Raw genomic sequence first — 72,089 nt, 5'->3', positions numbered from 1 at the left:
ATATTGTGTCACAGGTCTTCTGTTCATGTGCAGACATATTTATATTTATTTATTATACAACTCTACTGGTCTGGTTCATCTAAATATTATGAATCCCCTTTTTTCGGTTTACATGTTAATAACGCACAGGAACATCTTACTGTGTATACTATTCATTTTTGTGCATATGCTTGGACCTCTTTGTACCTCAAGATAGTATTTATGTCAATAAGTAATACCACATGTAGAATGTGTTTTTCAAATTAATCTAGAAATAGCTAACACTTCATTACATTGCTAAACAGGTTAGTGAAATGCAGTGGTCCACTTAGCTCTGTCCCAAAGCAACCAAAAACCTGTGCATTTCCTATACATTACAAACCTACCCAACTAGGTTCAAAGTCAACTTAAGTTCTGGGGACCTGGGCAGTTTGTATGACACTGGGACAAATACCATAATCTTTTTTTCTTTTTACTACAGACACACACTGACCTAAATATATTCCCTGAAGGTCATCTCCATGCAGTTATTGTGTCTGTTTAACCATATACATAATCCTCCACCAGTATAATACTCACAGGTGCTGTCACCACACATGTATAAACTCCCTATCGTCTGATGTCTGTCTATTCTCTCTGTGCAAGTAACGACAACAGCACCCCTTATAAGTATAAAATAAACACACTTAGACCTATTGGAGGGGAAAAGAATCAGCTTTATTTAATAATAACATAAGAGGAGGAGGTAAAGTAAATGGTGGCACAGAAAAAGCAGCCTCACACTGCAGTGTTGCTATCTGCTCACCACCCCAATCAGGCCTAGAGGAGGGAACCTGCCAGTCCATCACACACACTTAAGGTATCTAAGCTCCCCTCCCAGTGACAAAGACCCACCAGGGCCGATGGATCCGCTGATCTCAGTAGGGTAGAATCAGCCTAATCTGTGTATTGGCGAGGAGAGCACCTTAAGACCTAATAGCTAGACAGCCACTGCTACCGTTCTTCCCTGCTATCAAGCCGACATAAAAACAAGAAACAGGGAAAGTGGGTGGGAATGTCCACAAACAAAACACTCCCTTAAACATTTGATAGGCTTAACAACAACTGGCCATATAACAGAAACCTTTCAACAATAATTTAATCCCTACCAGACTGAATATAGCCAAACTCAGACTAGGTTATAAATCCACAACACACATATAAAGTGCATTCTGTTCTTATCAGCTAATCAATGAGTCCAGCACAATTAGAGAGTAGGTTTCTCCTTAATTGCAGCCTTTGTGAAGGGAGCTGGAGGGCGGGGATTGAGCTCTGAGATTAGAACTGTCCCAAAGAGGAACATGGTGCTGAAAGAAGATTTCCACTCAAAGTAAAATTTCCTGCATTAGGAAGTTAGGAGCTGGCTGGACCCCCACTCTCCTCCCCTGTCTTTACACTCACTGCAAACTGCAATTCTCTCAGCCATGCAGAAGTGCGCTGTCTTGTAAGATTCAAAAGCTGCCAATATGAATGGAGCACTTGAAGTGTCTCCATCGCAAATAAGGTGAAAAATTAAAGGCAAGAAATTAACTAGGGCACTACTATGGGGTGTAACAATAACTATGGCACTACTATGGGGTATAACATTAACTAGGGCACTACTATGGGGTGTAACAATAACTATGCACTACTATGGGGCATAACATTAACTAGGGCACTACTATGGGGTGTAACAATAACTATGCACTACTATGGGGTATAACATTAACTAGGGCACTACTATGGGGTGTAACAATAACTATGCACTACTATGGGGTATAACATTAACTAGGGCACTACTTTGGGGTGTAACAATAACTATGCACTACTATGGGGTATAATATTAACTAGGGCACTACTATGGGGTATTACATTAACCACTTGCCTGGCATGGACATAATTTTCTATCCACACGAGGCAGTTCTTTATCTGTACTGGATGTAAAATTTCGTCCAGTCAGATAAACATGAGAGCGGCTGCAGGAAGAAAATCTTACCACAGCTGCTGTTCTCAGAGGGACCTTCCAGTCCCTCTGCTTGCCAGCACCCTCTCCCCATCTGTCTGCTGTGCTGCTGATCACTGCTGATCGGTCAACAAATCAGGACCCTCTACCCAGCACCTGCAAAACTGAGCAGCCCCTGGGGAAAAGTAAGTTTAACCTCCCCCCTAATGCCCCTGACATACCTGGTTCCTGTATCCGGTCTCTAATTGAATGTCGCAATGTTTCCAATGTTTCTGATGTTCCCATGGTGTTTCCAATGTTCAGTTATTTTAAAAAACTATTTTTTTTATAAATCTTAAAAAAAAAATAAGTTAAAATGGATGTTCCTCACCTAATTCACTCATAAAAAAGTCTGTTAATTGGTTAACTAGGGCACTACTATGGGGCATAACATTACCTAGTGCACTACTATTGGGCAAAACATTAACTAGAGCACTACTATGGGGTATAACATTACCTAATGCACTACTATGTGGCAAAACATTAACTAGGGCACTACTATGGGGCATAACATTACCTAGTGCACTACTATGGGGTATAACATTACCTAGTGCACTACTATGGGGTATAACATTACCTAGTGCACTACTATGGGGTATAACATTACCTAGTGCACTACTATTTTGCATAACATTAACTAGGACTTTACTAAGGTGTATACCACTAACTTGGGCAATATTGTAAGGCATAACATTAACTAGGGCACTACTATGGAGTGTAACATTACCTAGTGCACTACTATGGGGCAAAACATTAACTAGGGCACTACTATGGGGCAAAACATTAACTAGGGCACTACTATGGGGTGTAACATTACCTAGTGCACTACAATGGTGCATAACATTAACTAGGACTTTACTAAGGAGTATACCACTAACTAGGGCAATATTATAGGGCATAACATTAACTAGGGCACTACTATGGGGCATAAAATAAGCAACCGCTGTGGAGAGGGGTGTCACCTAGAAATATTGCGGCTGGGGCCCATTCATAATGTGGCTATGGAGCCCATGATGTTATGCCCCCTTCTGACATTATGATGAATTGTGTATGGTAAGCTAGCAGCAACACTTTGGAATGTATATGGTATAGAACTTACAAAGTATGGAATGTTCTATGTAAAATATGTTTTGCAACTGGATGCGACAATGATCAGGACCATTAGGATAGCAATAGGGGTAACTGTGGCAACAAATGAACCAGGGCCCATGAGCCCTTGGGACAAATGTGATGAATCTAATATGCCAAGTCAGCTGAAGGCTTATAGTTTTTTACTCCTCTTGATGTGACCATGGAAGTACCAGTAGGACCTGTGTGGTAGATAAATTTATGATGACTTAATTGGGAGCCATGTGTGATAAATTTCACTGCACAGCATATCCCCCACAAGAACTAATAAGTACAAGGAATATCTACTACACAGGCTGCACATAGTGCTTCCACATGCCTTAAGTCATACTAAGATCCAGGTGCTACATCCCTGTTTATGATGCTGAATTAGGGGTAACTAAAAGCCCCAGTGAGTTAAATCTGCCCCTATCCTTGATTTAAAAGTACTTGATATGATAAACCCATAATTTAAGATTTTCTAAGTAATGTCATTGATAAATAAAAATTATAGGAAAGAGAGAATTTGTACTGACTGTTATATAATTTACATCTCATCACAGTTTACAGTTAGGTTTAAGAACGTGTACTCCACCTTGCAGTAAGTAGTTGCTGTATGCAAATCTCACATTGTAATGACTATAAGTAAATTCAACAGACCTAGAAAGACTGCCACATCTAATTAATACTATACTGATAACAATTAGATTGCAAGCGCTCTGAGTTAGGAAGTGCTTTTCCTTTTATTGTTGTTCTTTTATACTACAGAGTTCACCTTTAAGTTAATAAAAGCTTAAATATGTCAATTTCCTCTACCCATCAAAGAATAACTGGCATTTGCACCATTTCTGAAGAATTTAAATACTGTAACTGATAAAATCTGTTGAGTTTTGTAAAAACTTGCACAAATCCCAGGGATGAAAACAAACCACTTTCCATACAGATGGTCCTAGCAAAATTAAGCTATATAGCTTTAATGTACTGACTTAATGCCTTAAGAATATAACTCCCTCCCTGATATGCTTTAAATTTAAAAGGCTTTTACTTTGTGAGTTTTCTCTTCAGAATTTGATGCATTTTTTAACAATGAAAGAGAGAAAAATAGCTCCTTCCATTTAATGTTGCTCAGCACAGTGGAATTAAAACATTAGATTTATGGAATATGTTTCTCTGATTCATCAACAGCAAAAAAAAGTAAATATAAGACTGGTGCTGGAATTTCAACAATATCATCTAATACTATATTTTAATGCATTTTTATGAACAGCGGAAAGTCCTACAGTGGTCTTTTTTTAGCCATTAGTATGTGTGTCACTATAAATACATAGAACCATGATCAGGTACACCTACAGTAATTATAAATAATAACATTTTTGGGATTGTTTGCTAAATGGCAAAACTGGCAATAAATTATATGGGTTCCTTTATTTATAGCATGCTATGTAATAATGTGCTATATGTAATTTCCGTTTTGTCATGAAATATATGAAAAGACAAGACATTACATAGAGGTTCTCTAAATACACTTTGACAATGTTGATTGCCGTACAACCAACAGTACCATTTTTTACTATACAGTCAGGGTCCAAAAGCAAAAGGATTTGGGGGTCTATTACTAAGCCGTTTTATGAGACAGAGTGAAAAGTGATAAGAAAGTGATAAGATGCCAGCCAATGAGCTCCCAACTGTCATTTATCAAACACAGCCTGTGAGATGACAGTTGGGAGCTCATTGGCTGGCACCTTATCACTTTCTTATAATTTTTCACTCTGTCTCCTAACACTGCTTAGTAAATAGATCCCTTAGACATTTGGGTGCTGTAGGTCTGGGGTGATATTCCTACCTCTCCCTCCACCTTGTGCAATGTGAGTTAGAAGAAAGTGCTTGCTAATACTAACCCCAGAGGATGCACCTTCCTGAGTCATCACAATTCCTCATACTGCTGCAATACTGTCTACCTGCATCATTGCTATGAGGCTTAGAGACTCGCAATCAACCAGTAGGATGAGTTAAGAGTTTTGCATTTTCAACAAATCAGCCAAATGACTCTAAGTGGTATATTTACTAAAGTGCAGGTTTTTAGAAGTAGAGATGTTGCCTATAACAATAGCAACCAATCAGATTCTACTTAACATTTATCTAGCATCTTTTAGAAGATAATAACTAGAATCTGGTTGGTTGCTGTGGGCAACATCACCACTTCTAAAAATGTGCACTTTAGTAAATATACCCCTTAGTTTCTGTCTTTTCATTTTCTATTCAAAGAAGCATTTTTGTTTACAGCACTTTTTTTGTCAACTTGTAAAATAAAGATTTGAGAAACAAGATTTTCCCTCAAGCCTGGATTAGTAATGATGAAGATTATTCTGAGGGCATCAACTGACTATTCATAAAGAATGGTGGGTGAGTACTAAGGAGCTTACCTTAATCAAATATATCATCAGGAGCTAACCCAGTACTGGTTACAGACATCTGTGTTAGATGCTGCTTACCTGCAGTGTGTTATCTTTCCTCTTATAGTGGCTTAGATACTTCGAAACATCAGCCTGCTAGGACTCGCTGCAACCTCTATGGTGGCTAAGTATTGGTGTGTTTGTAGTCAGGGACCTCTTACTTCCTATGGAACTTTAACCACCTAATAGTGGTATTCATTATCCTTATTATCCATAACTAAAACCTATTGCAAAAAAATTAATTGGAGCCCAAAACATTTCAAGAGACACCTCTAACCCTTCCTCGGGTACCTTGCCTGATGGACCAGCCATATGCGGCCATACTACACATGCTCAGAGCAAAATGAAACATCAAAGTGCACCTGACCTCTGTTCTTAATTAATTTTGGAGCATCACAATGATGGCTCGTACGTATGGCATTCTGGAGTATAACGTCTCCTGGGATGTCAGATGTTAAGAAAAAAGGAAAAATGTTCCCCCCAGCATACTGCAAGAGACCAGAAATAGGATTTGAATCCTACATGATAAAATAAATCCAGAGATCTTTGTTGCATATATATGCAAAGATATGTTTAAGCGCCAGGACGCATCAAGGCGTCTCTGTACCGATGTCCCTAACGCTACATGATAATAGCACCCACTTTGGTTCATATAATTGCATACTGTTATGCCACATGATGATAGCACATACATTAATATATTTACATTGAGAGCCAACTCACCTGGAGGTACCCCACGATCCTCCACATGGCACTACAATAACCAGCGCACTCTCCAAATGCTAGTCCCATCCATGCCTCTCAGAACAGTAATATAAAATAGTGGCTTCTCAGATCAACCTAATGGTCTTTCACAGGAGCGTAAAAGGGAAGGGCTTACTCTGGACAAAAAAAAGATTTTTTTTTGCCCCAGCACACTGCAAAAGAGCAACAAACAAATAAGGTATGAATACTACATCATAATAGAAATCCAGAAATCTTTGTTGCATATATTTGCAAAGATATATTAAAGTGCCGGGCCGCACCAAGGTGACTCTGTACCGGTGTCCCTAACGCTATATATTGTCATGTGTTAGGGACAATCCTAAAACTCACACTGAATCCTGACATACACTAAGGTTACATTTTTGTCAGAATCCAAGTAACTTTCCAGAATGTTTTTGGATTGTGGGAGGAAATCGGAATACCCAGAGGAAACTCACACAGACACGGAGAGAACACATACAGCCTTGGTGAGAATCCAACCCCAAAATCTCAGTGCAGTGAGACAATAATGCTAATCACACCGCTAACTGTGCTGTCTTGACAGCTGAAGTTCTTTGACAGGTCTCCTCTACTGCCCAAGCACCATGCAGCTGCTATCCCAGTTATTATGCCTCTGAATATATAATATATATTTTTTTATATTTACTGATTTGGGAGGAAATTCTTGCTGTGAATAAATCCCTTCATAATCTCCATGTTAGCTACAATCTGATTATCAATACATCTTTTTCTAATACAAGATGAAGGACACTATTATAATGCTTAAAAACTAGACCTTAATAATATACACAGGTTTCCAGAATATGAACACTCTACATAATATTTAGACCTGCTACGTATATTTCTGTGTATTCTAATGAAACAAATCTATGCTCCTCTATAAAAATGTAAATTCTCTGGACATGTCAAAGATTCTGAAAATATTCACATTTAAAGAAAAAAAATAATAACAATAATTGGTGAATATAAAGAAAGGTTCTGTCAGAAATGTATTGCAGTCAGCGAATAATATGGTTTGCTCCTGCTTTATATCTTGCACATGGGTGGGAAGAGAAAGCCCCTTTTTTTCTCAGCAGCATTGCACCATCTACCATTATATCTGGATGCAAAAAGAGCTTTAAAATGGGCAATTATGAGAGAAATAAATACTATCACCCCATGCACTCAACAATAATAATTAAAAGAGCACACTGTAAAAGAAATCTATACCATAGAAACTGAAGTAGCAAAAGTAAGGCTCCAAGATGGGAAAATAATTGAGGATCGTAGGGAAGAGTGTGTAAGCTGCTATTATGTAGCATTGTGAAACCAGCTCCTTAAATAAAAGAATAACACCATACAGTTTTCTTACTGTTAGCACAGCACATGATCGGAGTTTAATACAAGAGTGGTGTGAGTCACACGTTCGTATCTTCCCATCAGGTATGGTGAAATGGTGGGAATGTCTTCTCCGCCCACTCTATTAAACAGTGTGAGTTTTTGTTTTGCCCTATTTAAGAACCAGACTATTGCACCATGTCACCTATGAGAAGAGAAAATAATATACAATGTGAACCCACGCTGCCACTGCTAGCAGTCTTACTTTGTTGATTTCTTTCTTACAGAAGATACAATGGCTCCTGGAACAGTTCCAGTGGAGGGAAGAAATGGGTTTGGGAGTAACTGAAATGACATCTAAGACAGAGGTAAAGTGAGATGATGCCTATCTTGACTCTATAATACAGTTAGGAGGAAGTGGTTCTTGATCTTTCCTTATTTTATTTTTAACAGAGAAAGTTTGGTCCTCCATTTATGTTATGTTGATATATACATGCGGCTAAGGCGCACACAAACACAGAAAATAATTTTTTATTTTTGTTGGAGACTAGTGCACTTTGTGGGTTACACCACCCTTTAAGAAATGAGCCAGCCAGCTCTTTACTTATGGGACACAGGCGTACGCTTGGTGCTGCTCCTTTGTTGATGCACATGCAGCTACAGTGCACACAATTCACAAAGACAGAAAAAAAAAGAAGAAATTTTAATTTTTTGTGGAGCGCACTTTGAGGGTTACACCACCCTTTAACAGACAGATGCACGCTTGGCGCTGCTGCTTTGAGGATGCACGTACAGTGCACACAATTCAAAAACACAGAAGAAAATGATTTTTTTTGTTGGAGTGCACATTGGGGGTTACACCACCCTTTAACTGACAGACGCATGCTTGGCGTTGCTGCTTTGAGGATGCACGTACAGTGCAGACAATTCACAAACACAGAAGAAAATGTTTTTTTTTTTTTGTTGGAGTGCACTTTGGGGGTTACAGCACCCATTAACGGTCAAGCCAGCCGGCCCTTTACTTATGACACAGGCGCACGCTTGGCGCTACTTTGTTGATGCACGGGCGGCAACAGTGCACACAATTAACAAACACAGAAAATATATTATTTTTTTAGCACTTGGGGGGAGCACCCCTGATGGACAGAGCACCCCCTGGACAACACTACAGCACCCCTTTAGGACTGGGACACTGCACAGGACTTTGGAGTGGACACAGCCCCCAGAAAATATTTTTTTATTTTGTTTTGAGTGCACTTTGTGGGTTACAGCACCCTTTAACGTACAAGCCAGCCGGCCCTTTACTTATGGGACACAGGCGCACGCTTGGCGCTGCTCCTTTGTTGATGCACGTGCAGCCACAGTGCACACAATTCACAAACACAGAAAATAATTTGTTATTTTGTTTGGAGTGCACTGGGGGTTATAGCACCCTTTAACGGTCAAGCCAGCCGGCCCTTGATTTATGACACAGGCACATGCTTGGCGCTACTTTGTTGATGCACGTGCGGCTACTGTGCACACAATTCACAAACACAGAAAAAAAAATATTTATTTTTCTTGGATTGCACTTTGCGGGAGCACTCCTGATGCACAGATCTTCCCCTGGACAACACTGCAGCACCCCTCTAGGACTACAGCCTTTATGGGACACTGCACAACACAGTCCAGCCAGCCCCTATAGACTTTGGAGTGGACACAGCCCCTATGGACAAATGACTGCACAACACAGCCCAGCCAGCCCCTATGACAGCAGCACAACACAGCTCAGCCAGCCCCTATGGACAACAGCAGCACAACACAGCCCAGTCAGCCCCTATGGACTGAGTGGACACAGCCCCTATGGACAACAGCAGCACAACACAGCCCAGCCAGCCCTAGCTCACACCCTCCCTCTTCACTGTAGACAGCTGGAGTGAGAAATGGCGCCGATCTTTTATAGAATCCAAAACCCGCGAGATCCGGAAAGCGGGATGATGACATTTTGCCTCGATTTCAGATCCGAGTCAGGCGGGAAAAGTTGAGCCTGACTCGGATATGACTCGGATTGGGGGGGCTCGGGGGCATTCGGATTTCAGAAATCCGAACCCGCTCATCCCTAACCCTAACCCTCCCTTAGGGGTGCCTAACCCTATCTTACCCCCGTTAGTGCCTAAACCTAACCCCCCCTCCCCGCACCCTAAACCTAACCCTCCCAGGGGGGTGCCTAACCTTAACCTCCCTCCCAATGCCTAAACCTAACCCCTCCATCCCCTAGTCTAACCCTAACCTTCCCCCGGGGGGGTGCCTAACCCTAAGTCCTCCCGGGGGTCCCTAAACCTAACCCCCCCACCCCCGGCTAAATGTATACTCACGGCAGGACAATCGGTCCAGCGTCCTCTCAGTGTTCCAGCATCGGGATAATCCCTTGATGGGATTACAGTGTCGGGATTGAGACCGGCGACCGCGTGTCTAGTTACGGCTCTGATGATGGGATGCAGTTTTCATACCTACAGCCGGCATCCCGGCTGACAAAATACCGCTGCGGGAATGCCACTACCCGGCCAGATGACCGGCGCCGGAATACCGACAGTAGTGGGTATGCCGACGCCAGAATCCCGGGATGCCGATTGTAAGTATAGCAGGGTTGGTTAGGATGGGGGGGGGTTAGGTTTAGGCATCATGGGGGGGTTACCTAAGGGGGCGTGAATACGCTTCCTGTGATTAAGCCAAGCCTCCTTCAGCCGGGCCCGGCCTTCTCTACATGGCCCAGCACCTACATGTTGCTTGCAGCGTGCAGTCAGTCGCGCCACTGCAGAGACGCAGTACTCTACTTCCCAGAGCCAGTGACCCGTCCTCTATGTGTGATGTGATGACATCACGTGTTTAGGGGGTGGGGCTGGCACAGGGCGCACTGATGCCCTGTAACTATGCAAGTGTGCCCACTATTATGGGGAGCTTGTTACCTCCAATTGTCTTCCTTATATTGCACATTGATAGACCAATTATCAGTCATGTATTGTGATCAAATATCCCGATTGTCAAACTTAAATTGCACACAGGTATACTCCATTTGCCAGACCAATATTGTTGACCGATATACTCCCTTTGCTAGTCACGCACAATACCTCTGTTGCCCCTCCTGTATTGTTCATAGCATAAATTAATAACTATACCTTATAAAGCTGACTCATATTGAAGGCATAGAGGCAAATGTAATAGGCCCTGGGTTGAGGAAAGTGGCAATGTTTCGGGAATTTTTTTAAATACAAAATGACTTTGATTTACCATTTAAAAAAATGCCACTTTAAATCTCTGCTTAATTGCTGAAGTGTCAAGAGTTTGGAAATCCGGAGGCTAGTACATTTGGCCCTACCATATGCCTTTAGTATAAGTAATTATAATGTCCAATAGACCAAAACACAGTAAAATAGCAAGAGATTTCACCTGAGTTTACAATAAAGAAAAGGACGCAGTGTCCACATTTACGTATGCTGTGGTTCAGTGCAAATTTTGCACATGCAATATTAGTAAATAAGTGCTAATGTTACTTTTAGTTTTTGGCTATATCACATTCTCTTCTGATTACATTACATACTATTTCTATATTCTGTATACTACCTCATCATACCAAATATACAATACAGTCTCTATGCTAGCATAAAATGTATCAACCATTAGCCACTATACAATGTAGCCTAGTTGTTAACAGGGGGCGTGGCCTAATCGCGGGAGGCATGGCCACACGCCCTTCCCAGGATAAAAACAGTTTTGCAGCGCCACGCTGGGGAGGGGGCGGGGGGGGGGCGCTCTGAGCCCCCTCAGCCCGGCTCAAAGCCAGGGGGGACGCGATCAGTGTGATCACTCCCCCCCATAGGCATAAGAGACTGCTGTGGCTGCTCTCAGCCACGAGCAGTCTCCCTCTGCAGCTCAGCAGGGGGGGAGGGGCGGCGCCGGACCCCACAGGAAGCCCGTGCCCGAGTAATCTGTACCTGCTCCCCCCCTCTCGCTGACCTCATCTGCTCCTCATCCAATATAAATTATGCTCCATTGTTAAGCAGCTGAAGCATACATGCCTACCCTCCCGGTTTTCGCAGGAGGCTCCCGATTTTTCGGGTAACCCCCCGCACCCCCGAAAGGGTAGGCATTTCTCCCGCATTCTGCCCACTTCCTAGTGAAGTGGGCAGAATTAGGAGAATACCCGCGGCAATCGCGGGTCTCCGTGAAGGGGGCGGGGCTTAAGCTGTGATTCTGCATGAATCACAGCATTTGGCCCCGCCTCCTATGTAAATTGTGCCCAATCGCGGCAATTTTACCGTGAGGGGGCGGGGCTTAATGATGTGAATCGTCAAGCCCCGCCCCCGTCGGCCCCCTGCTGCATCTCTTACCCGGGCTTCTCCCGGGTAGAGAATGTTAAAGGTAGGCAACCCTGAGCTGAAGCTGTTGCTATGGGCAACTTATCCACCTGTCCTCTTTAGAAGAATTGATAAACCTTCCACCATATAAACAACCAGTGCTGTCATTGGACACACTACAATTCCCATCCCTCTAGTGAACTCCATCAAACAACTACATTAGATACTGTATTTCTAATTACATGTACACAAAGAAAGGTGCTGACAGTAATTGATTTAGAGGCCTATTCTTCAACACTAAAATAAAGTTTTTAAGGAGATTTTCCTTAATTAACGTTATTTTAGTATTCATGTAGAGACTTAACACAGGAGATATCACTGATATCTCCTTGCTAAGTCCCCCTGCGTTAATTTCCATTTCCATTCCATTTCCATATGGAAATTATGGTATTCATCAAATTCGAAAAATTATGTATTTTCGGAATTTGATGGTGTTACCATACGCCACTGTGAGGTGGCGTATAGTAGTAGGTAACACTTACCTGCTTTCAGCTGGGCATGTCCCCCGGCGTCTTCCTCCGTCGCTCTGGACTCCTCTGGCTCCGTCTGCTATGCTGTCATGTGTTCTCCCCAGCAGAGCACAATAAAGTTTAGAAAAAAAAGAAAATTTTTTTGCTTTTCTAAACAGTACTGTGTTTTGCTGGGAGACCACATGACAGCATAGCAGACGGAGCCGGAGGCTGCTGCACGGGCAGGTAAGTCGGGGACGTGGGGGAGGTGAGCGTAGGGGGGAGGGGGGGCAGGTGAGCGGAGTGGCAGGGGGGGACACACAAAATTTCTGCCGCTGTAGGCAGTGCTGTGCATGCGCTGGCTTTATGAATGTAACAGCGCATGCGAAGCACCGATTCCAGCTGCGGTAAGTTAGTGTAGAGAGGGAAAAGTATCTATTTCATGAAAAGCTGTCATCGCAAAAATGACAGCTTTTCGGAATAGATAGTTATGAGGAGGAGGAATGATAAATTCCTCCGGTAATTAGGTAGAACTCCATTATCCACAGCCAATACGATATGTCTGTGAACGATGTCGTCAGGGCCGGATTAAAGGGGGGGTGACAGGGGCGATCGTGCTGGGCCCCCACACCTGAAGGGCCCCCACACCCAGCCATCGGGGTTAAAGTGAACCGGAGGAGATGGAACCAGTTCCGCCTCCTCCGGACACCTAACCCCGGTGCCTCACGGAGACACCAGGCGCTCGCTGAGATTGTAACCAGCGGGCGCCCGGCTCCCTCCCCGCAGCGGCAGCCAGAGCCGGAGACTAGAGCTCACCAGTGAGCTCTGGTTTCCGGCTCAGGCGGTGAACTATGGGAGAGACATCATGCGTCTCTCCCATAGTGCAGAGGAAAAGCGCCAGCCGAGCGGATCAGAAGGCAGTGGGAGCGGGGCTTAAGGTAAGTATGATTTTTTTTTTCTCTTTAGCGCAAGCGGCTTTTCCACTGCTGGGGGGGACATTACTACTGGGGGCATTACTAAAGGGGGCATTACTTGGGGGGGTCATTACTACTGGGGGCATTACTAAAGGGGGCATTACTTGGGGGGGTCATTACTACTGGGGGCATTACTACTGGGGACATGACTTGGGGGGGCATTACTCGAGGGGGACATTACTACAGGTGCCACTACCACTGGTGCACAACTACAGGGGTATGACTACTGAGGGCATTACTATTGGGCACAGACAGGGGGCATGACTACTGGGGGCACAACTACAGGGGTATTACTACTGGGAGTATTTATACAGGGGGCATTACTATTGGGAACACTACTACTGGGGGTATAACTACAGGGGGCATTGCATAGGGGGCACTGCATAAGGGGCAACACTCCTGGGGGCACTACTACTGGGTGCACTGCATAAAGGGCACGTAATAGGGGCCCCCACATGTTTGTTGCCCAGGGGCCCCCACAGACCTTAATCCGGCCCGGGACGTCGTCACAAGATATATTGGCCGATCAATTGATCGGCCTAATATATATAACAGCGTGTACCCAGCATAAGATAGAGCAAGTAACTATGCATATTGGTAAACCCATGCTTCACTGCAGGTGGGGCAGATCTAAAAAGTGCAGGGAGATTTAGATTTGGGAGGGATGTGTCCAAACCAATATCTAAATTGCAGTGTAAATATAAAGCTGTTCAGCATATGTGGGCTACAGGCAGGGGCGTTTCTACACAGGAGGGGGCCCAAGTGCAGTCTCTGTCTGCGCCCCCTCCTCTCTCTGCGGCAGCGGACACGCTTACCACCGCAACACTTGTAAACTGCCATTTTTCAGGTGTTTTCTCTGGGGACACAGCCCAGCACGGGATTTCGGAGGGGTGAGTAATTAAAACATATGGGTGCAGTGTGGGCCCCCCCCCCCGGATCCAGGGGCCCATGTGCACTGCACACCCTGCACCCATTATAAATACGCCCGTGGCTACAGGCAAAAGCAGCCAGTATTTAGCCCACATACAAAAACAATGTATATTTGCACCACTTGCATTGCAGCATGATTTGTCCAGGTTCACAGTTATTTGCTCTGTCTTAAGCGGCCTATACACGGTGCGATTTTTTGCACGATATGGCCAATTTAGATCAATCGTATCGACCAATCATGTACATCGTGTGTGGTATTTGTACGATTTCGATGAAGATGCGTGTCCCCACCGTCGTAATTCTGCATTGTAGGTCTTATGGAAAAGCGGTACGATTTCGACCTATCGTGTACAATGTGATACACATTGTATACTGGTTTGCTGGCGTGAGATCCGATGTGCAATGTACGAGGTCTTGCAAAATCCCTGGCCACTCCCCTCCTCCATTTTGGGATTGATGACGCAATGGAGAAGAGCCAGCATCGCGTGGAACGTGTGTGGTGAGCAGATCTATCTATTGAGTATATTATACATTACCTGTACTATACTATATAACCTCATTATACACCCTGGCCCTGCAATGTTTATACCACTGTGCCGCCAATGCTTATCCCTCTGGCCCTGCAATGTTTATACCACTGTGCCACCAATGTTTATCCCCCCTGGCCCTGCAATGTTTATACCACTGTGCCACCAATGCTTATCCCCCTGGCCCTGCAATGTTTATACCACTGTGCCACCAATGTTTATCCCGCTGGCACTGCAATGTTTATACCACTGTGCCACCAATGCTTATCCCCTTGGCCCTGCAATGTTTATACCACTGTGCCACCAATGCTTATCCCTCTGGCCCCGCAATAATTATACCACTGTACCACCAATGTTTATCCCCCCTGGCACTGCAATGTTTATACCACTGTGCCACCAATGCTTATCCCCCTGGCCCTGCAATGTTTATACCACTGTGCCACCAATGCTTATCCCTCTGGCCCTGCAATGTTTATACCACTGTGCCACCAATGTTTATCCCCCCTGGCCCTGCAATGTTTATACCACTGTGCTACCAATGCCTATCCCCCTGGCCCCGCAATGTTTATACCACTGTGCCACCAATACTTATCCCCCTGGCACCGCAATGTTTATACCACTGTGCCACCAATGCTTATCCCCTTGGCCCTGCAATGTTTATACCACTGTGCCACCAATGCTTATCCCTCTGGCCCCGCAATAATTATACCACTGTGCCACCAATGTTTATCCCCCCTGGCCCTGCAATGTTTATACCACTGTGCCACCAATGCCTATCCCCCTGGCCACGCAATGTTTATACCACTGTGCCACCAATACTTATCCCCCTGGCACCGCAATGTCTATACCACTGTGCTACCAATACTTATCCCCCTGGCACCGCAATGTTTATACCACTGTGCCACCAATGTTTATCCCCCCTGGCACTGCAATGTTTATACCACTGTGCCACCAATGTTTATCCCCCCTGGCCCCGCAATGTTTATACCACTGTGCCACCAATACTTATCCCCCTGGCACCGCAATGTTTATACCACTGTGCCACCAATGGTTATCCCCCCTGGCACTGCAATGTTTATACCACTGTGCCACCAATGTTTATCCCCCCTGGCCCCACAATGTTTATACCACTGTGCCACCAATACTTATCCCCCTGGCACCACAATGTTTATACCACTGTGCCACCAATGTTTATCCCCCTGGCACCGCAATGTTTAGATATAACGGCCTCTCATTGGTGCAGATTAATGTACTCTGATACATTTTTTAAACAAAAACATCTGAAATGTAATAAAAAAACTCAACTGTTTGAACATTAAAAAATTAACTGTGATAAACTTGCAAACATTCCAACATCAAACATATATATTAAAGCAGTTTATGTTTTTTATTTCAACAGATATGACAAGCGCAAGGGAGCGACAGTTTATAACTGGATTCCTGCAGTTGTATCGCTCCCATGATTGTCTTTGAAGAGTTAAAAGCAAGGGATATAGCAATAAGCAGAAAAAGGAAGCAGCCATTGATGACATGGTAAATTTCAGCTTCAAATATAATGATGAGGCATGCCCCAAGTGGGTCAAAAATCGCATTCAAAATTTCCTGACTGTGTATGTAAAGGAGCGTAGGAAGGAAAGTGAGTCACGGGCAAGTGGAGCGGGGGCAGATGACCTTTACAAAAGTACCCTCTGGTATTATGAGCTGCTGCAGTTCCTACATGAGGTAGAGCCCCAGCGTACATCAAGTACCCTCTTGGTGGTGTTGAAGTTGAATAATTGCATGCGACCGCAATTCAACTGTTATCGGACGATTTGGTCGTCCGCTGTCCGAATTATGTTGGTACAATCCATGACGCACCATTGCGTGCGCACGCACCCAGTGTATGCACGTATCCACACATTCGCACAACACTAAATAGCAAATAATATACAACACTCTCACACTGACAAACACAATATTCATGCAGGGTTTAGTTAGTAATGAGAAACAGCTTCTGTATACATGCCTGAGAAAAGTCATTAAAAAATATATACACCAGGATACTGTGAGTGTTTTACATATAAATTGAGAAGCCCTGCATACAGACAAGTATGGCTGTGGCAATTGAAATATAACCCAGACACTGATATGCACAATTTAATTTGTCTGAATGAGAAGTTAGAAAACAATGGTTGGAGGTTTGCTCAAGAAGTACTGACAAGTGTATTCTAAATAGGCAGAGGAAAACCTTTGAATTAGCTATCAGACGAAGTGGCAACGGCAGTCAGCTGGAGGTCTCCACCCTGCTTGAAAGTGAACCTAGCTGCTTGTAATACCTTGCACTGTAGTTTTAAAATATGTTAGGAAGGGATAATATATATACTAAATCCATCATAAATACACTGAATTGCATAACACACACACATAGACTTACTTACATGCATACACACATTAAATAAAACATATAAATATTATCAAAGCACAAAACACATAAACGCCCCACACATATTAGCGAAACTACGCAATATTCTTACACTTACACATTGCACACTTACATAAAAAGGTTACCTAGCATTAAGGTTAATACTCAAGGTTTTATTCATTATTAAGTATGTAATAAAGCGACTGTATTTTAAGATCTCAGGTTTAGTATATGATAAGCAGACCGTGTTTGGTGCTATTCTAAACTACTGTTTATTTGCAGACTTCCGGTTCCATCAGTGGGGAAATCGCAACATGCGTCTGCAAATTATGGATCATAGAGAGATAGGCATTAAAATGTACTCTGTAATGCAGCCAGTTTAGACTTGTTATTCAGCGAGAAAATGGACAAAAAGAGCTGTTGGAGGCTGGACTGTGATCTTACAAACTGACCTATGAACTGTATTGTAACAGAAGAAGGAGGAAGAAGAACCAATGGGATTATGCCAACTTGTTCTATTGTATTGCCTATCTCTGCAAGGGTTTATATGCAAGCTCCCTGAACCTGCTAGTCAGTCATCACATTCTTTCTGTTGACGGAGGCTTCACCTTTGATGCCTGAAACTGGATCCAGAGTGCCTGCGTAATGTATTGACTGTACCTTGTGATTGTATAATTTGTTTGCGCTAATTGTAATTAGATCACAGCGTGTAACTATCTGCTTTTTGGTGAATAATATCTTTTTGTGCTTTGGAAACACAATCAAAGTCTGAAGAGAAATTATTTCTTGTGCGACTTACAACGCTAAATAGCGACATTTTAGAGTGTATAGATAGGTGGATACTGTCCCTGAGGAGCAGTGTTTGGAGTACCCCGGGAGTGAGCCACCGTCATCTATGGATGTTGTAAGTACATATAGTTTTTTTAAGGTCATTAGTGGATATGGTCCTCCTGCCATGGTACTGACCTCACTCCATTAAAGTAGTCCAGGTATTGCTCCCTGCCCAGTTTAGACCGTGCACTCGCTGTTGTCTCCCTTACTGTGGGTGTGGGGACAGAAGGCATTTCTACACCCTTGTGTGGTTGCTTCTGCTCATCGATGGCCATCCCTATTGTCCACTGTTGACTTGAACTTTTCTTCCTTAAGAAATTGTGAAGAACACAACAGGCCATGATGACAGAATCTATTTTGTCCACACGAAGGTTTATAGCCGTATGGAATATCCGGACCGGCTACTCATAATCCCAAACGCATTTTCAACTATTCGCCTGACCCTGGATAGGCGATAATTGAAAATGTGTTTCTCTTTTGTCAGTCCCCATTGTCCATACGTCTTCAATAAATGCTTATGTAGAGCAAATGCCTTGTCTGCCACAAAGACATAGTTCAGGCCATGCTTCGTAACCACTGTTGTTGGCAAATTCAAACGGTTGTTGGAGAGTCTTTCATAAAATTCTGTTTGCTTAAAGGATCCACCATCAGAAGCACAGCCATTTTTTCCCACATCAACAAAAAAAAATTCATAGTTGGCATTTACCACCGCCATCAGCACGATACTGTGAAAGCCCTTATAATTAAAATAAAAGGAGCCACTGTGGACAGACGGGGTAATGCGAATGTGTTTGCCATCAATGGCTCCTCCACAATTTGAGAAATTCCACCGGCAATCAAATTCATCACCAATGGTCTGTCAGTCCTCCTCCATTGTTGGAAACTAGAATAAAGCAAAAAAAATTATTATACTTTACAGTATATATTAACGTTAATCTTCTCTGTCTCTCCTCCTACAGTCTCTTATGCCTGACTTGGATCAGAGTATTAGCCTGCAATTATCCCAGCCTTTTGAAAGTGGAGCTGAAGTTTCTGAGCCTCCGAGATGAGCTAGAAGACCACCACACAGAAGAGAGTCAACCCCTGATCCACTGTTACTGCAAGTGAAAGAAGCCCTTGCTAAACCACCTGACCAGTTTGACAACCTTAGAACCCATGTTGCGAGCTGTACAAGGGTTATGGAAGAAGAACAGCAATTCCATGCTGAACAGATCATTTATGATGTCATTGTGCGTGGTAAATTAAAACAGCTGGCCAGCACAACGAGGTTGACTAGTGAGCCTCTAATCCCGTCCACGGCCCATACATCCCATGGGTATACCGCATCCCATTCCTACCCACCACCAAGCTACCAAGCCACAGGAGGAATGGGGTCAACCCCATCCAACCCCACACCCCATCCCACTTACATTACTTCTGAAACCACCAAACCCTCCATATCCTCCTCTTCTGAGGTTCTGTACAGAGCCATGTTGCCAGAGGTTGATGAAACTCCACCATTTATACATTTTTTTACTTATATTTATATTACAGTATCAGACAGTTTTTCCTCTCCCAATTCCTGCTACATGGTATGTGGTGTGGAGGATGCGGATTGGACATGGTCACTAAACGCATGGCGCAAGGACAGATTGTCGTTTGCCGGGGCCTGAATCTGCACTTGAGCCATGTGCCACTTGGCCTGTTCAGTCCGTCATCTGATAGACCATATACCCTGCAGCTGGCTATCTATTGGTTGACAAAAAACTGGTTGATATACCGGTTATTTTAATATACAAACCATGTTGGTTTTGGTAAACCTTAAAAAACCGCCATGTTGGTTTTGCTTATAATTTAAAATATTTTCCACATTATTTACAGCCATGTTGGTTGTTGCATTTAACAAATCTAGTGTTTTTACTCACCTTGAAATAGTCATACATCAGGACATTCACTATGGCTTTGCAGGTGTCCGGGATGATGCGCCCCAACGCCTGGGCGGAAATGAGGGTCCCAAACTTCAGGTCTTGAAAAGACCTTCTTATAGCCAGGTACCTCAGTGTTGCCATGAGCCTCTCCTCAGCCGGATTTGCCCTCCTCATATTGGTGTCCTGCTCTGGATATAGGGGGTCACCAGACGCAACAACTCCTGGAAGGTGGCGTTATAAATACGCAGGTAGTTGCGATAATCATCCAGGTTGTTCTCCCTAATCTCCATCAGCAGGGGCATATGGGAGCGGCTCTCCCTCCTCGCCAGCCACTCCTTGGTCCAGCAGGACTTCATCCTCCTCCTCTCCTCGGCTCCTTCACCTTTCAGCTTCAAATAGCCATAGGCTACTAGAATCTAGCAATAGGAATCCATCAGCAGACAATAGAAAGCACTTTGTAAAGGCAAGCCTTAATACAAAGCCGAACACATTAGCAAAGTACAACGTTCAGCAGGGTATAAAACCAAGCGTCACTAGTCACTGAGCAGAGTGTGCACAGATTTAAAATGGATGCTGCCTCTTATACCCCCTAGATGAGCCCTCCCCTATTCAGATTCCAGCAGATTCATCAAGAGGTTTTTAGCTGTAAACGCTCCACCCTTAATGATTAGCAATCGTATACGACGCATCGGTATCGGTATGCAGTCGGGATGCCGACAGTCTAAATCCCGACCATCGGCATCCCATCTAATCCCAGTAAGGGTCTAATAACAGGCGTCGAAATCCCAACGCCTGTCATATTACCTACACCGGGAGCCCGACGCCCGGCATACTGATCGAATGTAAGCCGGGCGCCGGCCGCGAACAGCCACGTTAGGTTAGGGGCTCCCGGGGGGGGACTTAGGGTTAGGCAGCCCTCCGAGAGGGTTAGGCTAGGGGAAGGGGGGGGTTAGGGTTAGGCACCCCCGGAGGAGGTTAGGGTTAGGCACCCCCCCCGGGGGAGATTTAGGATTAGGCAGCGGGGAAGGGGGGTTAGGTTTAGGCACTTAGAGGGGGGTTAGGTTTAGACACTTAGGGGGAAGGTTAGGGTAGGGTTAGGGGGGCTAGGTTAGTTTGTACTTACCTTAGCTGCTGTCGGGATCTTCACTTCTGCCGGGCTTCCGCTCTTGGCGGTAAATCATACCAATTCCTCGGTATCATATGCTCATATGTACAATCGTGTACACCATTTGACAAATCATATAGAGAAATTCAAGGGGAGAATCTCAAGGGAAATCGTACAAGACATCTGAACGTTAGGAAATCGCACCGTGTATGGCCGGCATTATTCTTTTTCCAAAGCTGAATCAGGGCCTGTATCCCACTTAACTTACTAAAGATTATCACAGGTAATAAAGGTACACTAAGGGGTATATTTACTATTAAAAATAAAAAAAACTTCCAATTTTCTGCGACTGTGGCCTTGCTATTTAAAAGGACAATCATTTTAAATGCAAAACACTACCGTGATAATTATTATGCAGTAATATAGTAATATGGAATGTTAATTTCAACTCGTAAGGATCATTTTTATGTAAGGCAGATTACTGTATGTATGTTTTCTGGTCTTTAAATACTTGAGTCACTAGATTGGGACAGGACAACTGTCCAATTAAAATAAATAACGAGCAATATAAAAATATCAAATATTCATCTTGTGATTGTAAAAGGCCAGTGTATTTAATGTCTATGTCTATGTTAATGTATTTGTTATAAATTAAAAAAGAAAGTTGCAAGTACCAAATATTCACTAAATATGTGCAATGACAGTTTACACAATGCAAATTTCAGTATATTTATTTTGTCCATATCTCAGGTGACCTCAAGTCGCGAAACTGCGTCACTGGAGCACAGTAAGTATTTTGAGGTCAATAGAATGGTTTTCATCAGTAAATAAACAGGAGTACTATGGTACAAAGGATATAAGTATAGCTTTCTGAAAGAATAGTTTTCACTAGGACCATATTTTCTGAAATCATATATTGCAGCTTAGAGTACAGCGCTGCTCAATGTAATTGCACATTCTCAGTCACCTAAAAACAGGTTTCTACTGGCAGAGGGTCTGTAATTAAAGTGTACCACTGTCAACATGACCGCAACAAACTTCCCATTGTTGTGAACTTGGGTTATTGAGCAGCATGACCAACACTGGCACAGTTGAATTTTTATGATTTGCTTCTGACACTTACAGGCTATTCAAGCTTTCAGGGATATAAAATACATGGTACTTTAAGAGGGTTAAAAATACATATTTTATCACAGAATATTTTATATATTTGAACAGCCAAATGCTGCTTACAGGGAAAGCGCTTTTCTTAAAAGGTCTTTAGTTAAGCTCTACGGTATTCTCACCTCTGAGAGTGCAACTGTCGTGGAAATATCCACCCAGTTCAAGGACATGTTGAAAACTAAAGCTGGGTACACACTGACAGATACATTGGCCGATCAATTGATCGGCCAATGTATCTGCTGCACATCGGTCAGTGTGTACCCGCGATATGTTAGTGAACATCAGCGTTCACCGACATATCGCATTGCTGCACAGCCGATGGACAGATATGTCTGCAGACATGTCTGTCCATCGGCAGGTGTGTGCAGGTGGTCTGCAGACCGCCCATACACACACAGCGGCAGCCGCGAGGAGGGGGGCAGGATACACTCCCGACCCGCCCACCGCCCACCGGGTCCCTCCCCCGGGCACTGGGACCCGAGGGCACAAGCAGATGATGGCCGTTCAGTGTGTATGAAGATATATCTGTCAGGTGTGTACCCACCTTAACCAAAAAGTGGTCAGAATCATATCCTTAACCCTAGTTTCTTAGATTACAAGATAATCATTATTGATGACCACCATCATTCAGCTGCCTGTAAACTAATATGCAAGGTAATATTTTAGACCTAAGTAAACTATAGGATATGCCTCTTACAGGGTCATAACTAGAATTTGTTGGCCCCATATAAGCCTCTGTGAACAGTAACTGCCCTAAACCTACCCCTCTCCTCCCCCCACGGTTAAGAGGATGCACGGCCCGTACTTACATAGTTCGGGCACACGTCATCCTGGATTCCGGCATCGGGAATATGATAGGCGTCGGTCGCATAACTACATCCTGCTCTGATTTACCAAAACACACCCTACTGCTTAATTTGTGTCCATTGTTAAGGTAACAAGAAGCAGCATACAGATCTGCCCAGCTATTTTGTTGCTCATGGCGTGGCGTGAGTCGCGCCATGGACTTGTGGCGTGGCGTTCAGGCCTCTGAGTCGCGCCATGGACTTGTGGAATACCGTGGCTACGGCATGTAATACAGTGCTTAACCGCTGGGTGGCGAGTGCTCCACTTTTGTAATTGCATGTAATATAGTGCTTAACCGCTGGGTGGCGAGTGCTCCACTGTACTGAATGCCTTGTATAGAATGCCATAATGTTAAACTTACAGTAAATTGGGTGGATATCACATTCACAGCATTTTCATGTACACACAACCCATACTGTATTTTTAATGTCGCATAATATACATATACAGTATACACTGTAGTACTGTACCGTACGTAACATCTTATAACAGGATGCAAATCACTGCACATACTGTATTATACATACGGTACGGTGCAGTAACTGAATAGTAGAGAAGTTGCCTGAGTTGTTGTCACGGTATAACCGATACTGTAGATTAATGAGATGCACGCACAGCTTTCACTGATATGGGATGCATTACAGTATGACAATTTTTTTTTTATTTTTATTAAAAAACAGCAGCGGGAGGAGTGCACAAGGATGAGGCCACTCTCTGTGGTTCACTGTAGCTGTCGTGTGGGCTAGTGGTTAGGTGATCACTTTGGTAGAATTATGGTCCCGGGTTCGATCCCTGGAAAAGAATATCCCGTACCGTATATTTTTTTTTTGTCACTGACACTATAGTGAAACTACTGTATGGAGTACAGTATGTACAGCCGTACAATTTAGCACCACAGAATAGTGATTTCATAACTGCAGAAACTGCTAGTGAATCTACTGTCTAGAATGTGAGACAGGGCTCTGCATCACAAACTGCGCGGCCTGTTTTCTTCTTGGAAGGTTTGCTTGTAGACCGTTATGGGACTAGTGCACTCAGCCTTTTGGTCAGTGGAAGTGGGCAAGATTCGTTTCCGTGGTAAAAACCTTTGCTCTTCACCATTTTGACAGTTCGGTGCACTCTGAAATACACAAGTATAAAGACACTAAATACAATGTTAAGTAAAATAGTGGAAATACTGTACATGTACTGTATACAGTAAATGTTTCACATTACAACACTGTAAACAATTACAGTACTCTTTCTGTCTCCTAAGACTGTGCGTGTGTTATACAGTATATACAGGTAAATATAGGAGATTACACAGCGCTAAAACTGTTAAAGCACTAACCACTATTGTGAGATTGTATAGAGGCACAAGATAATAAATATGATAAATACAGGTGTATAAAAAACACTCCCTAATTATATACTGTACGGTAAGGTACAGTAGGTGTCAGCTCAACAGTAATAAAATGTGTGAATATCTCAACTGATATACAGTACAGTACTGTAAAGTACAGCGCCAAATTTGCTATTTTTATAACATAAATCAAAACTTAGTGTGTACATGACCATTAAAACCATTAGTCTCAAAGTTAAATGTGCAAACTGGTGCAATAATGCAAACACACGTTAAACACAGCAATATTGTATTCACAAGTAAGCCTCTATGGGGATGGGTGAAGGATGGGGCATACCAAGGCAGCGGGACGATAAACACAGCAATATTGCGACTGAAACTAAAATGGCCCCCGAGCAAAACAAGATGGCGGTGGTCAGTCACGGGAAACTATGAGGGGCAACGGGAGGCTAGGAACGATCGGTATGTGTGTGTGATAGTTACTGGATTCACAAGTAAGCCTCTACGGGGATGGGTGAAGGACGGGGCATACCGAGGCAGCGGGACGATAAACACAGCAATATTGCGACTGAAACTAAAATGGCGCTGAGCAAAACAAGATGGCGGCGGTCAGTCACGGGAAACTATGAGGGGCAATGGGAGGCTAGGAACGATCGGTATGTGTGTGTGATAGTTACTGGATTCACAAGTAAGCCTCTACGGGGATGGGTGAAGGACGGGGCATACTGAGGCAGCGGGACAATAAACACAACACCTCGCTACGCAAATCAGCGTCTAACACAGCAAACTGCAAAAACATAGCAAGCTACCGTACTTACAGTACCAGCGAGTTGATACTGTAGGAAACAGCTGTAGAAGCTCACGGTACAGCAACAAAGGTGACTCGGAAGTCAGGCAGAGTTGCAGAGGTAGATCACGGTAATGAGCAGCAACAACAGCGACTTAGAAGTCAGGCAGCGTTGCAGGTAGTAGTACAGTATCTCAAGGGTTCGTACTGTTGATACGTGCCGATGAGACAATCCGAGCAGCAAGTCCGTACAGTTAAGTAGCAGATTCACAGTGTGGATAGCTAGTGTGGTCTGAGACGCTCTTTTATGCTACCAGAGACAAAGAAAACCTTGCCGCCGAAACTCTGCCATGCCATTGGACCACAAGGAAGTGCATTTTTCAAATACACCAATCAGCAGCCAGATTTTCAGCGGGAAGGAATTCTTTTGTCTCTGGTAGCATAAAAGAGCGTCTCAGATCGCGCTAGCTATCCACACTGTGAATCTGCTACTTAACTGTACAGACTTGCTGCTCGGATTGTCTCATCGGCACGTATCAACAGTATGAACCCTTGAGATACTACTAATACTACTACTACTACTACCTGCAACGCTGCCTGACTTCTACTGTAAGTCGCTGTTGTTGCTGCTCATTGCTGTACCCTGAGCTTCTACAGGTGTTTCCTACAGTATCAACCCGCTGGTACTGTAAGTATGGGAGCTTGCTAGGTTCACGGTCATTTTGCAGTTTGCTGTGTTAGACGCTGATTTGCGCAGCGAGTTTTCAATGCATATACGGTACCGTTTTGTTTTGCTCGGCGGCCATTTTAGTTTCAGTGGCAATATTGCTGTGTTTATCGTGCCGCTACCTCGGTATGCCCCGTCCTTCACACATCCCCGTAGAGGCTTATTTGTGTATGGAGTAACTATCACACACATAACGATCATTCCCTAGCCTCCCGCTGCCCCTCATAGTCTCCCGTGAGTGACCGTTGTCATCTTGTTTTGCTCGGCGCCCATTTTAGTTTCAGTCGCAATATTGCTGTGTTTATTGTCCTGTTTGTCTCCTTCATACGGTAGATGCATATTTGCATATTTAGGGGCATACTGTATGAAAGCTTGATGTGAGATTAAATTGGGAAATATATATCACTAATTAGCTCAAAACTATCATTTATTAAACACAGCCTGCAAAATGAAATTTACTAGCTGGTTATACTGTACAGTACAGTATATACCGGTGTACACATGTTACGGCTGATGTACAGTAAGAATGTAATACCCCCCTGTGTTTAAGATACTGAACATTAAATTATGTACTGTATACTGTAGTCTGTATACTCAGCAACAGTACTGTAACGTATTTCTCTTGTTCTTTACACAGATTTTGTCGTCAAACATGGCAAAAATCAGCAAAGCCATCAGCAAGATAATTGCAAGCATGAAAAAAGAACACAAAACAACATGACAGATCCATGCCTGGCTGAAAGAGTGTGGTGTTCTTGTTAGTTTACAGTTTGTGCGCTATCATGCATTTGAGAGAACGCGGACCAGATATAGATTTCCTTCTAAATGCACATGGTAGGTACTTTAAATCAACCTTTTTTTATTACAGTATACTGTATGTAGCTAGATTGGTACTGTATTGTGTTCCAATTTCAACACTAACTGTCCAATAATTGCTATATGCTCTGTATGTGTTCTACCGTAGGAGCGTCAAAAAGATTGTGCACAAATTGACTTGTGAGGATGATGAGCGTACAGCTTTACAAATCAAACGTATTCTAAAAGCAGAATGTGACCTGGACATCTCCTGTTCCAGCATCAAACGGATGCGTAAGGAACTGGGATGGACTTTTGGCCCTACAAGGTACTGTACATACTGTAAAATATATATACTGTATACTGTATATTAATAATGCACTGATTTTACATGACAGTAAACTAAAACTTGTTTTTTTTCCACAGGATAAATCCCATGATAAGGGATGTTAATTAAGTAAAGAGAGTTGAACAAGCATGACGGTGGATAGATAGTGGAGAGAATTTTAATGACGTCATTTTCACAGATGAAACTTCGGTTTCTCTAGGTAGGTTCTCAAGACTGTCCTTCCGACACCGTGCACATCTCTCACTTAAACCACGTCCGAAGCATCCATTAAAAGTCCATGTATGGGGAGGTATATCTCGTTGGGGTGCAGGACCGATCTATATTTTTGAAGGTGCAGTACAGTAATGTTTGTTCTAAAAATTATTTACAGTCCTGTACAGTGTACGCTTGTTACTGACAATTTCTCATCTCTTTAGGCATCATGGATAAGACCTTCTTCCAAGAAAAAATAGTAGATTGCTGTATGGTGCCATTTGTGAGAAAATGCTTCCCATCAGGACATCGATTATTCCAGGATAATGATCCCAAACATTCGGCTTCAGCAAAATTCATGGAAGAGAGAGGGATAAATTGGGAACTCACACCACCAGAGTGAGTATTGTCCTATAGTACTGTATTAACTGTTTATTGTACCAAAAAGTATGTACAGTACCAAGCAGTAATTATTCTAGTACACTTTTTACTAAAGTACAGTACTGTGACTGAATATTTTTTTTTTACTTACCTGTAGGTCACCGGACATGAATCCCATTGAAATGGTCTGGGCCCAGTTGAAGAGGTTCATCAGGTCTGATGTGAAACCAACAACTAAACAGGAACTTTTGGATGGGATAATGAAGTTTTGGAGAACAGTATTGACATGTGCCCAGTGTAACAATTATATTTATCATCTCCATAGAGTCTTACCAGTTGTCATCGAAAGAAACGGTCAAGCAACTGCTATGTAGCTTATACTGTACTGTATATAATTTGTAATATGGAGGAGGGGTTTAACTTCCTCTTTTCAGTTTGTGATCCGGACTGCTAAGTACTGTACACTGTGTCCATACTGTATGTACAGTATTGTGGTTGTGCTTTCTGTCCCTACATTATACAGTATTCTCCTAATTTATTTTATAAGTTCTTTGTCTACAATAACTTTCCCTTACTGTACCTTATGTACTGTACTTCATACTTTTCCTCTTTTCCTTACACCTACTTTTACTGTACATTGACCCCTGTTCCAAGGCACACATTGGCATCGTCACAGATTGTGCTGCAGCTGCCACTTTCTGCTACTGCGCTTGATGTTGCCGTTTGTAATGCAGATGTTTCAAGTTTTCAGGTTCCTTTAGTTCATATACAGTACAGTAGTAGTGGCTGCTTCAACATCCACATCCATAGTTGCAGACATACAGTAGTGGGTGCACCGTGAATTGAGAGTCAGGCTTCTACTGTATATCTACTGTATGGTTGGAGCGGCGGTCCCTTCGACATCAGGATAAGGTGAGATTTTTGGTAATGTTAGTGCTCTGTTATCGTATTCAGACAGCTGGTGTGCACCTCCATCTGGGGCACCCAAATACTGACTTGTTTCATGTATTTTTTTTTTTATCGTTATATTATGGGCTGTGGGCCTAGGGGCACTGCTTACAGTGTTTCACCACCAGGCTTAATTACAGTATAATACAAATTACTGTAGTTATTAATAAAATTGTTAGTCTGGTTAGTTAGGGCATATATTAATGTGGAGAAGTGGATTAGTGTGACACTGTTAGAGCAGGGAAGGGCCCTGCACAGCGGATTCTCTCTCCTACAGTACAGGGTGTGTGGGATCAAGCAGGATGAAGAACAAGAGCATCTCCAGTGAGAACCTGTGTGTCTGTCTTTTACTGTCTGTTTGTCTCTGCCTATCCTCCTTTCTTCAGGGCGTACAGTGGACCTTGCACTCTGATGCATGGTAGAGTCTGCACCTGGTATAGGTGAAACTCTGAATCTGAGGCCGAAAGAGCCAGTGATGATTTTAAATTAAAAGCCAACTCTTTTTGTGTAGTCCTCGGTCCAGTAGGGTGTATCGGTCGGCATTAAGGAAGGACTGTTCTCACGTCATCTCTTTCCTCCTACTGTAGGTACTGTACAGTAGTCATGTCCGTGTCCAGCTTGGAACTCCAGGACATGCCAGCGGCAGAAGAAAGAAGCGTGTGACAGTAGAGGACTACAGGAGTGGAAAGCTAAACAAGTTCCCCCCCCTCTGTAAAGCATGTTACTGTAGGTTAAATAAAAATTGTCATTAATTTATACAATTGGTGTTTGTACTGTATGTAATTCAGTCTTTAAGTGCGCCTGAGACCCAACACGTGCATCTGTCATTAAAAAGGTACAAAAAGTCAATAACACACAGATGCAGGGGTGTATCGTCCTATTTGCCAGGATTTCACTCACCAGGGGCTCGCCGGCCGATGGGGGTTGACGCCCACAGTCATATACTGTACAGTATCCCTGTTGCCCATCACAGTGATTTCACAGCTGCCCGGCACTTACAGTAGAATACAGTACAGTAGACATACAGTACTGTATACACTGAGGGACGTTTTCAATTTAGGGGTGGTCTATTTACTTTTTTTAGCCAATCTGGTATTTTCACTCCAAGGGGGTCTATTTACTGTACTAAGCAGTGTTAGACAGTGAGAAGTGATAAAAAAGTGATAAGGTGTCAGTCAATCAGCTCCCAACTGTCATTTTTCAAACACAGCCTGTGAGATGACAGTTGGGAGAACATTGGTTGGCATTTTTTCACCCGTTGGAGCAAAAACACGGGATTGGCTAAAAAAAGTTTCGGAGATTACGTCATTTTGCCAGGCGTAAAATTATCGCTGTATTCAATTTGAAAGCTTTTCTGCCTACTGTAGGCGGGAAGTCAATGCAATGTACAGTAAGACAGTATGTTAAAAAGTTTCGCCTACTGTATGAATAGCAGGCGGAAAAATTTGGTGAATTGGGGTGCAATGTTGCGGGAAGCCTTCAACGTCCCCTAAAGGTACTGTAAACTGCGTAACTTTAAAAAAAAAAAAAAGTCAGAACACACTAAAAATTCACTTTCATTTTTGGGGGCGGAAGAAAAAAAATTGGGGGGAAAAAGTGAAACTTGTAGGGGTAAATTTACTAAGATGGGAGATCTATTTAAGAAGTTACTGTACTGTATGTTGCCCATAGCATCCAATCAGATTCTACTGTACTTAGCATTTATCTACAGTAGCACCTTCTAGAAGATACTGTACAGTAATACCTGGAATCAGATTGGTTGCTATGGGCAACATCACTTAATAGCACTACCATCTTAGTACATTTACCCCCTAATATATAAAATGTGCTGAGTTTAGTAAAAAAAAAAAAAGTGCTAAATGGGTATACAGTAGATCTGGGTATGCGCCTTAGGTACGATGACGTACAGTATTGTAGGAAACACTCAAGCCAGGTGCAAACTTGGTATTGCAGGCGGCTGTAGTGTAATGGTAAATAATCAAACCAATACATTACGCTGCCTGTACAACCCTTTTGCGGGTTCGAAGCTTGAAAGGTTACACTTTTTATTTTTTATTAACAAGGTTAGACTTTTTGGTCATAGTACTGTGGCATAGAAATACCAGAATTTCTGGATAATGTATTAGTGAAGATTTAAAACAAAATAAAATTACCGTATACAGTATGTACTTTAAAGGTCTCGAACCAGCGGGACAAGAAAATGGTAGGTGCAGTAGGGCTAGGCTTTAGCCCCCTAGACTACTGCATCTACTGTACTGTAGTTCCTAGAGTCAGGGAATCACTACAATGTCTACCGTATTGTACTTACAACTACAGTTGTACTGTAAGTACCGTATAATACAGACAACTGGGCATGCGCAGTGCTATGAGACTCAATACGCCACAGTGTAGCGCGCAACTAGCAATGCGGTATACTGTATGGTGTACCGTATGGAGCAACAAACTACAGTACTGTAGCTGGGCACATCTACAGTACAATAGATTGATTTTTGTAAGGGTTGGATAACAAGACTGAACTACAGTACTATAGTGAGCATTAAAAAAATAAATTAAATTATAAAGGTCTCGAACATAAAGAGAGAAGTGTAAGCAAGACGGATCACCTAAGCCCTTGCTCACAAGTCTCTCCTAGTCCTCTACAGTACTTTATGTGACATCTACAGTACCATACGATGAAGTACAGTACTCAGGCGTCTGTAGTGTAGAGGTAAGAAATCGAACTTCTACATTACAGACGTCTGTACAACCCGGGTTCGAAACCAGGAAGCTTAATAATGAAGCTTTTCAGTATTATTAGACAGTCAAGGTTACACTTTTTATTTTTAATATTATTATTACACAGTCAGTGTAATAATAATAACAACACACTTTCACTGTGTGAATCATGACCCGGTACTGTACAGTATGATATTCCATACTGTACGCCATGGCGTACAGTACATAGCCATAGCGCTACAAGGGTATGGCTATGGCGCAGCACCACTGGCAATGCATTGCAAACCCGCCACTGGGCACGCGCCAGAGATCCTATTTGTACCGTAACCCATCAGAACTGGCTATAAGTTACCACAACGCAAACTGTGCTGACATTGACGCAATTTTGCGGTTTAAACACCGAGTCAGTTTGTACTATAGAGACCCCTCTCTTATACACAGTCAACTATCAGTTACTAAACATATTAAATTACTAATGTTACCAAGTCTAGGACAGCATTTTCATTGACGCAAGTTTGCGCTCTGCATCTGCCCTACAAACTGCTGTTAGTCCACTACTGTAGCACCTTATGTAGTAATGAATTTACTATTGTGTATACTGTGCGGTACTGTAAGTCTCGGACAGTGCAGAATGGCACTAGTGTGAAAATTCAACAGTACTGTTAGCAATACAGACAACTGGGCATGCGCCATAAAATAGCACTACTTAATGTATGGCTTGGCTCCACTGGACATGGGGCACACATTCCATTGTGATTAAAATCCGACCACTGTGAACGCGCAGACATTGACGCAATTTTGCGGTTTAAACGCGCAGTCAGTTTGATATACAGAAACCAGTCTCTTTAACAGGGCCCATTGCCACTTGATGGTCATAATAAATCACTATAATGTCCACGTTCATGTCAGCGCCGGCATTGACGCAAGTTTGCATTCTAAGGTACAGTTCTGTATGTATAATCATAAAAATCCTAGTTTCGCTGTTTGACTCCCGTAGCACTGGGCAGACATGCGCTCCACATGTACTGTATTGAATACTGAATATTTTAAGTGAAGATTTTAAAAATAAATTAAAAAAACATACTGTATTTTCAAGGTTTCGAACCCACGGAACAAGAAGAGGGGAGAAGCAGTGAGACTAGGCATTAGACCGCTAGGCCACACGCTTCACCCATTACTAGAGTTCTGTAGTTTGTAAAGTCTAAGTCTAAGCTTCTGTCAAACAATCATCGGCCGGTGATACAGAACATACCGTAAGGTACATTGGAAAGTGACACCTGGTGGGCAAAATGTTGTATTACACGTAATGAAATCACACGCATGCGCTATGTAGTTTAGGAAAAGTGACACCTGGTGGGCAAAATGTTGTATTACATGTAATGAAATCAGACGCATGCGCTATGTAGTTTAGGAAAAGTGACATCTGGTGGGCAAAATGTTGTATTACACGTAATGACTTTTTTCACTAATAAACTTTCTTTGTGGCGCGACTCATGGCGTGGTGTGTGGCGCGCCATGCATGGCGTGAGAGATAGCGATGTGATGCCACGTTATAGCTGGGCACATCAGTAGGCTGTTAATAAATCGCTGACTTCATTTTGATGACTTTGACGGTACCTTTGTCCTCATCACTGGGAACTTCGGTGTTGGGGGTCTAATTATAAAGATTTGGAAATAGAATAGATTTTCTATTGTCGTTTATTGCAGTGATTGAAAATTTTCTATAGCCACAATTTAGCCCAGATACAGGCTTCCAGCAGTAGACTGAAAAACTTTGGGGTCTATTTACTAAGCAGTGTTAGGAGACAGAGTGAAAATTGATAAGAAAGTGATAAGGTGCCAGCCAATCAGCTCCCAACTGTAATCTCACAGCCTGTGTTTGAAAAATGACAGTTGGGAGCTGATTGGCTGGCACCTTATCACTTTCTTATCACTTTTAACTCTGACCCCTTTAAAACATATATATCTATAATGAGGTCAATTTATCATTGGTGGCTTTGAGGGCCGAGAAAAAAATGATTCCTTTTAGCCACGTATAATGGCAGTAGGGAATGATTTTTGGGGATATTTATCAATTTTCTCTTGCAGGGACAGTGGCTCTGATAAGAATTTGTCATGGCAAATAGTTAATGGTAAAGTGTAAGCCTAATCTGTGACTTAACTAGGGGTGAGCGGGTTCGGATTTCTGAAATCTGAACCCCCCCGAGCCCCCCCGATCCGAGGCCGATCCAAGTCAGGCTCGACTTTTCCCGCCTGACTCGGATCTGAAATCGAGGCAAAACGTCATCATCCCGCCTTCCGGGTCTCGCGGGTTTTTGGATCCTATATAAGGTACCCGCGTCGGCGCCATTTTCTCACTCGGCTGTGGACAGTGAAGAGGGAGGGTGGGAGTTAGGGCTGGCTGGGCTGTGTAGTGTAGTGTTGTAGTGTAGTGTAGTGTAGTGCAGTGTAGTGTTGTGCTGCTGTTGTCCATAGGGGCTGTGTCCACTACTTCAAAGTCCATAGGGGCTGGCTGGACTGTGTTGTGCAGTCAGTTGTCCATAGGGGCTGTGTCCACTCCAAAGTCCTGTGCAGTGTCCCAGTCCTAAAGGGGTGCTGTAGTGTTGTCCAGGGGGTGCTCTATCAGGGGTGCTCCCCCCAAGTGCTAAAAAAAAAATATTTTTTCTGTGTTTGTGAATTGTGTGCACTGTGGCTGCACGTGCATCAACAAAGGAGCAGCGCCAAGCGTGCGCCTGTGTCCCATAAGTAAAAGGCTGGCTGGCTTGTACGTTAAAGGGTGCTGTAACCCCCAAAGGGCACTCCAAACAAAATAAAAATATATATTTTTTTGTGTTTGTGATTTGTGTGCGCAGTAGCCGCACGTGCATCAACAAAGTAGTGCCAAGCGTGCGCCTGTGTCATAAGTAAAGGGCCGGCTGGCTTGTCCGTTAAAGGGTGCTGTAACCCCCAAAGTACACTCCAAACAAAATAAAAAAATATTTTCTGTGTTTGTGAATTGTGTGCGCAGTAGCCGCACGTGCATCAACAAAGTAGTGCCAAGCGTGCGCCTGTGTCCCATAAATAAAGGGCCGGCTGGATTGACCGCTAAAGGGTGCTGTAACCCCCAAAGTACACTCCAAACAAAATAAAAAATTTTTTTCTGTGTTTGTGAATTGTGTACACTGTGGCTGCACGTGCATCAACGAAGGAGCAGCGCCAAGCGTGCGCCTGTGACCCATAAGTAAAAGGCCGGCTGGCTTGTCCGTTAAAGGGTGCTGTAACCCCCAAAGTACACTCCAAACAAAATAAAAAAATATTTTCTGTGTTTGTGAATTGTGTGCGCAGTAGCCGCACGTGCATCAAGAAAGTAGTGCCAAGCGTGCGCCTGTGTCATAAGTAAAGGGCCGGCTGGCTTGTCCGTTAAAGGGTGCTGTAACCCCCAAAGGGCACTCCAAACAAAATAAAAATACATATTTTTTTTATGTTTGTGAATTGTGTGCGCAGTAGCCACACGTGCATCAACAAAGTAGTGCCAAGCGTGCACCTGTGTCCCATAAATAAAGGGCCGGCTTGATTGACCGCTAAAGGGTGCTGTAATCCCCAAAGGGCACTTCAAACAAAATAAAAATTTTTTTCTGTGTTTGTGAATTGTGTGCACTGTGGCTGCACGTGCATCAACAAAGGAGCAGCGCCAAGCGTGCGTCTTTGTCCCATAAGTAAACGGCCGGCTGGCTCATTTCTTAAAGGGTGGTGTAACCCACAAAGTGCACTAGTCTCCAACAAAAATAAAAAATTATTTTCTGTGTTTGTGTGCGCCTTAGCCGCACGTATATATCAATATAACAGAAATGGAGGACCAAACTTTCTCCGATAAAAATAAAATAGGGAAAGATCAAGAACCACTTCCTCCTAGTGCTGAAGCTGCTGCCACTAGTCATGACATAGACGATAACATGCCATCAACGTCGTCTGCCAAGGCCGATGGCCAATATCATAGTAGAGGGCACATACAATCCCAAAAGACAAAGTTCAGGAAAATGACCTTGAAAAAAACATTTAAATCATCAGAAGAGAAACGTAAACTTGCCAATATGCCATTTACGACACGGAGTGGCAAGAAACGGCTAAGGTCTTTACCTATGTTCATGACTAGTGGTTCTGCTTCACATGACGATGGAAGTCATCCTCCCGCTAAAAAAATCAAACGAGTTAAGCTGGCAAAAGCACAGCGAAGAACTGTGCGTTCTAAGAAGATATCACAAATCCCCAAGGATAGTCCAAGTGTGGTGGCGGTTGCGTTGCCTGACCTTCCCTGCACTGGACGGGAAGAGGTGGCTCTTTCCACCATTTGCACGCCCCCTGCAAGTGCTGAAAGGAGCACCCACAGTCCACTTGCTGATATGCAAATTGAAGATGTCACTGTTGAAGTACAACAGGATGAGGATACTGGTGTAGCTGGCAATGAGGAGGAAGTTGGCAAGAAGGATTCTGATGGTGATGTGGTTTGCTTAAATCAGGCTCCGGGGGAGACAGTTGTTGTCCGTGGGACGAAAAAGCCCATCACGGTCATGCCTGGGCAGAAGAGCAAACATTCCACCTCTTTGGTCTGGCAATATTTCTATCCAAATCCGGACAACAACTGTCTTGCCATATGTACCATATGTAAAGGTGAAATAAGTAGGGGTAGGGACGTTAACCACCTAGGAACATTCTCCCTTATACGGCACCTGCAGTTTGTTCATAAAAAGTTACTGTCAAGTTCAGAAACTTTGGCTAAGACCGTAAGCAGTCCAACGACACCTAAATCCCTTTTTCCTGTTTTATCCAAGGAATCGGTGGATGAGGAGGATGAGGACGACATCTTGCCTCCGTAGAGCCAGTTTGTGCAGGGACACATTAATTGCCAGCTTGTTTTGTGGGGGCCCAAACGAACCAATCATTTCAGCCACAGTTGTGTGGCAGACCCTGGCGCTGAAATGATTGGTTTGTTAAAGTGTGCATGTCCTATTTATACAACATAAGGGTGGGTGGGAGGGCCCAAGGACAATTCCATCTTGCACCTCTTTTTTTTCTTTGCAGTATGTACTGTTTGGGGCCTAGTTTTTCAAACTGCCATCCTGTCTGCCACTGCAGTATCACTCCTAGATGGGCCACGTGTTTGTGCCGCCCACTCGTATCGCTTAGCATAGTCATCCAGCTACCTCGGTGCAACCTTTTGGCCATAAAAACAATATTGTGAGGTGTGAGGTGTTCAGAATAGACTGGAAATGAATGGAAATGAAGGTTATTGAGGTTAATAATTGCATAGGAGCAGAAAAACCCACAAATTCTGTGATTTAAGCTGTTTTTATGCTTTTTTTAAAAAAAAATACAGATCCAAAACACAAAACCCAGAACCCAATACACGGAAGGGTGGTTTTGGCAAAATCAATCCAGATCCAAAACACGAAGAAAGATCCAGATCCAAAACCAAAACACAAAACACGAAAAGTGGCCGGTGCACACCCCTAGACTTAACTGCTGGGTTCGGTGCCGTCTTGCCTAATGCATATGCACAGCCATCAGGCAATTTCACATATGCCCTCTGCCCAACAGTTTTCCCCTTACATGCCCCCTGTTTACCAGCTTACTTCGCATCCCCCTCTGCCTGGAAGCTTTTCCCTTACATGCCCTTCTATCTGGCGAATATAGTGCAGTAACTCTTAGCATAGTTGCTATCTAGAGGAATTAAACTGGTCAATTTCCATTTGACATTTATATTTTGACAATATTTTAATCATTATTGTATTTGATACATAGAATATATGTGATATTAAATTATCTGACTATGATTAACTTTTTATTCTGCTCAGCTAATCAGCGAGGCTTCGGCATGTTTTGTCGGCATTCATAATGATGACATTCATTATATTGACACCATAATGTCGACAGGTACAAAATGTTGACAGACAAAATGTTGACATGTTCAGAATGACGACAACCACAATGTTGACATGAAAAATGTCGACAAAAAGTTGACATTCAAGATATCTACAGGTACATTTTGTTGACACCCAATTTTCAGTCCAACCCTAAAATTTCTATTGTCAATATTGTGACTATGTCGTCATTTCACATGTCAACATTTTAACAATGTCGAAATTATGGTAATGATCTTTTGACCGTCAACATTGTGCTTATATGACTGCATTCCCTCAGTGATGCATTCAAACCCCTTGTCCTGTTGTACAAAGTTAATCTGCTATATTAATCATGCATTTTTAATACATTTCCAGGTGCCTTTACTAATACTATCTATTGGGGATGCAGTCAGGGAGCCGACGGTCTAAATGCCGACTGCCGGCTTCCCGACTGTCAAATACCGGCAAGGTACAATTGACAGAAATCGAAATCCCGATGCCTGTCATTAGATCTACACCGAACGAAGGTAAGCCGGGCGCCGGGTGCGGACAGTCACGTGGGGGGAGGGTTAGGTTTTAGGTCTCCCGGGGGGACTTATCAGTAGACACCCCCCCGGGAGGGTTATGTTTAGGCTAAGGGAAGGGGGAGTCAGGGTTAAGTACCCCCGGGAGGAGGTTAGGGTTAGGCACCCCCCCAGGAGACTTAGGTTTAGGCTGTGGGGAAGGGGGGTTAGGTTTATGCACTTAGGGGGGGTTAGGGTTAGGCACTGGGGAGGTAGGTTTGGGTTAGGCACCCCTACAGGAGGGTTAGGGTGAAGGGGGGGAGCAGAGTTAGTAAATACTTACCTTTGAAGCTGACGGGATCTTCACTGCTGCTGGTCTTCCGGCTTCAGGATTTCATACCGATCCCATCTATTGTACTTAAAGTGTGATTAACACATGAAAATAGGCTGTGCTACATACTAATAATTTCTGCACAGCATTAACATTTTAGGGACCTATTTATGAAAATGTAACAGAAAGAGATTTGCTGTCATCGCTGATCATGGCAATAGAAAATATTTTTAAACAGCTGGGTTAAAGTGAAAAAAATTGTTGGCCAGTCATTGCCTTTCACAAGTGATCACTGTACTGGAGCCCAGTTTCAGGCTTTCAGTGCAGAGTCATCAAAAACATTTTTTTTAAAGTAAATAAATAAAAAACATTTTGAAAGGCAAAAAAAAGGTTAATTTTTAAGGAAAAAATGCTTTATTTTAGCAAAATAAAGTTGTTTTTTTTTTTTTTACATGGGAAAGCTTTTGCAGGAGAGGGTTACTCCTGGCAATACTCGGCTACAGCCATCACCGGCACTAGACCTTGAAAAATACTTAATAAAAAAATGTTTAAGCTTCAGTTACAGCTTTCTGCATTCAATATAAGATTGCGAGCAGGGTCCGCTTACCTATATGACTCTCTGTTATTACCCAGTCTCGTTCTATCACTGTTTATTCCCAATTGTAAAGTGCAACAGAATATGCTGGCACTATATAAGTAACTATTTATAAATAATACATAGACCCCTTACAATGTTATGGTGGCACCAGCGCCTTAAGTGAAAGTTATCTGGAATCCATTCATGGGTATTAAACTCTCTGCTGCTGAAAGCTTCAGCTTGTGCATAGTCTACGAACAGACAGCTAATTTGCATTTGACTGCAGGCCTAATATTAGTACAAATGAAAAGACACTGTCCTGTATTCATTCATAGCCAAATTGGGACTCTTCAGTGCCTTTAACAATAACTTGTTTTATGGTTAAATTGCCTAAAACTTTGTTCATTCATGCCTTTTCTATTCAAGTCTGTTCATTAGTGGAATAAACAAAAGAAACCAAAGAAGAGAGACCATAAACAAGTAAATAAACAAAACCAGTTATTAAACCTGTAGAGCTTGCATTATGTTTGTGTTTGTCTTTTAATTAAATATGCCAGCTCTTACAATACTAATGTGTTTACTGATTGTATGATATTTTTTTATCTTTTGTTTTTCATATATTTGTTGTTACAGTATATCTGGGCTGCAACTTTGTTGTAATATTGTACATACTCCTATACCGTTGAATATATTCCCTAGTCACAGTATAGGGTAAAATTGTGCATATTAGCTGTTACTGAACTACATCTTCCATGATGCTTAGTTACAGTGCTGGATCACTGAGGGTCGGACATTAATGCTGACCCCCCCTACTTTTTTGTCTTTTCAAGTCCACTAGTCCCTGCCTGGCATAAATTTCAGAGGCAAACAGGTAGTAAAACTTTTATTCCACTCCAGTTATTTCACTCCATATGGGCTCTGGTTATAGAATTTTCCCACAGATAAAGTCTCTGTTTACAATTATGAAAAGACAGAAAGATGAGACTATAAACTATTTTATATGTTGTTCTGTGGCTGGATGTTGCATGTTTCTTGTTCTTTAAAATGTAAGTTTGTGTTTAGGTTCCAGGTCTGACAGTTATTGGATACATATGTCAGCATATTTATAGAGGACAAGGTTTTATAGACAGTTGTTAGATGCATAGGAGGGTATATTATCTAGAATGGGGTTGGACTTCTGTACTCAGTCCAGGTCTTGTGTTACTTAACATACCACCTGCACTTATGACTGGCACCATGCAACTCAGTGCACTCTAAAGCCGGGTACTCACTAAGCGACATGTGCACCCAGATTTTATGTGACACACGACCGGGCCGACATATCGGAGAGTCCATACTCACTGAACGATCCGGTCCCCAACCGCCCGATATGCCGATATGGTGTCATCTCAATTGACAGCATTTACCACGGGACCGCGCAATGCATGATATAGTGCAGGGGTGGCCAACCAGTCAAAGAGCCAAAAAATATCTGTGGTCAAGTTGAAGAGCCCTAAGGCGCGCGCGCAAAAGTGGGGCATGGCCTAACTGTCACAAGGTTACACCCCATTTTTGTGCGCAGGCCTTTGGTATGACAGTCGCAGAAGCATGACCTTGTGTCACACCCCCATTTTTAGTGACGCTGGCGGCGAGCTCAGCAAATTAAAAATTCACAATATACATAAAGGTCCCAATATAATTTTTTCGGGATGTAGTCGGCATCCCGGCGTGCAGGATGCCGACGGTCTAAATACCGGCGCCGAAATCCCGACAGGTCAGGATCCCGGCACCAGTATCCCAACCGTTGGCATCCCGAAGGGTAAGTACCGGGGGTGTAGGGGGAGCTTAGTGTTAGGTAGCGGGGTTAGGTTTAGGCATTAGGGGAAGGGCTAGGGTTAGGCACCGGGAGGAAGTGTTAGGATTAGAGTGCGGGGAGGGGGAGGTTAGGTTTAGGCACTAGGGGGGTGGTTAGGTTTAGGCAACGGGGAGGGGGTCTTTGGTTTAGGGTGCAGGGTCTTTGGTTTAGGCACTAGGAAATTGGGGTTAGGTTTAGGCACTGGGGGTAGGAGGGTTAGGGTATGGAAAATACGTACCTTGCGTTCCTAAGGCTGTCGTGATGCTGCTGTCAGTATTCTGAACAGTGGCATCCCGACAGCCGGGATTTCATACCCAACCCAATTTTTGCACTGTTGAAGTGAAAGAAAAAGCCAGAGCAATATAGAAAACATTGAAATAGCCACGTTCACATAAAATATACAGAAATAAGCCAGATCCACATAAAATACATTTAAAATACACATCCAAATAAAATACATATTGAAATACAGAACCACATAAAATAAACTGAGAAAGCCAGTGCCCCATATGCAGTGCCCCCCTGTAAGTGTGCCCATTAAGCAATGCCCCCAGTAGTTGTGGCCCTTATGCAGTGCCCTTATGCAATGCTCCCTGTAGCTGTGCCCATTATGCAATGCCCCCAGTAGTTGTGGCCCTTATGCAATGCCCCCCTGTAGTTGTGCCCATTAAGCAATGCCCCCAGTAGTTGTGGCCCTTATGCAATGCCCCCTATAGCTGTGCCCAATAAGCACTGCCCCCAGTAGTTGTGTCCTTAATGCAATGCCCCCTTTAGCTGTGCCTATTATGCAATACCCTCAGTAGTTGTGCCCCTTCTGCAGTGCCCCCTGTAGTTGTGCCCATTAAGCATTGCGCCCAGTAGTTGTGGCCCTTATGCAATGCCCCCTGTAGTTGTGCCCCTTCTGCAATGCCCCCTGTAGTTGTGCCCATTAAGCAATGCCCCCAGTAGTTGTGGCCCTTATGCAATACCCCCTGTAGCTCTGCTCATTATGCAATGTCCCCCAGTAGTTGTGCCACTTCTGCAATGCCCCCTGTAGCTGTGCTCATTAAGCAATGCCCCTAGTAGTTGTGGCCCTTATGCAATACAATGTCCCCCAGTAGTTGTGCCCCTTCTGCAATGCTCCCTGTAGTCATGTCTCCTAAGGTAGTGCCCCTAGTACTATCTCACCCTCCCCACCCACACCCCTATGAAGAAACTTACCTGTCTTCATTCTGGCATTGCTCCACCCGTCAGGGCTCCTGAGTCCCACCATCACTGCTGCTGCCGTTTCCGCTGCCTGCTGGATGTAACTGGATCCAGCAGGCGCGCAGGCTCCTCACATCGCTGGATACATCATGACATCACCCGCGCACTGCATTTCTGGGAATGCTGGCCTCTGAAGCGATCAGTGGCTTCTTTAGTCTCTGATCGCTTCAGAGACCAGCATTCACAGTATTAGTGGGGGTCTGCCAAGCCGCAAGCCGGGAGCCGCATCGGAAACTCAAAAAAGCCGCGGGTTGGCCACCACTGATATAGTGCTTACACACTGGATGATTTTAACGAATTGTCATTCTGATTTGTCAGAATCGGCCAAATCGTTAACAAAATCGTCTAGTGTATAGGGGCCTTTAGATTATACTATGATGTGGTAACACTTTGGCAAAGTTCCTTAATCTTTCTAAGGAAGTACTGGTCTACAATCTAAATACATTTTCCATTGATGAGTTGCAAGGATTCATGTTCTGTAGTATATGCTGTTGATAGCAGATAATCAGTTTTGATTAAATTAAAATGATGAAATTGATCAACAGCGATGTTGTGTTTCTGGGACTAAATAACACATTTACTAACTGACAATTTGTGGTTTGTTTTCTTTAAGTATTAGTAAAAGTGTGATTTAGCCCCAGAAACACAACATCGATGTTGACCGATTTTGATCGATTATCATCAATTTTAGCATAGCAGGACAGCTGGTGGTAAAGCCACTATCCTTGGTAAATATGAGATAAGTACTGTAGATTCCACATGCATGATTAGCATGGGGAAATATTGTACTATTGTAGTAATGACTTCCTTGCGATTGCTATACCCGTCTGCAGAATTTGTTTAAAAAAAGTTGAAGCCCTATCGCCTGCAAAAACACATATTTTCATTGTATCTAGGGTTCTTCCACCTATTAAGCTGCATACACACACAACGATTTTGTTACCAACGATTTTCTGAACGATTTTCTGTCAGATTATCTGTCAGATTTTTTTAAGTGTAATGAACGATTTTTTTAAACTACAAACAATTTTTGCATATTCCCTTAATGAAAATCGTTCAGTTGGTTAGTCTGACTGAACTACAAACTACAAACGTGAACGCGCATGAACGATAATCGTTCATCGCTTTAACTCAGAAAGTGAACGATTTTTTTCAACGATTGAACGATAAACGATATCGTTATCGATAATCATTCAAAAAATCATTGTGTGTGTATGCACCTTGAGAATTAGATCCCATAATTATGATTGAAAGAATCCCTTCTATGGCATGTGTGTTTTTGTGCATTTTCCTTTCAGAGTCTGTACCTGAAATCCACATGTACTGAACACAGATTATTGTATGTAGTATGCCTGACATGCAGGATTTCTGCTACTCAAAGGGCACACTTTAAAAAAAAAAACTTTTGTGAATGATTTCAACTTAATGTGTTCCAGTTTCACTTTCCCGGTTATGCCCAGTTTCTCAAACATTTTGCACAATGCAATTTGTATGGGCCGGTGGTAACTGCATTGGTTAGGAATACATCTGAACAGCAGGCTGAGGTACTGTGAGTAATTAGAGATTAATTACAATGCCATAGTTTGTATCATGGCTCAGGGTCAGTGTGGGGTCACCGCACATGGCAAACTTGGAGAGCTGTGACTGGACGAATGACGCCAGCCTAGAGTGGCTCAGGAAAGTGAAGCATATAAAAATTTGGAGACAGAGAGACTGGAAGTGAACTCACAGCCAGGCCACTGGCGACAGCAATGACACTAGGCTGTGGGCATTTGGGCATCAAGAAAATTTGTTAATAAACTTCAGCCAAAGTGCAGCTGTACCACATCTATGGAAATCCAATTAACCATTCATTCACCAATTTGAAATAAAAATACAGATGCTTCTTATTAACCTTTCAGTATCTGAGGCATCTGCTATGTTACGTCTATCAAATTACATTTTGACTGTCTTTTTCTCTCTATTAGATCTCTTAACTAACTCACTGCCAGAGTCTTTAGAAACTTATCTCACTACATGAATGACCCAATTTTTCAATATGTCCATATAGATTAGTTTCAGCAACATTTCTGTGAACATATTCCTCTTCACACTCAATGAAGTGCGGCATCTTATTTTCATGGGTTCTATTTATTTAACAGCTGTTTTCACTGGGATTAGGGCTTTTTGCTGTTTATCAACAGTGTATATCACTGAGTGTAGTAGCCAGCAGTCTTCTATTGCTATAGCTTCCACATGCAAAGCAGAGGGACAGTGGTGCTTGTCCTCCAATCACTATCACCATCTAAAAATAAAGATGCATTAAAAAATCCTTTATTAAAATAAATATTTTTCTTTGTTAGTAGAAACTTATATTGTTGTCTTTTTTTCTTTTACTATATATATATATATATATATATATATACCAGTGTGTCCACACTCACCTTGCGTTTTTGCGCCTTAGATGCTCTGCCACGGACAGGGCCGCCATCAGGGGGGGACTGCCGGGTCTGGAGTCCCGGGCCCGCGCAGCAAGGGGGCCCCGCACAGGGACAGACCTACCAGTCATGTAGCAGGTGTCTCTTGGGAGTAATGGCCTGCAGGTATTCCCCGGCACATAGCAGATCCTTCTCACTGAGGAAACGCACCGCAGGGCCGGGCATCTGTCACTGACAGTGATTAATGAGCAAGCATAGCCTCCTTTACTTCCTGGTGGCTGTCCCTCCTCCAGACCAACCACCTGACAATGAGCACAGACAGAGCAGCTCAGAGACAGCATATGCCTGAGAGAGCTGCAGTGTGACTCACCAGTCTGCCCACACGGACTCTCTGCAAGTCAAGCCCCTTGCAACAGACGGAAGTGAGCCGGAGGGCCTCTCAGGACACTGACAGAGGTAAGTTAATTGGGGAGGGGCACCACTGAGAGACAGGGGGGGAGGGGGGGCAATGATAGAGGGAAATGTCTGGGGGGGGCACTTACAGACAGAGGGGAATGTCTGTGTCTGGAGGGGCACTGAAAGATAGAAGGGAATTGACAGACAGAGGGGAATCTGTGGTGTGGCACTGACAAACAGAGGGTGTGTGTGTGTCTGTTTGGGGGGGGGCACTGACATAGGGGAGTGTGTGTGTGGGGGGTCACTGACAGAGGGGAGTGTGTGTGGGGGGGTTACTGACAGACAGAGGTGAATGTGTGGGGGGGTCGCTGACAGAGGGGAGAGTGTATGTGTGTGTGTGGGGGGTCACTGACAGACAGAGGGGAGTGTGTGTGTGGGGGGGTCACTGAGAGAGGGTAATGTAGGGGGGATTGCTGGGAGAGAGAGGGGAATGTGGAGGGGATCATTGAGAGAGGGGAAAGTAGGGGGTGTCATTGAGATGGGGGAATGTGGGGGGATCGCTGAGAGAGAGAGTGAAATGTTGGGGGATTGCAACTGGTACAATAAAGTTTTGTTTTTTTTATTGAGGCAAGGCACGCATGACGCCATTACACCATGCACGCCACACCACTGACAGCTGCAGCACGAGGAGGAACAGCCAGACGATACAGGAGAAGGTAAATGTCCTGTGGGCTGTAGGGGGCAGAATAGAGACAGAGGGGTGCTGGCTAGGGAGACACTGCGGGGCTGGAGTTGCAGAAACACGATGAGGTGGGGGGGCCCTGCCTATTTTGTGAGTCCCGGGCCCCACGATTTCTGATGGCAGCCCTGGCCACGGATAGCGATTCCCTAAGTACATTTTCCAGAATTTTGTGCTGTAGCCACATACATAGTCTCCCACAATGTACTAAGCACAGCAGATTAGTACTTTTGTAGCAAAAGAATTGGTATAAAATCACAGATTAAGCAAAACGAAACATGCAGCGAGGCATGGCGCTGTCGCTTAATCTCTATCTGTTGCCTTTTGGGTAAAATTAGCGACTTAAGTCGGACACAGATGTACTGACACTGCCAGCACCACATCTATGGAAATCCAATAAGGACAAATAGGAACGATCTACAGTAAACTATGCACTTATAAGATAAACCCTTTAGCTGCTGGATTCACTGCAAAGGAACACCCCTCCTTTAACAGAACCAATCAATGAAGCGCTTAGAGTTATATAATTTATCGTGCAGAGAATCCCAAAAGTTGTATTCAAAAAGCAGGTCACTAGTATTATTTTCTTGGTTCAAATATAACACAAAAATGAGGGTTAATAACACTCACATGCGAATAGAAATAGTGTGCCCATAAAGGATTCTATAAGCCCAACTGTTTGTGTAGTGCAGATCACTCATCAGAAAATTCAAGCCGATAAGTAACCAAGGATTTCCCTTTCAGTGTTGGAATGTATCAGAGTGTCCTTGTTATTGAACTTTACCTAGATGGAGTATGGTGCATATACAGTATCCTGTGCTAAGTAACATTAAGGACCGTATTCTAATTGAGGCGAAAAGTCCAAGGTCGGACTTTTCACCATCATCGCTGATTTTTCCTGGGATAAAGTGTAAGCGCGTACCCGCTTATCACTGTATTCAATTTGGATCTGGCGAAAACGGGACCCGGCGGAAAGGTAAGTATCGGAAAAGTCCTGTCAATTTTCGGGAAATCATCCTGGTACCACCCTAAAGATGTCCTGACATGGGGGATCACTATGGGTAGCCCCGTTTTGGCCTGCGGAAGGTGAGTCAGGTTTTTTAATAGCCGCAGCAGGTGCATAAATGTGCCTCTTGAAGAAAAAAAATAACTAGTCCCATCAAATTTGGTGTACATGAAAATGGGTGTAAGCATATTTTTAAGTCCCTAAAACCATTTTTTTTAATTCTTCAAAAATGCACCTCCGCTACCAGCCGCATTCTAGAAAACACCTGCCGCATACATGGGAACCCCCCTGAATTAATATAGCTAGTTTAAAACTTTGTTCCCCAATATTATTTTTTTGCCCCCAAAATTAAAGTACATTTTTTGGGGTGTCCTGAGGATTCTTTTAAAAAAATTTTTTACACAGATTCCTTTTATTCTTTTTTTACTTACTTTTTTTAAACCTGCACCCCTAGACCCCAATTCTGCACTTTCTTTCACCATGTATTACATGGAGAAAAGTTATCCCCATTTTTTCCTCAAAGACTTTTCGCACAGGCGAAAAGTCTTTGAAATTGAATACGGGGATAATTCATAGAGGCAAAAATGAAATAGGCGATATCAGACTTTTCGCCTCTAATTGAGTATGGCCCTAATCATTCTTGAGATTAAAGTCCATTTACATATGAAAGAGTAAATCTGTGATTAATTCAAAAGTCTAGTTGAACAGTTTTGTATTTAAACATCCTGGTAGTGATTGGTTTAGGCAGAAATAGTGGATGACCAATAACCTGCACAATAAATAATAATAATAATAATAACATATCAGTTCACCATCTTGTCAGGAAATCTCATACCCTTTCCTATCCTGTCAAGGTTTCAGGTCACGTTTGTGGCTAAATTAGCCTCTGATGAGATTGTTGGGTGATCAGGATAAATGTACTTGTGTGGCCATCATTGGAGATATATTACTGAATGTATCGGTCATCCAGATCCTTGGATTATCACACACTCAGTGCAATACTTATATTATGTAAGAAACACTCTATGGGGTAAATGTACAGGTTCAGTCTCCCATATCCAAATATTCCGAAATACGGAATATTCCGAAATATGGATTTTTTTTCGCATGACTGAGATAGTGAAACCTTTGCTTTTTGATGGTTCATTGTACACAAACTTTGTTTAAGGCACACAATTATTAAAATATGGTACAAAATGACCTTCAGGCTTTGTGTATAAGGTGTATATGAAACATAAATGAATGTCATGTATGTACACACACTTTGTTTGAGCCACAAAATTATTGAAAACATTGTATAAAATTACCTGCAGGCTGTGTGTATAAGGTGTATATAACACATAAATGCATTCTGTGTGTATATTTGGGTCCCATTCCCAATATATTTCATTATGGTATGCAATTATTCAAAAGTACAGAATATTCCGATATCCAAAATACCCCTGGTCCCAAGCATTTTGGATATGGGAGACTCAACCTGTAATTGGTTGCACTTTTGTTTTTTTTTGTGAGTTTGACATTAAAATCGCACTTTTCTAGAACTCTCAAATGCAATAGAGTATGAGAACAGGCTATTTCGCATATTTCTCTTCTTTATCAAATTCGCCATTTTGAAACTCACATCCAGGTGTTTTCCAATGTTAAAGATACAACTCTCCAAATGTAATAGAGTGCGAGTTAGGAATTTGCAATCCAAACTTAACTAAAATTCCCAAAAACTTTAGACCAGGTTCAGATAAGAAAGTTTAAAGTCAATTTAATACATTTTAAAAATCTGTACCAAATTAACCCATGAGAACTCCATAAAACTTAATCACATCCCTAGATAAACCACACCTACAGCCATTGCACCTCTGAGAGTTGAAAAAATGGAGTTTGTACAGTCTTCATTGGAGCTGTATGCTTGTGGGCTGCTTTCTATGGAGGAGCTGCACAGGAGGAGGGTGCAGGAGCATCACCAGATTCAGGTCAGGCGAGGTTATCGACTAAAGATGGACCTGGACTCCCTCTCAGATCATGAAGTGGTTCAGTTATTTAGCTTGAACTGCACAACCCTCCTGGCCCTATATGAGCAGGTGAGAGATGATTTGGAGCCTTTGGCTTTTAGCAACTATACAGTGCCTGGGCTACATAAATGAATGCGTGCCCTGCATTTTTTTGGCATTGGCTCATTTCAGTCAGTGAGCGCTAGAGTGCTGGGGATTACACAAGCCACTTTCTCTAGGCATTTATCTCAAGTGTTATCTGCCCTGAAGAAGTTGTGGCAAATATATATCTCATTCCCTCGTTGTGAGTCCGAGAGGCTGTACCTTAAGGTAGCTTTCTATCGGCTCTCAGTATTGCCTAATGTGCTGGAAGCCATAGACTGCACCCACATTGGGTTTAGCACCGCACTTGAGGTGGTATGTCTATGTAAATAGACATGGCTACCACTCCCTCAATGTGCAGGTGGTCTGTGATGCTAGCCTCAAGATTCTCAGTGTGGTTGCAGGATACCCTGGGTCTTGCCAAGATAACTATATCCTGCGCCAGTCAGCCCTGTAGGAAAGGTTTCAAGAAGGACACGTGCCGGAGGGCTGGCTACTGGGTATGTTATTTGTCAAGTTAAAAATACTTTACATTCAAGTTGGAATAGGTGTGCGTTTCTCTCTATTGCTGTACTTATTTTTGCATTGTTTTTATATAACAAAATGGCAGGATTGCAATTTGTACAGAATCTATATTTACATGTAATTAAAGTGTTTGCATTTTAAAAATGCTATTTGAGTAGTTTGAATTTAAGTTTTTAAACACCCTCATTTAGGTGACTCGGGATATGGGTGTCAGACTTGGCTCATGTCACCTCTGTTGCCACCACGAGGCCCTTCACAGCACTGGTACAACACACACATTGCTACAAGGTCAGTCATAGTGCGTACCTTTGGTGTTTTGAAAAGCAGGTTTCGTTGTTTGGAATGGTCGGCTGGCATCCTACTTTATGATGTGCGTAAAGTGTGTGACATCATCCAGTCATGCTGCATGCTCCATAACATGGCCCTTGGGCAAGACCATGATGACCCTGGTGGACATTGCAGCAGCTGTGGAGGAGCCGGACCCTTTCCCATCAGAGGGCGCTTTCAATACAGAGGGCGGGAATGAGTTTCGACAGAGGATCATACAGCAGTATTTTTCACATAAGTGTTTGTGACACAAGTTACAGAAATTAAAATGTATGTACATTACACAGGGGACTGAGCTGTAACCGTGGAAGATGCTGCATGTTATGGGACCTTGAGAGTGCCTGGTAAGTTTTTTTAGATCAAAAATAAAAAGACACTTCAATTAAATATTGTATACAGATGCTTAGGAATAAAATTTTAAAAAGTGGGAGGCACATATAGAAACCGTTGTAATTCCTACACCGTTCACGTGATTTGGATGTAATTACCCTCAAATTAAATCTGAAAGGCTGCAGTTAAATCACATCTTGTTTGTTTAATTTCAAAGCCATTGTGGTGGTGAATAGAGGCCAAAATCTGAAAATTCTGTCAATGTCCCAATATTTATGGACCTGACTGTATATGCTGCATTCAAATATGCAAAGCAATCCAAAAGTGCTGTAATAACATTTTAAACATACTGTAATGTGTAACATTGACTTTTTGTCCACTGAACCCACTCTACCTCTAACTAGGGCTTTAAGCACACCACCACTTGTGCGTAGACTGCGCCGGGGTGGAGTGGTGGGTGTTGGACTAAGTGAAGTTGTACACGCACTACTAATAGTGGAAGCTGATGTAGCCTTTATAAGGCCCCTCTGCCCTACTAACCTCTGTGAAGGTTTATAAGTGCCTCAGTCTGTGCCCGAATAGCCTGAGTGAGGTCAAGCAGCCTTAAAGCAATTTTTAACATATGATTAATGGAATCCATTTGTTGTGTTTGTCTCTCCATAAAGAAGACCTGCTTAGTTCTGAAGCTATCAAGGGACAAATCTTTTTCCTGTACAGAAGGGGGTTGTTGAGATGTAGGTGTAGGCTGAGGTTATGTGTGGTTCAGTTGCTGGTTGTTGCTAGTAACCACTTCTGTATTTTCATCCACAGCCATGCCAGGATCTACTGTGACTAAGACGATGTTGTGATCACCTTCTGCCTGACGATGTCGTTGTGGAGTTGGTGGATGTGGATGTGATGGACCTAAAAAATGGTGAGGATTATTATTTTTATTTTTGTAATGATGGGGGGAGGGGAGGCTAGACAGTTTTACTGCTTCTGCATTGTTTGCAGATTGTGATCACATTCATTTATTCTAAAGTTATGTATATTAAAATCTAAGGATAATGTCCTCATTAAAGCATGTTTGCTTTGGGTCTATTGCGTAATTAAATGTTCATGTACATACTAAGTTGATGTTTTTTATACATTTCTATTTTAGCACATACCTGCAGTATGTTCTTCCACACGTGGACGAGCCCTTTTTGCCATTGAATGCTTCCTCCCTGGAGCAGCTGCAAAACAATTCCAGACATTACATTATTATTTTCCCCATTATGAGCCTATTCAACTTGAGCTGAGCCGCGATACTTTTTCGCGGCCCGGACTTTTCACCTACTTTGCCTGTTTGCAGGCGGAAAAGTATCGTTCGTGTGCCCATCTTATCCCGTATTCAATTTGAAAGTACGCGAAAACGGGACTCCGCAAAACTTGAACAGACGGAAAGTACTGACAGAATTGGGGAAATCAGCCTGACACCCCCAAAAGATGCTCTGACATGGGGGTTCACTATGGTACCCCCCGATTTGGCTTGCTGAAGGTATTTGGTGTTTTTAAACAGGCTCAATAGCTGCTAAATAGCGTTTTTCCATATGTGGTGCAGAATAGTATTCAGGAGTATTTTTTCCTGACAATAACTTAACCCAGCAAATTTGGGGTACTTGAAAATGGGGGTCAGCATATTTAAAAGTTGCTAAAGTGAAGTTGAAAAAATAATGAAAAATCCACCTGCTGCAAACACCTGCAATCAAAAAAACACTTAAGGTATACTTGGGGACCCCCCCAGAGTCAAGTTCGCTAGTTTTTAACTTTGTACCCCAACATTTTTATTTTTTGCCCCCTTTTTCAAAGTAATTTTTTGAGGTGTCCTTAAGTATTTTTTTTATTTTTTTGACACAGTTTACCTTTGGGGGACTGTCTGAAGGCTGCAGGGGAGTTCCTGCAATGTTGCACCCCAAAACCCCAATTCTGCACTTTTTTCCGCCTGCTATTCATATGCGAAACTTTTTCGCCTAATACATTGCATTGACTTTCCGCCTAGGTGGAAAGTCTTTCAAATTGAATATGGGGTAAAAGCAAAACAGGCGAAAATGACGTCATTGGCGAAAAAGTATCAAATTTAATACGGGCTTATATGTGTTTACAAATTATTTGGAGCAGTGGCCAAATTATAAAAAAAACATAGTGCAACCCAAAAAAATGACGGTGGTTTTTAAGCTAACAGTGCAATGGCCCTTTCTGTGCTAGCTTATCTCAAATAACATATTATTGTTGAGTTCAATTCTATTTTTACTTGCTAACATTATTCATTACACCAACCCCCCCAAAAAAATTAAAATGCTGTAGCACAACACATCCCAGCATACCCAAACAGTACTCTGTGCAATCTAGGTCACAGCATACTTGTATGTGTAGTTGTACAGCAGCAGATTATTGTACAATAATAGAGCAGCACTAACACCCCTGCAAATTATGCTAAGACAAATATGTAATATCAGTATTGTTATGTTACTCACCAATAGGGGGCGGATTTGGAGTTTCTGTCTGTATCCTCAATCTGAGTTCCGGGTAGGATCTCTGGTGGAATGATCTGTTTGAGCTCTTGTTCATAAGATGTGTAGTGTATGGGGATGTGACGCCCACCATCGGTCTTGCGGGATCGCTTAACTTCATCCGCCATTTACCCCTTTAACACACGTTTGATGTTGTTGAAATGTGTTTTAACGTTGTAAACAGCTACTAACAGCATTAACAGCTTCTGTGATGCCAAGCCGCACTTGTTTCTGTTTGGCCAGGGGGGTACAGTGTTCGCGTTCTCCCAGGAGACGTGTGAAGACTGGTACCATAGCATGTACCAGTGCAGAATTTTCTTCATAGGTGAAGCGCATATTGCGCCCACAGCGCGTCTTCCCAGGCAAAGGACCAGCAGACTCAGCCTCCTCCTCTTCATCCTCCACCTGTGTCATCATCCTCCTCCTGCGCTTCCTGGTCAGACAAACCTTCCTCCTCCTGATGACTGTGACTCTGCCTGACAATCACCTCCGGATCCTCCTCCTCCTCCAGCCCCTGCTGAGTACCCCCAGCTCTCCTGCTTGCCATGCTGCGTCACTGTGTCTGCAGTCAGACCACACCTCTCCTCTCATTTACTTAGCTCCTCACTCCCTATCAAAGCACAGAATGGCGGCTCAGGGGTTTATATAGTGTGTGTGATGCCTAAGTCATGGGACTTTGCCTTGCCAATGGGTGATTCTGTTTGTGTCAGTAGACTTGCTGAAATGAATTTCGCATTCCGGTTGGTCTAAAATTTGAGCCTTTTCCTGGGAGTTTCCTTGTGAGACGTCGCATGCGAACAGCGTATGGGGCTGAAATATTGCGACCTATTACATAAGCGAAATGAGAGTGATACTTGCAACTAAAAAACATGCGATTAGGGGCGAATCCATATGTGCGAATAAACTCACAAACTGTTACATTTGGCCCTATAACTTATTTCTGATCCAGTGTTATTATTATTACCACTTTTTATTGTTTATTTAGGAACTTTACAACAAGGTTGCTATAAAACAAACTTATCTGTACTTAGTATGTCACATATTACAACTGTAACCTAAACTACCTGCAAATCATCCAGCCATCTGTGGAACAGTGTGTGTCCATACATTGGGTCTTCTTTGGTTCAAAAAACATACTGGCGTTTATGAACAAAACACTTTTGAATGGACTGTGAAGGAAACATGTCATGTTTCCATTGCAGAATGGAAGAAATACTGCGGTTATAACTTCTCAGCTCTCATTCCAGCAAACTGTTAATTTAAGGGTTCAACATAAGACTAAATCAAAGCAAATATATGTTTGTTTCTCACTATGAATTCAAATGATGAGATGATTCCTTTGATAAGTGTGATGCAGGTATTGTTTGCAAATGCTTCAGTAGAATTTATTGTTTATAAACTATTGCACATGAAGCTGTACAAGATAACAAGGGTGGTTGACTAAAGTGACTAAAAATGCTTTTTTAACATCTGATCAGTTTTCTGTTGGTTTAATTACTGTATTTCCTATATAATTTTTCTATTTTGCTTTTTACTTATGTCAGTAATTATTGTTATTTTAATCTTTAATAGGGGTTAAAATTCCAAATATATATATCCGCATTATTTATTTATACATAGTTTATACTGTATATATGGACAAATTGAGTCAGTCAAATTTCAGAGCTTCCCATTATCAGCAATCAACTGATCAGTAAACAATCAATTAATAAATAAATAGTAGCCATTAGATAATCAGGTCAATCTTAGTGCACTACACTTGTCTACTCTCCCGGAATGGCCATGAGATTCCCGAATTTCCCACGTAGACCAGCATCCTGGGCTATATCCACTTCACCAGTGAAGTTGGCTGTCCCGGGAATTGATGACAGGATTTATGAATCGCATCCTCATACTCAAAGCCCCGACTGATATATATTGTAGCTTAACACATCTTTTGGGAGGAGTGTAGGGGGGAGGGAGGGGCAAGGACATGTTTTACGGTACCACATCCCTCACATCTCTCATTTCTACCTCCCTCCTTGATCTTCTAGGGTCCAATATATAAAATTAGGCAAGTATGCAGTGTAGATAAAAACAATAAATAAAAGTGGATTAAAGACAAAATTACTAAGTGGAAGTTTTATATAATTTAGAAGTCACTTAAACAGATAGTGAGTTCTAAAGCTAAAAGGCAGTATTTACTAAAGGTTGTTTTCTTTCTAAATAGAACCCTTATCCCACAAGGTTCTTTCCGTGATTCCGCTGCACTCCTGCTGTGGTTTGCAGTGATCTCAGGTATCGGTGCAGGCTTGTATGTGTAAAAATAATAAAAAAGAACTGCATGGGGCACCTATGCAATTTCATTACCACCGCTTGGCATTGCCTAGTCTAGCATTTGGGCCCCCCTATTTGTCACTAACAGCACTAGGGTGACACTATAGTAGAGGGACACTTGGCATGGGTTCTCTGAGCCATAATGGTACTAGTCCTCGACTTGTCAGCCCTAAAGATGTGGGCCTAAAAAAAAAAGGAGTGCAGCAAGACCACGCCCCTGTTTTGGGTGCACATCTCTGACATGTGCACTGGGTGTCCCCGACCCTAACAAATTGAAAAGTAAGCAGGCTAGAGGTATGATAGATAAACTATACTCTCATAAAACGGGACTGCTCACCTATGATCCCAAAGTTATGGTGGAAGAATTTAGAGACTTCTACTGCTCTCTATATAACCTGCCAGAGCCTTCTCTATCCTCAGCCCCCGAGCTCGGGGGAGTACATTCATACCTATCAACTATCCCACTACCATGTGTATAGGAGTCTTTACTTTCTACACTTTTAGAGGAGATTTCGGCAGAGGAGACGACTGCCGCTATTATGTCTTCAGCCGCCCCGGGTCCTGATGGATTTTTAGCCCAATACTATAAATCATTTGTTAACGTACTTGCTCCACACCTCACCTCTCTTTTTAATAATATTCTAGAAGGTGCATCTTTTGCACCAGCCTCCACATTAGCCAATATTGTTGTAATACTTTTCCGGTATGCAACACTGGTCTATGGGTCGTATTCAATTAGGAGCGAAAAGTCCATTATCGGCGATTTTCACCACTGAATAGGTGGCAAAAAAAAGTGCAGAATTGGGGTTTTGGGGTGCAGACTTAAAAAAAAGTACCCTGCAATGTCCCCTTAAAGTAACCTGTGTCAAAAATGTTAAAAAAATATCGATAGGACACCCCAAAAAAGGGGTTTTGTTTTGGGGTGAAAAAAAAAGTTGGGGGACAAACTTCAAAATTACTGAATAGCTCCAGGGCGGGTCCCCAAGAATGCAGCAGGTGTTTTCTAGAAAGCGGCTGGTTGCGGCAGGTGGATTTTTTAAGAATTTTTAAAGTTCACTTTAGGGACTTAAAAATATGCTTGCACCCATTTTCATGTACCCCAAATTTGATGGGACTAGTTATTTTTTTTTTAAATGAAGCTAAAACCTATTCTTCACCACTTCTTTATAGATGCATTAAAGCACCTGTCGCGGCCGTTTAAAAACCCCAAATACCTTTAGCAGGCTAATTCGGGGGTACCTATAGTGATCCCCCATGTCAGACCATCTTTTGGGGGGTGTCAGGCTGATTTCCCCAAATCTGACAGCACTTTTCGCCGATTCCAGTTTAGCCGGATCCCGTTTTTGCTGATTTGGGATTGAAAAGGGGAATAGCGGGGACGAGCACGATACTTTATCTCCAGGAAACGGTGATGATGGCGAAAAGTCCGACCTTGGACTTTTCGCCACTAATTGAATATGGCCCTTAGTGTGTGAGCTATCCTCCCCTACTATTTGCATTTTGTATCAAATTTGATCACTAATGTGTTTGCATTTTGATGGATCCAAGACTTAATATGTATGTTACCTTTTTTATTGCGATGTTTATCTGTTTTGTTCACTGTGATCTACCTAATAAAATATATTTAAAAAGTCAATATAGTTCGAACTACTGAGTAACTGAGCAAGATGCTAACTTTTCCAACACTAAGTAACAGTGTATTACATAGATAGCAGCAGAGCAGCATCCACTCTCGTGATATGAAGCCCCATTTCACAAGTGAGAGATAATCCTGCTGCTACTAGATACATCCCAGACTATATTTCAGAAATCTAAGAGTCACAACTCAGGTTTCATGGGAGTAATTAGGCCGGCCTATAACTAATTATCCATACACATTACAAGGATGATTGACTGACATTCACTTGCCTGATGAAGGTTGTTATTTATTTATTACATGTCTAATTATATGCATACACCATTTTATTTACAGAATAATATTTTCATTGAAAATATAAATTATTTATTTACTTAATAAATACATTTCATATATGTAATTTCACTAAATCAAAACTTTTATTTGTTTGGCTGTTTTCAGAGTGAACATTGTTGGTGTTTTTTTGAGAACTGACATATAGTAAGCGTCAGTTTCTTTGTAATGTAGAAGTACCTGTCCTACCTCTCTACCCACTCAAACCAACTTCTGCTTGTATCAACAGCTTTAGGCCTAGTTTAGAGTTGTACATAAGCTCATTTGCCCCATATAAAAATTAGTCTCATGTAAAATGAATCACACTGCATATGCACAACTCAGGGTTAGCGGCACCTGGGCCATTCTGGAGGACCAGGAGTGCCAGGATTGTATAACCATGCCCAAAACCAATGTATAGCCCTGTTTCCTTCTGTAGAGGACATTCAATGGGATGTGGTCACACCCCTATATCTGGTGACATTCCACCCCCCCCCCCCTCTCGTACTAGGGCCCAGGTGATCTCTCAGTGGCTCTGCTTATGCATATTTGGAGATGAGTGTTTCAGACATGTAGCTCCCTTGCACTTGGAGAGGCAAATCAAGGATGTTAACATGCAATTCATAATAGTAGAGTCATCCACACCCATTTGAGCTGTGTCCATTTTGACTTACATTCTTTTCATGTCACATACAGTAGGCTTGATGATCTCTTCTTTATTTTGATGATAATGACATAAAAATAATCTTTGCCATGGATGTGTTCATACATCAGATTTAAGTTGCACCTGTCATTTGCAATTCACCGTAAAGAAATAAAAAGTAAGTGTACAATGGGCCTTATTCAGCTATGGACGGAATTGCAAAGCTGCTCGCAAGCAGCTTTGCACTTCTGTCTGTGCATATATGGTAATACAGCAGGAGGCACCACCCCTCCTGCTGCATTATGTATCTGAGCTGCGCTGTCCATACTCTGCGGAACATCGGCCGGCTAAAGTGACCCATGGGGTCATGCAGCCGGCCACCACAGATGAGATCCTGGCTTCTTCCCTGCCCCCCAAAGGTGGTGAAACACGCCTCCATTTCGGGAAACGGAGGCCATCGCCGCCCCCTCCCCATCCACAAATGGCAGTGCCAGCCTACGTGCGGGATCGCAGATCCATTCTGGTTATGCACCTGCGCAGATTCCCTGCTGAATAAGGCCCAATAGCCATTCCGCCTCCAGCTGCAATGATCTCCAGCCCTGGGGCCTGGCCAAAGTCTCGGCGTCCCAGTGTAAAGACAAAATAATGTTATTTTTTTTCTCAGCTATATAATTTTATTACATTTGGTACTCAGCATGTTTTTGTCCCACTGGCAGTTCTGTTATTCTAAATAGAAATTCACATTTAGCAGAATAAAAAAAATGCACAAATGTTATAATTCATCAAATAGCTTAAATATTATGCAACAAAAGCTGTGCTAATAGAGCCAGTTGTAAATGAATATACTGCATATTGCTCCTTATTTTTTTCCTGGCATAAAGAGTCAGGACTGAACTGTCCCAATCACACTGGAAACATAAGACCAAAAAAGGTATGCTAGTTCAATTACCCTGGAATTGTTACTAAAGTGATTATAAATTTAACTTGTGCTGCAATAGAACAGTACAATTTGGGGCTGATTCAGGGGTGGACGTAGAATTGCATGCATCAGCATAGATTGGCGGTTACCATCTGCGACTTAATGCAAATGGCGCTACAAACTCCTTCCGCAGTATACATCTGTACTGCCGAAGGTGCAAGGACTGAGGACTTCATTCAGAGGCGGTTGCTAGGGCACGGTCGATGGCAACGAGTGATTTTTTGTCATGTGCGCATGCGTGTAGTCAGCATTGCGCGTGCGCAGGCCAGTTCATGCGAGCTAAATGGAGTCTGTCGTCAGTCACTACTTGGTCGTAGCTCTGATTGACAGATAGTTCCGTTTGTGGGTGGTAACAGGGGAAGGTGCATGTGAATGGGGGCGTGGCGCAGCGAACGCAGGCGTGTCTGTCGTAAAAAGAGAAATTTCAAGGCGTGCATAAATTACTGAGCGGGCCATCACACACATCATACCGCAGCCTTTAAGATGCTACTTCTCGTAGTGCTTGAGTGAGCCCAGGGTCTACCTCAAGCACTGCGACTGCAGGCGATGGTTTCTGCCTCTGCCGATGACTGGAGTCAATTAACGAAGTAACAGGTGTTTGTCATTGCAATGTATAGTAGCAAAGTGGTTGCGTTAATTGCCTTTTTTTTCTTTTTAAAAGGACATTACATATTGTTGGTCTCGGTATGTGATATTTATATTACATTTGTTTGCAAAACCATTTAAAATACATTTAATAATCATAATTCCCTTTTTTTGGTTCAAATGCTAAATACATGTTTTTGTAGATGTTTTTTTATATTTTTTTAGGTTTGTGGTACTGCAGATCCCAGAATGCTTTGTTTTTTTTAATAATAAAGCCCATAGCCAGATTTCTTTAACCAAACATCAAAAAACACATGCTAAATTTACATTAGAGGAATAGAAAAAGACCAACAAAGCAATTGTACGCTGCTTGCATCCACATCGAAATAGGCAGAACCATCGAAAGTGCAGATGTGGAAACTTGACTCTGCCAAAAAACCACGATGGTCACATAGCTTGGCCCCAGCGACCGACAAATTTCTGTGACTGTAGTCCTCGCTCACCCCTTTACTAGACTCAGGAGGTGTGTTTTCATTGTGATGGGAGTTTCCTCGCCTACCATGTACGCTGCGATTTTGCGCATGATTTGCATTTTCTCGCTCTTTTACGATACGATCGATCGCGCCCTAGTGACCGCCTCTGAATGAGGGCCTAAGACCCCACCTTCAGCGTCTGTACACTCTAGAGATGTGTGGTTCAATTATTCTGAAACCAGAACACACCAGAATTTTCTCGTTCCGGGTCGAATTGAATCCCGGCTCGGGTCTGCTGTAACTTCAGAACTCATATTTAAAGACAGACTCATGGGTTTTTGTAAACAGGTCCAAATTACATGATTTTAGCTGCTTTTATCAATTTTAAAGAAATCTAAAACCAAACGCCCACTGCACGAACCATTTTTGCTTTCATTACTGGCCACCTCCCAGTCACCACCCAAGAAAGCCCATCACTTTTCCACATCTCAGATACAGTTCATCTCATTTACAACAGCACATCTGTGTAAAGTGTAAACCCTCTGTGTGTGCGCCCCCCAAGGAGTTTTTAGGAATTTTTGTACATGCGCATTAGCAAAAAATTGCTCAACTACTTGAACATCGGAATTGCGTGCGGCACTGAATCAGGACCTATAAGTGTATTAAACAAATATAATTTATTTATTAGCCTTTTCATGATTGCTGTACAGTTTGCAGTTTATTGATAGAAATTGTGCCATATATTATTATTGCTTGTTTTAATATATAATATTTCTGTGTTTTACTGTATTATGTTAATAATAGTTGAGGTGAGTACCCATTCTATAAGTATTATGTCTACAGTACTTGTGATGTTATGTATACAGTACACATGCTACTGTCATTTAACAAATGATTGAAACATCACATACCCTGCTAAGCCTCTCAGGTTCATTAAATGTTTTGATATCAAGTATTATCTATTTTTAATCTGATAGAGTTCAAAGTATTAAGCAGTTTATGGTTTATGAACCTTTATGAAAGGAATGGATAACGTACCAGATGCCATAACCTCGGAATTCCTCCTATTCGTTCAAAAAGGCGCTAGTTGATCCGGACACCATTAACTTGATATAGGTTGTATCCACATAACAACCATGCCATGCATAGAGGACTAGCCATTGTTAGGTAGTGGGTTAGTGGTAACGTTATGTGTTTTACCTGAATGCTTCAAGGTTTTCTGAATATTCTTGTACAGTATATGTAACAACATAATGGAATGGAAGGACACTGCCATCAATAATAAAGGGGTTATTTTAAAGAATGCAGCTTAAATGGACCAGCAAAACTTTGTCACAAATAAACTCCCTTTGTTTCACATAATTTGCTCTTTGAGCATAACTGTTTGTATAGGACAAGTGGCTGAGATATCAGCTTCTACAACCTTATTCACAACTAATATAATAAAAAATACACCTATTGAAGCTCTCTGCATTGTTATGTGATGAATGCCTGAGTCTATGAATGATATAGCAATTTATACTGTTCTTTCTGATACCTACAACTACTACACTTTACCTCATTGTGCAGATATGCATGTATGTCTACTTCTTCACTGCTAAATAGACCTACATTCAGGCCTATACATCATCAGTACATGAACATGATTACAGACTAGCTGCTTTTTCCAGTGCAGGGCTGTTATCCTAAGGGAGAAGGTGCCACATTGTTTTTTGCAGCCGTCTCTCTTCTTTTAGGGAACTAGCGCTGCACTGAAAAGCATGGGACTGGTTTTCACTTATGGTTTCCCTATTTATAATGGAAACCATCACAGGCTGCCCAGTGTTGAGACTAGGGGCGGGATGCAGTAATACTTACCGCCGAACATCGCATTGGTACTGATCACATATGCACTAACATATGCGATTAGTACAGCAAAGGACAGCTCTTCCGATAAGAGGTGTCCTTTGCGATCTCTGCTGCACAGTGGACTTCCAGGTTTATGATCCGGGAGTCCATCTGCGCATGCACAGACTGACGTGGCGGCCGCGGGGCAGGCTGGGAGGGATCCGATCGGATCCCTCCTAGCAGTGAGATGCGGTAGAAGCCCATAGGCTTCTATAGGGTAATGCTAGCAAAAGCTGGCGTTACCCTCCACATCGGAGCCCGGCGGCCAGGTGATTGATGCATACGGAAAATGCGGTAAACGGGTTTTACCGCATTTTCCTTCCGTTTAGTGCATCCCACCCTACATGAGGATTGTGCTGGGAATAAATAAGGGTTTGTGGCGAACAATAATTGAAATAATTTTTTTTATTACAGATGGCTGCAAAAATAAAAGAGGAATTCCAGGCGTGACAAAATAATAAGATAATTCTACGCAGGACTCTTAAATGCCACAGTCCAAATTTCAAACAATTAGGGATTTATTTACAAAATGTGTTGGGTTGTAAAACCTGCCACTTCTGTTTGTGTTTATGCCCGATATTTAAAAGGGCAGTGCTTTTACTAGCAAGACACAGGTAGCAAAATCACCGCCCTTTTAAATATCGGGCATAAACACAAATAGAGCTGTCGGGTTTTACAAACCGACACTTTGTAAATAAACCCCTTAGTATGTTTTGCTGAACAGTTTTAAAAGTTAACAAATACTGTTTTAAAAAATGTACTCACTTCTACTATAAAGTATGTATACATTTTCTCAAATTGTTTCCAAACGATATATATATTGTGAGTGACATTTGGGTTTATTACAAGAATCAATCTTTTTAAGAGAGGTGAGGAGCATGTTGTATATATAAATTCTGTGTTATATCTGTTTATATGTGTTATATTTGTTTGCAATACTCTCTATCAGAGTATAATTGCATATTCATGGCACCCATTTGCTGTGTCTTGTACCTATCTTTTTCAGGCTGGAAATAACTAGCAGGCAAAGCTATCATAGCAGGTGCTAGTCTCTTAACATAGAGGAGGCAACTAGTTTGTGGGCTGAACCAATAATCAGCCTATCAATTCACTGGGAACATTTGAATTGATAGGCTGGGGCATGAGACACTACATTCCTACGGAATCATAGTCTGCATTCTCATTAATATTAGCTCCGTTCACAAAATGACTGAGGGCCTGATTCAGACCCACTCGCGAGCGCATAGCGCTCGCAAGCGGGTCGATGGTGGGGTACTGCACGCGCCGTGCGCATGTGCAAGCCCCAGAGTGAGAGAGAAATTCTCTCACTCCGGGACTCACTACAAAAGGGGCGGCTGCCGATGTTGATGTCTGTTAGAGCAGGAAGCTCTCTGGGGCTTGCGACGGACGAGACCCTACCACAAGGGTCTCGTCGCAAGCCCCGATGGTCGCGATGGTCACGACCATCGCGACCATCACCTGGCCGCTTGCCAAAGGTGTGGGTGGTCACCCACAGCTTAGTGAGCGGCCAGGAGGCCGCTACAAAAAAGACAAAAAACGCCCTGATTCAGAGCGAGCGCTCTTAAAGAGCGTCCGGCTCTGAATCGGGCCCTGTGTCCACAGTTTTAAGGTAGCAGCTAAATGTTATGTTTTTTATTTTAGGATATCTGAATGATCTAATTGAATTGAATGAAATAAAAAGCTATTTTTGTTTTATAATTTCCAGTGTTTTAACTTTATTGAACTCTCTTTATTTTGGTATTGGAGTAGTATGACATTTTAAAGTTGAGACATGCTAATAAAGAGTTCAATAATAACAATAATTTAATAACAAATGTAATTTATAATAATAAATATATAATACATGTTAAGTTTCCCACATCCAAAATGCTTGGGACCAGGGGTATTTTGGATATCGGAATATTCTGTATTTTGGAATATTTGCATACCATAAGGAGAAATCTTGGGAACGGGACCCAAATCTAAACATTTATGTTTCATATACACCTTGTACACACAGTCTGCAGGTAATTTTATCCAATATTATCAGTAATTTTGTGGCTCAAACAAAGTTTGTGTACATACATGAAATTCATTTATGTTTCATATTACACCTTATACACAAGGCCTGAATGTAATTGTATATAATATTTTTAATCATTTTGTGCTTTAAACAAAGTTTATGTACACTGAACCATCAAACAACAAAGGTTTTACTATCACAGCCATGCTCAATAATTTCTGTATTTTGGAATATTCCGTATTTTGGAATATTCCAATATATTTGGAACCTGTATCACAATTAAAATAATTTTATAAGGTTAGATATCCTTAGAGATTATCACGCTGATATAAATGATACCAATAAAGCTGTCTGTATAATATTATACATGGCAAGACATCAGCAAATGACATGTGGACAGCATAGCACCAAGATGGAGTTCTCATGAGAAGAATACATTTAAGACGTAAAACACAAAGTTATGTGAATGCTGCAGTATGAGTGACTGCATTGACAAAATTATGTCAGTTTCTCCTCAGTTAATGTCTGTTGGAGTGAAGATAATCGATGAGGAGATCACTACAGCAATGTTACAGAATGTTACAAAGTTGACTTCCTGGTTGTTGCATTGAAGGCAAATTCTGCAAAGTTAACCACAGACACAGAGCAAAGTTATAACAGTTCCAAGAAAGTGTGCCCTGTGATTCAAATGCTGAGACCACTGCATCACACATAAAGAGTCAAACATTTATAATTGTCACAAGAACAATTAAAGCTGCTTGAAAATTTGAATATGAACAAAAGTCACAGAAATAAAAGAAGTGCTTTATGTACCAGAGATGGGACCAAATCTTTTAGCCATCAGTGTCCTAGAACAGAACGGCCAAAGAGTTCACTTCTCTAAAGTAAAGTGTATCATGTGAAATAGAAAACAGACCATCATAGCTACAGACACAAGGTGTCAGCAATGTACGTCCTTGACACACAGCACTGCTACGAGATGATGACAATGGAGACACAGTCACTTGAACTCTGGCACAGAAGATTTGGTCACCTTAGATATGACAGTGTTCAGAAGCTATAGAATGGGATGGTCACAGGAATGTCAGTGATTGATGCAGAAAAAATGTATGTGAGAGCTGTATATTAGGGAAACAGTCATCAGCTATTTCTCAAATCAGCAAGTAGTGCTACAAAACCACTTGAGATAGTATATTCAGATGTGTGTGATGAAATGGAAATAAAGTCAGTAAATGGATACAGATACTTTGTGATGTTCATGAATGACTTTACAAGAATGACACTTGTACTTCATCAGCAAGAAATCTGAAGTAGTTAAGAAGATTTGTAGAGAATTAAACCAGTCACAGACTCATGACTCTGAGATCTGATAATGGTGGAGAACACCTAGGCCCGTATTCAATTTGAGGCGAAAAGTCCAAGCTTGGACTTTTTGCCATCATCGCTGTTTTTTTCAGGGAAAAGTATCGGGCACGTGGCCGCTTATCCCCGTATTCAATTTGGATCTGTCGAAAACGGGACTCGGCGGAAAGGTAAGTAGCAAAAAGTCCTGTCAGTTTTTGGGAAATCATCCTGGTGCCCCCCTAAAGATGTCCTAACATGGGGGATCACTATGGGTACCCCTGTTTTGGCCTGCGGAAGGCAAATCAGGTTTTTAAATAGCCGCGGCAGGTGCATAAATGCGTCTGTGAAGAAGGGGTGAAGAATAGCATTTATCTTTTTTTTTTTTTTTTTAAATAGCTATGCCCATCAAATTTAGGGTACATGAAAATGGGTGCAAGCATATTTTTAAGTCCGTAAATTAATTTTTTTAAATTCTTCAAAAATGCACCTGCCACTACTACCCGCATTCTAGAAAACACCTGCCGCTTACTTGGGAACCCCCCTTGAACCAATTTTGCTACTTTAAAACTTTGTTCCCCAATAAAAAAAATGTTGCCCCCAAAATGAAAGTATATTTTTTGGGGTGTTCTGAGGAATCTTTTAAAAAATGTTGACACAGATTAGGGGTCACTCCCAGGTCTGCAGGCTATTTTTTTTAAGCCTGCACCCCTAAACCCCAATTCTGCACTTTTTTTCACCATGTATTACATGGAGAAAAGTTATCCCGTTTTTTAACAAAGACTTTTCGCATCGACGAAAAGTCTTTGAAATTGAATATGGGGATAATTTAAACAGGCGAAAATGACATCATCGCCTCAAATTGAATATGGCCCCTAAAGAGGAATTCTTGAGAAACTATGGAATAGAACATACTTTGGCCATTGCCTATACTCCTGAGCAAAATAGTGTAAGTGAACAGGCAAACCATACACTAGTGTGGAGAGCAAGATGGAGGGCAAAGGCCTAAACAAACAGTTTTGGGAGCAGGCCATGTCCACAGCAGTATATTTAAAGAATCGTTCTCCTAAAGTTGCCCTAAACGACATAACACCTTTAAGCATGTTCAAATAGGAAAAATAGGAAAGTGTAAAACATCTCAGAACTTGGAAAGTATTGGTTATGTGCATGTACCAAAGGAGAGAAGTCGCAATCTGGATTCAAAATCAGTAAAGTGCATCATGCTTGGTTATAAAAGCAAAGGCTACAGATTATGGAATTCAAGTCTAGAGATGTCATATTCAAAGAATCAACACAAATTGTAGAAAAGCTGTAAGTTGATATGCAGAACAAGTATGTGCCACTGGACCTGCCAGCAGCTGGATATACCATACATCTGAACCAGAGACTACCAGTGTGGAGGTTCAGCCACAGAAAATATCTTCTGCAAGATCAAATATTGGCAAACCACCAAAGAGGTATGATGAGGAATTTGCGAACATAGCATTCAGAGAACATAAGTACTGTAAATCCAGAAACCATAGTCAAGATTCAATTGGTATTAGTGGAGATTCAAAATTGGAAAAGAGACTTTGCAATCCCAAGTTTGTGAGTCGGGACACTGTTTCTATTGCCCATGCTGTCAGTGAGGGAACTCTCACAAATATAGGTACTAAGAAGACCAGGCCAATGTCACGTGATTTGTTGATGTTTCTTTATGTGTTTGATCCTGTTATCTTTTCAGGTCACATACAAGAAAGCTTTAATTGATTGTTTGTGCAATATGGAGAAACTTGTAGTGAGAGGGGTGTTGAAAGTGGAGCGTGCTACTATTCAGACTCGATGCTGCTCCTCCTTCAGGGAAGCTTCATTCCCTCTACCAAGATGGCCACAAAATAAGTACTGCACATGCACAGAGCAATCTTGTCACTGTGTAAGAGCGATGCAATGATACATGGTTGTGTACCACTTATCTCCAGTGAGACCAGGTATTACCCACTCACCAGACGCTGTCCCAGCATCCTGCACTGCTACCTGCATCCAGCATACACTCACCGGCTGGTGAGCTGTATGACATCCCTCTCCACACAAGCTGCACTCCATCCTGACCAGAGTGTGTATAACAGTGAGTACGACTGTGTATGATCTACTGGTAAAGCAACCGGGCTGTTCATAGTTTTAAGGCATCCACTGGTGTGAACAAGAACTCTACTAAATCCTCAAATCTATACACACATATTTCCAATATGTCCAAGGACGTAGTCACTAGCCTCGGCACACCCAGAAAATGAGGCCGATACAACCCTGTTTTTTGTAACACTGACCATTGCCACACCTTCCCCACCCCCAAATGGATGTAGCATTTCAATACTGCTGCAGCTAAAGGGGCACTGTGGTCATCATGGCAGACACAGGCCTGAATATGCACAGTACAGATCCTGTGCATGCACAGATTGCCAAGCATCAGAGATGTACATAAACCATTGGGTTTGCGTACATCTCTGAATGAGGCCCTATGACATTTAAACCAGATGTCCTTTAGATATGATGGTAACATAAATATGGAAAGTTAATACCTACACCCCAATTTATACAACTTGTTAATATATATATATATAATATATATATATGCCTGTAATATAAGTAGTGCTTGAAAAAACATTGATAACCAGTAGAATAAACTCTTAACAGCTCAATATTTCCCTCACAGAACCTCATATATACTGTATGCCAATGTGTGCAATCCATCTTACAATTGTATCACCAGGTCAACTGTTTATTTCACTCTGATACAAATTTGGGAACAATAAAGATTGTTAGAACGCGCACAGCATGTACTTGGCCTTGAATACGTTAGTCAGCAGAGCAGTAATTTCTAGGCTAGGAAGATGCAGCCAACACGCGGCAGTTACTGCTCACCTTCCCAGTTGTACTGCACTTTGTCAAAACAAAAGGTACAGGTTTTAAGATAGAAACAGAACTATTTAACCTTCATTAATCATTTATACCGTTCAAACACATCATCTAGTAACTGAAGAGGGTTTAATGGTAGCTAAGCTTGAGTCTGTTGTCAAAAGTGGATTTAACTTTCTATGAACTCATTGAACACAAAGAATACAGCCTGCTTACTATGCTAAATGTCAGCATCTAGCAGCTAGCTGGTGGCTATTAATTGTAATGAAATACCTCTGGAGCTATTTGTACTAATAACAAAGACGTACTGTCAGAACTTGAAAAAGATCCATACGCTTATTTTTTAAAGAGTATGTTAACATTATGTAAGTACAGTAACTGGTTGGCAAAACTAAAACATTGATGCTTGGCCTTGGGGAATCCTGAAGATAGCACACATTGGGGGTCATTTGTTATGACAGACACAGCTTACAATGAAACACTTTTATATTTTGATGCCATGTGACATACTTAGCTTGCAGTGCACACTTGTATGCATGCCAGCATCTTGTCAACATTGTCACAATATTTTAATTTGACAGTACTACTCAGCTGACCCCTAGTTTACTATTGAGCATATTGTACATATTGACCAAATCAGTGGCCAGACATAAAATAGCCTTTTTTTGCATTTATAAATAGCCATTACATATGTACTGAACACTTCTATGATTGTGCTATCGACAACATTTAGGCTGGTACCGAAGAAAACGCCAGTGACATCATGTAAGACGCGATCACATTTGACAAACGATTAGTAAAAATCACACTTACAGTCACAGGAGAGAGAGGGGGTCTTTAGAGGACATTGAATGTGACAATGAATGCAAGTACATTGAAGTGACAAAAGTCATGGTTTAGATGTCTAGTATTGTGTAGGACCCACTCTAGCCCGGCCAAGTACAGCAAGTCTACAAGGCATCGATTCCACAAGTGGTCGGAAGACCTCTGTTGAGATGTTGACCCATGCTGCCTGGATAGCTTCCAAATTAGTGATGTCACAAGCCCAGGTGAGTCACTGTGTCCGGTGTAGTAGTGTTAACAGCGGCACTGGTGAGTCTCCGAACACTGCACTGACCTGCTGGATATGCTTCTGGCACCTCCTGCGTTGAGTGCGGATGTGATTTGTGCCAGCGTTGCTTGTCTGATACCACGGACAATTCTGACCAGACGCCACTGGTCACGATCATTAAGCACCCGTGGTCGGCAACTGCGCTGTCCATGGTCAGTGGTAATCCCTTCCATGAGGTATTCCCAGTACACACGTGACACCGTAGATCGAGGAATGTTGAAGGTTCATATAACTTTGGAAATGGAATGTTCCATCCATCAGGCACCCACTATCATGCACTGTTTGAACTCTGATAATTCATGTCACCTTGCCATGAGCAGCCTAGCCGGTGTGCAAACTGACTCATGAGATTTCATATTACAACTGATGGGCATTTCCAAGACGTCACAGTACGGTGACACCACCTACCATTACCTTTATATACTGTTATCCCATGACTTTTGGCACTTCACTGTAAGTGGAGCATTTAGCATTAAAAATATGTCTCCATGCCAATGCCACAAGACAGGGGTTCTGTATGCAATAACCCCCCTCCAAAAACAAACAATACACTGGACCAATAACCATATTTGTTGCTTGCATACTATCTCTGACGTTAATGTACAATACAATGCACATTTTACAGGCAAAGTTGCAAATCTACACATTCTATACAATGCCTTGCATATAGAATACCTGGACAGTGGTCATGTATCATGGGTTATAGCTTTGTCCCCCAGATGTGCTCCAGCGCTTATAATGTGCTAGGCTGCTCCAGGCCCATTCCTCTACTCTTAAATTGTTTGGCTGGTGCTCGAGTTATCCATTGACTGCTGCTCAGCAACAATGAACTGGAGTATAACTCCCAACTTTTGTACCAATTGGACAGAGCTGTACCAATTGGGGTGGTTGGACAGATCCCTGAATTCAGAGCTGCTCCCCCTAAAGTGATTGTGATGTATGCAGGACGTCATGATTGTAGAAGCCAACTCTGTGGGTGCTTGATGTTTGTAGTGCCACAGTGCCTAAATATGAGTATGCATACAGTATATGATGAGTGTGTGCTAATGTGAGCATCCCTAATTGGAACTTTCTCCTATGGTCATCATGCAACAGTGGCACATGCCTTAAATAGGGCAATAATAAATGTAGATAGGACTGATATATTGTGAATTAAATATAAAAAAAAAGTATTGTAAAACTGAAACTCCTATAGATACCGTAGCTGATGAATACGATGGAGTTTATTTACTAAGTAGCAGCTTGCAAAAGCCATGGCGTCCCAGTGTGTTTTAGCTCGAAATGTTAAACACCAGTGCTTCTAATAGCAAAACATTTGCCCTTTTAAATTTTAGGCATAAACAGAGTGTCAGGATATGCAGGCTGCCGCTTGGTAAATAAACCCCAATAATTTAATCTATATAATAAAAAAACATATAAAAAAGGGAATCAACAAGTACATACTGTAATAAAATATAATGTATGGATTTCATTATTTTTTTCTATGAGAGGATTAGTAAATTTCACTCTGTTAATTGCAGAAGCAGTTACTATATTAACAGTGCTCGAACTGGTAAAATGACAGTGTTTACATTCTGTAAAAAAATAATTTTGTCCTTGTGCAGATACACAAACACAATAATTCAATACAAATATTAAATGTCAATTTGATATATTTCTTCTATTACAATTATTACACATGGAAATAAATATCTTTAGTGCTCAATTTAGCTTTTAACTTGAATTTCACAATATTTTAGAACTCATTTAATTAATTAAATGATAGCTTTGCTCTTTAATACCTACAGGGCAACTGCTTGTAAATCATAGACAGAAAACAGCCTGGAGTTACTGCATATGTAGATTAAGTAGAATAAGCTTGAAATGTAAAGAGTTGTTAAATGCTCATTGTATGTATTTACCCTTCTGCGTCGGCATCGTGCCAGCCGCATGTCATATTGTTTAGATTTGACCTCTTATTTTTGTTTTTTGTTTATCAAGCGCTAGACTCAGGTGCGCAGAACACAGGAATATCTTTTAAAATATGATGTCACAAGCCGGGGTTTAGCCGTGTGAGATCCATGTTCAGACAGCTGACAGCCTTCATAGCCAGTGTCTCGGTTGTCTTGCTGCCCTCATGTTTTCCATGGTGTCAGTTACCTGTTTTGAAGTTGATATCACTTCTAACCAGAGATGGCGAGTAAGGGTATTGCTAAGGCTCTATGAGACCCACATCAAACAGAGTAACAAGAAGCTTGGGGCAAAAATTAACCCATTAGCTTGAAAAGAATCAGTTTGTCATTCTCATTAAAATGTTCCATAGATCACAATGTTAACACAAAATGATGTCTCTCTCATGTCCTTTTTTAATCATTGTGCAGAGTGTTTATTGCAATACAGGTCAATTTAAATGGTAGCATTAATAATGTGCCATAAATAACAGTAAGTACATAATTTACAGTTAGGTGTAAATTCAGTATAAATTTGCACCTTGGCAAAACTGTGCTACTGTATGCTGTGTATACTGTATGTTGTGTATAATGTATGCTGTGTATACTGTATGCTGTGTCTACTGTATGCTGTGTATAACGTATGCTATGTATACTGTATGCTGTGTATAAAGTATGCTGTGCATAATGTATGCGATGTATACTGTATGCTGTGTATACTGAATGCTAAGTATACTGTATGCTGTGTATACTGTATACTATGTGTACTGTATGCTGTGTATACTGTATGCTATGTATACTGTATGCTGTGTATAATGTACAGTATGCTGTGTATAATGTATGCTATGTATAATGTATGCTAAGTTTACTGTATGCTGTGTATAATGTATGCTATGTATACTGTATGCTGTGTATACTGTATGCTATGTATATTGTATGCTGTGTATAATGTATGCTGTGTATAATGTATGCTATGTATACTGTATGCTGTGTATAATGTATGCTAAGTATACTGTATGCTGTGTATAATGTATGCACTGTATGCTGTGTATAATGTATGCTGTGTATACTGTATGCTGTGTATAATGTATGCTATGTATATTGTATGCTGTGTATAATGTATGCTATGTATACTGTATGCTGTGTATAATGTATGCTAAGTATACTGTATGCTGTGTTTAATGTATGCTATGTATACTGTATGCTGTGTATAATGTATGCTGTGTATACTGTATGCTGTGTATAATGTATGCTATGTATATTGTATGCTGTGTATAATGTATGTTATGTATACTGTATGATATGTATATTGTATGCTGTGTATAATGTATGCTATGTATAGCCATTTCATGCAAAGCCAGAGATCCAGCAAGTTCTGTCCGACACAGAATCGGCCAGATATATGCAAAAATGTGCTCCTGCGGATGCGCTGTAAGCTAAAACTAGCTATTTGCTTCCATGAAAAGAAATGCTGCTGACTTAGGACCTCATTCAAAGGCGCTCGCAAAATGCGAGCGCTTGCTCTGAATGAGGGCGGCTGCATCTGTTTTCTGAGCTGGCATCCTGGGTGCTCGCTAGGCTGTGGGTAACCACCCACAGCTTTAGCGAGCGCCCAGATTGATGGTCGCGATGGTCAAGACCATCGCGACCATCGGGGCTTGCGACGAGACCCTTGTGGTAGGGTCTCGTCTACCGCAAGCCCCAGTAAGCTTTTGGCTCTATTAGAGCAAGAAGCTCACCACTGACATCACGAGTGATGTCAGTGGGGCCGCCCCCAAACGGCAGGCGGGAACGCCTCCATTTGTGTAGCCACCCCCCGCCCCACCTACAA

Source organism: Taudactylus pleione, unplaced genomic scaffold, assembly GCF_031769625.1.
Source record: "Taudactylus pleione unplaced genomic scaffold, aTauple2 ptg000037l, whole genome shotgun sequence".
In the NCBI taxonomy this organism is placed as follows: Eukaryota; Metazoa; Chordata; class Amphibia; order Anura; family Myobatrachidae; genus Taudactylus; species Taudactylus pleione.
The sequence above is the reverse complement of the archived record's forward strand: the minus strand, read 5'-3'. Positions refer to the sequence as shown.